The 72,089-nt window shown below is 32.9% G+C and overlaps 8 protein-coding genes across 11 annotated transcripts in view; 2 read left to right on the top strand and 6 right to left on the bottom strand.

Annotated features, from left to right (window-relative positions):
• Positions 1–1,192, top strand: part of LOC132938315 (pseudouridylate synthase 7 homolog) — a 5,013-nt gene extending 3,821 nt beyond the window's left edge. For both annotated transcript variants that reach the window (XM_061005087.1, XM_061005086.1), the window contains 4 exons: positions 1–157; positions 223–626; positions 686–837; positions 915–1,192. The exon at positions 1–157 is cut by the window's left edge and continues 47 nt beyond it. In XM_061005087.1, the coding sequence (XP_060861070.1) occupies positions 1–157; positions 223–626; positions 686–837; positions 915–1,129 (928 nt within the window). In that variant the 3' untranslated portion in view covers positions 1,130–1,192. The remainder of the gene's footprint in view (positions 158–222; positions 627–685; positions 838–914) is intronic.
• On the bottom strand, positions 1,130–5,532 carry LOC132938323 (zinc finger protein 239-like). Its single transcript, XM_061005095.1, has 4 exons — positions 5,416–5,532; positions 5,161–5,319; positions 2,882–3,051; positions 1,130–1,384 (listed from the first exon to the last, which is right to left on the bottom strand). The coding sequence occupies exons 1-4, from the start codon at positions 5,456–5,458 to the stop codon at positions 1,214–1,216; spliced, it is 543 nt and encodes a 180-aa protein (XP_060861078.1). The 5' UTR covers positions 5,459–5,532; the 3' UTR covers positions 1,130–1,213.
• A 1,388-nt stretch (positions 5,533–6,920) lies between these two features.
• On the bottom strand, positions 6,921–13,161 carry LOC132938316 (uncharacterized). Its single transcript, XM_061005088.1, has 3 exons — positions 12,979–13,161; positions 11,207–11,285; positions 6,921–8,449 (listed from the first exon to the last, which is right to left on the bottom strand). The coding sequence occupies exons 1-3, from the start codon at positions 13,000–13,002 to the stop codon at positions 7,116–7,118; spliced, it is 1,437 nt and encodes a 478-aa protein (XP_060861071.1). The 5' UTR covers positions 13,003–13,161; the 3' UTR covers positions 6,921–7,115.
• A 3,157-nt stretch (positions 13,162–16,318) lies between these two features.
• LOC132938321 (uncharacterized) lies at positions 16,319–21,409 on the bottom strand. Its single transcript, XM_061005092.1, has 7 exons — positions 21,067–21,409; positions 19,436–19,511; positions 19,252–19,333; positions 18,619–18,742; positions 17,807–17,887; positions 17,672–17,719; positions 16,319–17,203 (listed from the first exon to the last, which is right to left on the bottom strand). Exons 1-7 carry the CDS (start codon positions 21,124–21,126, stop codon positions 16,964–16,966), a joined length of 711 nt encoding a protein of 236 aa, XP_060861075.1. The 5' UTR covers positions 21,127–21,409; the 3' UTR covers positions 16,319–16,963.
• An 8,429-nt stretch (positions 21,410–29,838) lies between these two features.
• On the top strand, positions 29,839–40,829 carry LOC132938325 (peroxisomal targeting signal 2 receptor). The gene is made up of 7 exons (XM_061005098.1): positions 29,839–29,955; positions 38,863–39,163; positions 39,261–39,374; positions 39,470–39,578; positions 40,055–40,248; positions 40,379–40,464; positions 40,682–40,829. Exons 2-7 carry the CDS (start codon positions 38,876–38,878, stop codon positions 40,827–40,829), a joined length of 939 nt encoding a protein of 312 aa, XP_060861081.1. The 5' UTR covers positions 29,839–29,955; positions 38,863–38,875.
• LOC132938317 (arrestin homolog) lies at positions 31,938–34,972 on the bottom strand. The gene is made up of 7 exons (XM_061005089.1): positions 34,815–34,972; positions 34,627–34,748; positions 34,235–34,576; positions 33,993–34,181; positions 33,677–33,865; positions 33,446–33,614; positions 31,938–33,380 (listed from the first exon to the last, which is right to left on the bottom strand). Exons 1-7 carry the CDS (start codon positions 34,879–34,881, stop codon positions 33,220–33,222), a joined length of 1,239 nt encoding a protein of 412 aa, XP_060861072.1. The 5' UTR covers positions 34,882–34,972; the 3' UTR covers positions 31,938–33,219.
• On the bottom strand, positions 40,470–46,113 carry LOC132938319 (cuticle protein 19.8-like). The gene is made up of 5 exons (XM_061005090.1): positions 45,892–46,113; positions 45,108–45,578; positions 42,751–42,915; positions 41,691–41,828; positions 40,470–41,153 (listed from the first exon to the last, which is right to left on the bottom strand). Exons 1-5 carry the CDS (start codon positions 45,904–45,906, stop codon positions 40,941–40,943), a joined length of 1,002 nt encoding a protein of 333 aa, XP_060861073.1. The 5' UTR covers positions 45,907–46,113; the 3' UTR covers positions 40,470–40,940.
• Positions 46,114–48,478: 2,365 nt separating this feature from the next.
• LOC132938314 (PR domain zinc finger protein 1) lies at positions 48,479–71,628 on the bottom strand. Of its 3 annotated transcripts, none has more exons than XM_061005083.1 (11): positions 71,185–71,628; positions 54,920–54,981; positions 52,900–53,073; positions 52,701–52,817; positions 52,539–52,589; positions 52,301–52,426; positions 52,051–52,183; positions 51,172–51,619; positions 50,084–51,054; positions 49,736–49,964; positions 48,479–49,640 (listed from the first exon to the last, which is right to left on the bottom strand). In XM_061005083.1, the coding sequence occupies exons 2-11, from the start codon at positions 54,926–54,928 to the stop codon at positions 49,325–49,327; spliced, it is 2,574 nt and encodes an 857-aa protein (XP_060861066.1). In that variant the 5' UTR covers positions 54,929–54,981; positions 71,185–71,628; the 3' UTR covers positions 48,479–49,324. The 3 variants fall into 3 exon arrangements, with proteins under 3 accessions (XP_060861066.1, XP_060861067.1, XP_060861068.1); XM_061005084.1 differs by lacking the exon at positions 71,185–71,628 and adding an exon at positions 59,853–59,999; XM_061005085.1 differs by lacking the exon at positions 52,539–52,589 and having other exon boundaries at positions 71,185–71,627.
• Positions 71,629–72,089: the final 461 nt, after the last annotated feature.

Raw genomic sequence — 72,089 nt, 5'->3', positions numbered from 1 at the left:
GAATGACACTGATCGTGCCAGATCAGTATGGTGGAAAACTAGAGACCCAAAACTGGCTTTAAAACAACTGTCAAAAAAAAATTACACAGTTGAAGCAAAAATAATACGATCATTGGCTTTTAATGGTCCTAAGGCCTATGTTAACGCCTTTCAAATTGTAAGAAAATTAATAATTATTGTGTTTATCAATATTATCTAATTGAATTATTATAAATGCTGTAGATTCCAAGAAACTTGGTGTTATTGTATCTTCACTCTTATCAAAGTTTAATGTGGAACAAGATTGTGTCACAACGTATTCAAAAGTTTGGTTTGAAACCAATTGTGGGAGACTTGGTTTTCAAGGACAATGAATCAAAAGAAGTTCCTGTTGAAGTTATTGATGGGGAAGAAAACAAAGAAGATGAAGAAGAGGAAGAAGAAGAAGAAATTGATGTAAATAATGTAAAATTTCCAGAAGTTGAAACAATATCAGAAGAAAATTTATCCAAGTATACTATTTTTGATGTTGTATATCCATTGCCCGGTTGTGATGTTAGCTATCCAGATAATGAAATAGGAAAATGGTATATTGATCTTTTAGCAAAAGATGACCTAACTTCTGAAAAGCTTTCAAAGAAAAACAAGTAAGTTTTTTATTCTATATGATATAATTACTGTCTAATCATATTTTTTTATTTTGTAGACTGTTTTCACTAAAAGGCACTTATAGGTGTATTGTATCTAAAGCTGAAGATTTAGTCTGGGCTACCATTAATCATAACGACTTAAATGACGATTTGTTATTGTCTGATATTGAAGTATTAGAAAATAAACAACCATTCATTTCTGTATTAGGTGAGTGATAAAATTATATAAATTATTTAAATTGTATAATATGATTTTAATATTAAAAAAAATCTCTTTTACTATAGATGGTTCTTTCAAATCATTGTCGATTGAATTCTCGCTGCGCCCCTCCAATTATGCTACTATGGTTGTAAGACAAATAACTAAACAAGACACTTCGTCACACACACAAGCATCATTGTGCAAAATTTCAAATAACAATAAACGGGACACTCCATCTATAAAAGAAGAGGAAAACTCTAGTAAAAAAATAAAACTTGATGTACCAACAGAAGACTAAATTAAAACACAATATTTTTTTATATTTTCTATAATAATATAATAATGATATCTATATAGTTTATTATGGCTGTTATGTTTTGGTTTATCTGCGACATGTCTTGGCGTGCCTTTCCACGTTAATCTTTTTTCCAAAACCTCTGCCACATGTTTTGCAGTGGTATGTCCATTCGCCAGAGTGTGATGACATATGGGCGCGCAAGTTACCTGGTGTTGGGTAAGACTTGTCGCACGCATTACACTTGTGTGGTTTTACCTGAAACCATATTGTCCCATGGAATGTTATATTTTCAAGTTTGATTTATTATTATGTATTTGTGGATTTAATAACTGGTCAAAATATCTAAAAATAAATCCAACTAAAATAACAGAAGAACTTCATCTATAATATTGATTATATAAAGTAATCAACTATAATTCATAGGTAACTATTATAATTTAATATTAGAAATCTCATTGAAATAATATTTTAGCTTAAGCTGCCAAAATATATAACTACACACTGTTGAAATTGGTTAGCTCTAAGTTGAAGGGACCAGCAAAAAAAAAATGCATCTTATCCAAGCAAATAAAAAACAAAAGTTTAATTTAATTTAAAATTGAAATTTGTATTAAAACTAAATTTATTGCAGTACTTGAATAATTTAATTACAATATTTATTTTAATTTTTATTTTAAAATCATTATTTAAATAGGACATTTTAGGGACCGTGGGAAAAGTTTGAGGTATTGACAATTTTGAGTTAACCAAGTTTGCCTGTATAAGTATTGTTCGTATGCATAATAAATTTGCGTATTTGTGTGTCACATAAGACATAGTTAAACATGTCTTGTGTGACACATAAATTGACTATGCATACGGGCATATTATAACTAATAAGTACACAAACACAACACTAAACTAATGAACTGTGAAAGTTTTTTGATTAGTTCGTTCTTAGGTTGTTGTTATTGTTGCTAAAATCAATTTGTTGCCAACGCTGTTTTGGTGCTGTCGATAACGCATTAATGCATTGTATTTTATTTTTTCAGACCCGATGAGATAATAAATAATGTAGGTACCTATTCAAATGTTTAATACAAAGTATGTACAATGTATCTTTATTATGAAAAATGAAAAATAATATTTTATTTATATTCGTACCACTACCAGGATTTTAAATCCGAAACAATATTGTTACGGTGAGATGTTCTTGTTTTGTAACATGTAGGACGTAGGTACACCATATATGCCACTATGCCAGGTTAACATTTAGCCGACAAAACAGCAACATTATGTATTGACTTGTAAAATGGGAGACACAAATATATTGAAACATTTCCGCGACATAATTATCCTAACTGACGACACGATATTCGTGTTTCTGGAGATATTTTCGTCTCCGCTCAAAAGCAGTAGGGAGACAATATAGGGGGATTAGGGTCATAGGTTTTCTGTTTTGATCCTGTTTTATACAATATTTGTCTATTTAGGTGTAAGCGAGTGATGCTACATCCGACAAACTGTATTTTAAAATAATAAATATATATAGTTAATATTATTGTTTGGTAAAAATAGAAAGTTTATCGCCTTTGCGCTAAACTTGCAAATTGAGTTGGTCGCTATTTTATTTTTTCGGCTCGGTTAAACCCTAGGTATAGTATTGCAACAATAAACTGGTATAATACTAATCTTATACGCACGTTAGGTATCGTGGTTATTATTATACTTATTAGTTATTAATGTTCTAATAGTTTGACCCCATCCGTTTACTTTGGAATGTGTCATTCTGTGGTAGTACAGGTTCGAACTGGCCGTAAACGTTTTGCCGCAAATTGGACACGCGTGTGGCCGCTCGCCGCTATGTATGCGCTTGTGGGTGTTCAACGCGCTGGACGTGGAGAACGCTTTGTCGCACTGGGCGCAAGCGTGAGGACGTTCTCCTGTAAACAGCCACGTCATGGCAAAAATGTCATTTGGATTTATCGATTAATAATAATTAAGGCTGGTATAGTGGTGTGTAATTATTATATTGGTTTGGCTTATTTTCACGGTCTTCGATATTTGTTCCAAATTGCATTTCGCGGATGTCCAGAAATGTTTTCAAGTTTTCATTGTAAGTATACCGATAAACAAAATATTATATGTACGTTGCCATGTCGCGTGTACACGCTAGGTACACGATAATTCATTTGAATCACTATAATCTATACTAATATAGTAATATTATATAAAGCTGTAGAGTTTGTTTGTTTGTTTGTTTGAACGCGCTAATCTCCGGAACTACTGGTTCGAATTGAAAAATTATTTTTTGTTGGATAGTCCATTCATCGAGAAAGGCTATTGACTGTATAACATCACATTACGACAAATTAATAAAAGCCTGGGAAAGTGCTCAAACAAGGATTTTGAGATTTACGGTGGAAATGTTTGTTTATAAAAAATAGTCGCTATTGGTTATAGAAAAAATAGTTAATAGATAAAGTATTTATTTATTATTGGTTGCCATTGGTTAATCAGGCAGAGTAGGTATACAAGCATGCATCAAATCGAATTTACGCACATTGCCTACCAGGGTGGCTGATATGCACTTACTTTAGTGAGTTACATCAAAAAAGAGTTGATCAATCACAATTTTTTTAAGATTAGTTTTTTTTTACGGGCCACGAAGTGCGCAGGAGCAGCTATAGTAATTAATAATATTGTGATCTCGTGATAAAAGAATCAGCCACTCGTCAGAGGTGATCTTTAAGTGATCTTTATTTTAGAAATATAATATGAACAGTATTAGGTATCTAAGAAATAGGTATGGGTATTAAGTATATTAACTATTAAATATTAATATTGTATTTTTAAATATTCAATTAAACCGGTTATTAGTTTATTACCCTGTAGATAGCGTGAAAAATATGCCGATGTGATATAATCCGAAATTCGACAATTGTTTCTACCAAAGTTTTCAAAGTTCACAGAGAATTTTTTTTCAAGATATTAGATATAGGTTATATAGGTACACCCTAATTATAATTTTTAGAAAAAAAAAGTCCAAATAAAATTATCATCGTCCGTCAATATTTTGTTTTGTATAAGTAGATAGGTTGTAGCCCATTTGCGCCTCAAGATTTTTACGCACGTGATATTTAAAATAACGAAAAACAAAACAAATTTTTTTTATTGAAATGATTATATTAAATTCCATCATATATAGTAGTACTCATTGCTTATGTGCTGACTGCTGACGCGACTGATACAACTAATAAATGCATTTTTATTTCATTGGGGTTAAGGCTTAGGCAACTGAGGTCATTAGCCTGGGGTACTGTGGGGGAGGGTACTGTAGGTTTTTAACACGTGTGTGTAGGTATGTGTGGCAAATATTTGTCACTAAAAATCCCGGGTGTGTCATCCATCCGGGAGCTAGTCACACCGGCCAGTGCGTACACTCGTCTTTCGTAACTGAACGCACACACCGCGCTACGCCAAGCCAAAAATGTATTTTTATAATATAATACTATATAATCTTTATCGATTGGGATTTTAAAATTTCGATTATCACGGCCAACGAAAAAATAAATTATTATCTTTATCGATTTCGATATTGGTTTCGATCAGCACGAGAAATGATCAAATATTATTTTATATTTTATAGTTTTACAAATATATACTAAATAAATGGCAACGTTGCACGATTTTGTTCTGATTTGAATCGGGCGAAAATGGGCTACGATAAATGGGTTCGGGCGCAAATGGGTTTAACCGGATAGATAGGTCCCTAATAACCATAGATCTATACCTGTTAATAGGTCTATTGCCTATTCTAATAACCAATAAGTAGGTAAGTATATTTCAAGTTTCAACAGTTGTGTTTAGAAACGTGTCAAAAATGTCTCTATGGCTTGATATTTAATAATCTCCCGTAATGCCGTAAAATAGAAAATTAAAATTTAATGAGCTCTTACTTATTGTATATTACTTTGTAATGTATAAATCTAATAGTTCTTTTCTGTAAAAAAATATCATACGTATTATACTATAGTATTATATCGTCTCACCTGTGTGGGTTCTTACGTGCCTTTTTAAAAGCGACGGTCTGTCAAAACCCTTCGTGCAAACCTCGCAAAACAATTTGTACGGTTTTTTTGACTTGACTTGACATGACGTCAATGTACTCTTTACTGACAAATCCAATGGTTTTAAATCGGCGGAATCATCTTAAAAAAACTCGCACCAATGTAATTTAATTTTCACTTACGCGAGTAATTTAATAATATTATACAAAATACAATATTTTGTATTCATACACCTACCTATTAAACTTGGTCTACGATTACATTTTAAATTATCACACATTTTATTTTAATGTGTCGATATGATATCATGCGTATATCAAAGACTTCTGCCACCTTCTCGCGATTTACTTTCACAAAGTATACACACATACACACGACTACACGAGTCAATAAATCACTTAGATAGGTACCTATCGTAAATACCTCACACGCCAATGAAAAGCTCTCTATACAGGACGTATAATAACTTATAACAAATGGTTCTGGTCGGTGCTTAACTCTATTTTTTTTTCCAATTTCAATAAACTATAATAATATACTATGTTAAACAATGAAATAGGTATATCGTATATGGGTCGTTCACGAAATCTATTCTATATGGATAGGTACTTATCAAAAACGTTGACGCTATGCAATAACGAATACAAATATTCAATAGGTATAGGTAGGTACGTAATAATATTTCAAATTTATAAATTCAAATCTACTTACCTATTTTAAAGGCAATAAAAGAAAATAAAATATAAAATTATGAAGAAATTGCAAAACTCATATTAAACATTATTTTCTTTCACTTTTGGCAAACAGGTGGGAATTTCCTACTCGGTAATGTACCGGTTAAGTATTTTAATACTCCTTGTAAGAACAACAAAAAGTCTTTCGTTTCTTACACAAAACTATCTTTACCTATTTAGAAATAAGTTACCTATTTTGTTATTTGCAAATATCGGAGGGCAGGACTTCACATTGTAATTGTATGTTAATTTAATATTTAATCACAGCTCTGCAGGTCTGAAATGGTGAAATGGCCATGGCTATTTTGCCATTTCAAGTTTATCTACCCACTGTGCACTTGTTGACAGAAAATTAATCATCGTTACTTATGTTCTCAGACACGATGAACGATGATATATTTATTTAAGGGCTTCGGTACTGCCGTCAATTTTAGATGGAAAGACCTTAAGTTCCGACAAAATTAAAGTTAGTTTACGTTGTCCGATTTTGATTGTCTATAGATCGTACGGAACACTTTGTAAAAATGAAATCTTATATTATTGTGAAATGTAATTGAAAACTTGAAAATATGAGTTTTTTCAAATCATAATTAAAATTAAAATTAAAAACGGAAACTGTTAAGTACGAAATACAGAAAATTTTCTGCTGAATTCAAATATTTGTTGAGAACCAAAATCAGACAATGTTAACTAACTTTAATTTTGTTAAAACAATAATTAAATTGTCGTCAAATTTGTATAGTTAATGAATTTTATATTGTTATCGAATTATTGACATGTGCATGCGCGTACAAGAGTGATACCCGCTTTGAATTTCACTCACACTAATAATAATTTACAACTAACACATAGATCCTGGACTTAGATCTAAGACTAGAATGAAAATTGCCTAAATGTTGCCCATTAAATAATAGCCATAGCGAGGCCCCTTAAATAGGTACTTACATACACGCTTGTTCTGTTATTGTTATACTCGTTATACTTGAAGTATAATGTGTGAATCGCAAGTGGAAGTATTGTTTTTTATTATTTTAATGTGAAAATTGTTTACGTTTTCATTTTAAATAAGTTTAATACATAATAATTACACGGAACGCGTTGTATATAATATATGACATTATAATATTATATAATATAGGTAGGTAATCGTAACGATTGAGCGGGCGCGGCGGTGGTGGCCTATATTACACGGGTATTACTGTATTAGTAACCGTGTCTGACGCTCCATTTGAAATTTCCGTTTCTGTCTGTCTTGACGAAACTGTAAACGGGTTTCCGGTCACCGAAGCGATCGTCGTCACCACGGCGGTCGGCTGAGTCTGATCGCCCTTCTGCTGGCGGAGGTCCCGCGTCCCGAAGCTGCCGTTTGATCCTGAACGAACTGTGAACCACGTGATCAGCGACTGTGCCCTGCGATAGCGGTCCGTCAAACTGGCCCGTGAACGGCATCTGGAACGCGTCCATGTACTGGTGGTGATGGTGTGGGTTATGATGGTTATGGTGCGGTTGGTGCAAATGGTTGTTGTTGAACCGGAAGGCATTCGGTTCGGCAAACGAGAGTGGCGGCCTGACTGGCTGTTGTTGAGCGGTCTTCGGCGTGCCCCAGTACACATTTTTGTTGGACGACGACGGCCGTATGACGGCGTCCAGTGGCGTGAACTTGGTGTTGGTCGCAGTGGAGGCGTCAAAACCACCACCGCCGCCACTTCCTCCTCCACCGAAGAACAGAGATCCGCCACTGTTCGCAGGGTACTGTTTGTTGTTGCGCACCGAACTCGCTGTCTCTTGGCCAAAATCTTGCTGGAAGAATGTCTGACCACTGCCGCTGGACGGCTGTTCCGGGCCGCCTAAGAACGGGGGCGTGAGTATCTCGCTAGCATCAAATCCCAGTTCCCAGCGACCACCGTTTTGCTGCTGCTGCTGGTTGGCCGTGGGATCATTATTCACCTGCAGCAAAGGCGTGTATGGAGTGAACTGTTCCAGTGGTGGGTTGGCGAACGTCAGGCTGTGCACCTGGTTACTAGGTGAGGACGTCTGCACCGCGAGTGAACTGAGTGATGTCCCGTGTGGAGGTGGTGGTTGTGCCTGTGCCGAGGGAAAACCACCACCGCCACCGGCTCCTCCGCTGGGTGTGAACGGCGACGTGTGCACCGCCGCGGGCGCTGACTGCGCGGTCAACGGTACGAGCGGTGGTGGTGGCGGCGCCTGTACGTTTTGGACGTGTGACTCTGGCCGGTTCTGTGTCGTCGATTCGCCGGCCGGAAAGCTTTGCTGCAGGAACTGAAAGTCGGCGTTCGGCGGCGGCGTCAGATAATCGATAGGCGCCCGGTTGTCTGCCGTCAGGTCTACCGTGGACGCCAAGTCCGTCGGCTGTTGCAGCTGGCCACCCGCCGGCACAGATTGCAGTGGCGGCGGTGACACAGCGGCCGCCGTGAACATATTATTTTGCTGGTGATGGTGATGATCCTGCAGGCCTCCGATCCGGGCTACGGTGTGTGACTGCACCGGTACGTTTTGCCGGCGAGCTCTCAACAGACCTGTCAACGTATTTCAAGTGTAATATTAACGGCGTATAATATGTATATTATCTTATTTCTATTTATCACGAAAAAAATAAAGGCCTTGAGGACCGGAATTTCGTATATTTTGTGTTTCGTCTCTGTTGTCTTTCACACGTGCAACATAGTAAAAACACCCATTTTGCATCGTCCATCAGATCAATTTAGTGATTTAATGTATAAATATTATAATAACAGATTTGAATTCAACATGAATAGTGTACATCTGATGATCGATCTGATCCAACCCACTTGTTTGAATTCACTCCATAATTTCCAAAAATGTCATTTAAAAGTTCGACAATATTGTTAAAAATATAATTTATTAATTAAAAAATTAAATTGAAAAAAGTGGTCTGGTCGATATCACGCGCATGCCTCACTTTGTAGTTTGTATACAAATCTATTTTTATAATTTTAATCGTTTCACTACACCGGACGCGAAATTATAGTAGGTAGTTTTTACTATGTTGCACGTGTGAAAAAAGACAATCCAATATATTGGTACTCAATTTTCTAAAATAAAAATTAGTAGAAAGAGTGATTAAAAGAAGTACAATACCATGTTGGTGAGATCCGAGAGAGAACAATGATACAATTAAGGAGGAAAAATCTTTATAGTATAGCAGATTTTTCGTAAAGTCTACTTGTGATTGACTACATTTTGAACTTTTTTCTCCTAAAATTTTAATATCTACTTTTTAATATAACGTTTTTTATAGGGTCTAAGAGAATAAAATCGAAAATTTGAGGAAGTCGATCTCGACTCTTAAGTAGATTTGAAGAAAAGTTCAAATATGTTTTTAGAATTTGTGTTGTTTTACTAGACCAATTAGTACGTTAGAAATAGAACACATTCTAAAGTGCCATGTGGTACGTCGTGTGTGTTTAGATATGGGCAATGTCAGAAAAACATCTGCCTTTAAGCCTCTTAAGACTAGATGCCCAAATGCAGTAAACATATTATTGTGATATGATTGTGATAACTATTCTATGGGCTGATTATTCTATTATACGAATGAACTGCTTATGAACGCTTTCACTATAAAGTTTAAGCTCAACAGCTGCACATTTTAGTTTTTACCATTCTTATCTGAATACCTAAACAGTTCTTGAAGTCGCATATATAAAGTCTAAGTCAACAGATATTTTTAAATTAACAGTTCATGTGTTCGTAGTACAAAAAGCTTTCGACAGACAAACAACAATTTTTTAGTACAACAATTTCAACAATATGAAGACTGTGAAACCGGTAGAATTGACAAGTAGGTATGCACGAAGTCGACATCGATATCTATCAAGTTATATTAATAAATTGTACTCATAGAATTTTAATATTCTTCATTAAATTCAATTTTTATTTAATGTCAATTTATTTGTATACCTACTATTTAGTATTTTGGTCATCAATATGTCAACCAAAAACTGAATTTTTAACTTAATTTAGGTACCTACTTAGGTACTTACGTACACGGGAAGTTAAAATATATTATTTCAGGGATTTACTTTACAACGTAGGTCGTTACAACATTCGGGTCCTACCTATAGTGACCGCCAGTCGTATTACTCGAAATTGGGCGACCGCAACTTGGTAGTGTTATACCTACATATTTTTCGATTTTGACCGCAACTAGGAAATATCGCAATCTACGCTAGTATAATATATTTCGATCGGGTATTACTTATTATTACAATAGTTGCAGTCTAAAAATAATGCACCTATATACAACATATAGGTATACCGCCTATATATTATATACCATCGAGAAAACGATATTATCATAGGTTGCAATATACAAACCGACTTATATTTATATTGTCATATTATTACGTATATAATAGTGTATACAATAAATCGCAGAACGTGCGCTATATATCATAGTCGCAGCGATGGACCTAACATAATTCGCGAATTCGTGCCTGTACATACGTACATGACTTACATAGTTTATTATACATACGCTATTTTACGTTGCGAAAACAGCCACAACCGTTACATTAAATCCAGTCCTGCAGTATACGCAATAATAACCGGACATTTTATTATACAATACGATATTTTTTTGACTACCCCATAAACGCGAACCGTCAGATTTTATTGCTCGTCCGAACAGCTATATTATGCGCGGACGGTCATTGTATTCGACCGAGTTTTATAGCTTCTGGGGTTTTCTGGTTTGTGTAGGCACAGGTAAAATAACGTACGAGATTTTTTGAAATATTTTATTCATTGATTTAACCATTAACCATTGTATATATATATAATTTACATTGGTTAAAGTTAATCGGTGCAGTTAACACTTAAAATATAGGTTCGTTGTTTTTTTTTTATCAAACATTTAACATAATATTCATATCGTATGTGCAAATACTTTTCAACGATCAACATAATATTATATTAACGTCTGCATGTCATTAAATAAAAAAAAAAAAATCCGAAGTTTGTGTCATCGATAACACGTTAGTAGGTGTATAATTACGCATTTCGTAAAACTCCCATATTGATCTACTAATTACTATACATATACTATATTGCAATAAAATACAATTTAAATATACCCTGTAAGTTGCAGGCTGTAACTATATAATATGGATCATATTATTATTACCAGAAATATTGAATTATAAATTATAATAATATATTATGTAATTACCTATGACACACAGCGATAATGATTATGTACAATAAAAAAAATAATAATAATAAAAAATAATGTATAATGTGTTTAGTTATACCTGTCTTGAAATCGCGTTCGATGACGTATATCTTTTTGACTTCGAATAATACCGCGACGGATACGGTCGAGAGGAACACCTGTAAAAGTATACATGCGTTTGATTTTCATTAAACATGACATCTGAACAACGGCGGGTACCTTATGAGATCAACGCGACCAGCGTTATTGTTAATGTGTTTTTTTTTGTGATTTTTTGTGAATTATATTATTATATGTTTTCGTTTTGTTTTTGATTGCGCAACAGTATCCACATGCCCGAGCGGATCAAAAAGAAAATGAGGCCAAGAAAACATATAACATTATGTTACTTTTCTTTATTGTCCGTTGATTACCTAGTGCATTTTTCCCTACATGTCCCCGCCGTGTTCTTTTCAACTGGAAACCGTCACTAATATTGGGCCGATACGCGAGGGAAAGTGCCATCAATGTGACAAAATGACAAAAAAAAACACAACGGATTCATAATATATATAATATATATATATCATATCTGGCGTGAACAAATATACCTACAACATATTATATGTACCAGTTGTACCTACGTGTATCGTGTATGGAATGGAGTAGGACAATATTAGACGAGTTTGAAATCACCTCCGAATTCGTGAATATTACATATAACTCTTATTATAACTAGGTATTAGGTTTGAATTTTTATATGTAAATTGTAAACAACTGCAGAGTAAGATACAACCAACACGTGAAATTTAGTTGAATCTACACGATCTATCTAATAGTAGCGGATAAAATTAAAAATAATATAATAACTTTATAAAAAAAAAAAAATTCTATTAGTATAATAGAGATTGGCATTTAGAGAGTTTAATGACGCCAATAAATTCGTACACATTAATACCAAAGAACAATTTTTTTTTTTCATTCTCGTCTGAAACAATATTTTCACACTAGTATATTGCATTGATATTTAATTTTCAAATCATATTGATACTACTTTTTGACCATGTCATGTTGACAATTAACTAATATTTACGTTTAATTTTGATATCGGATGCAATAAATAGGTACTATATAGCTGTTCTCAAATCAAAATAAAATAATAGCTGCACTTTTTGTTATAATTTAATCAATTATATATATGTGTGTATTTTTTTTAACCTAAAATATGTTAAAATAACGCAGAATAATTGTTAAGACCATAATGGATTTTACCAAGTTTATTAAAATGGTAAGAATTGTACTTAATAGTTAATACCTATAGAACGTTAAAAATAGTATCCTATATTATGAGTACGTACATAAATTATTCAATTTTAAACCCAAATTCTCTTGAAATTAAATTTATTCGTGCTTTGTGAGTATTATTAACCCATAATCCTTAGTATAACTAGTATAAGGTCTATGTATTAACCACATAACGTGTATAAACTACATTATAAATATAATAAGTTAAATTTACTAAATTATTAGGTAAGTACTTATACTGTGTTTTATATAATAGAAATGCTGAACCCTAGAATTTTAAAGATTCAATTTAGTAAATCATCCCAGTTTGATATTATAGTTTATAGGAATTATAATACAAAAACAATGTATTATATTGTACTGATCATGTTTATTTTTACAGTATTAAAAAATGAAAGACATACACTTTTTTATATGGATATTAGAAATATATATATATATATATATACTAAAATACTATAAAATATTTACATGCCATACACAAACTACGTATACTGATAATATGGCCAATATTATTTTGTACGACTAATATTCATTTAATTTTGGAAAAAGAATAAATTTACTTACCAAACAATAATATAAAAACTGCATTATCGAAAGTGTTTAAAATTTAAAACTAAACACTGAGTTAAAATAATATAAAAATTGTTCAAACAGTATTACTATATTATTATTAAATAACGTAGGTGGTATAAATTAATTTTGTTGGAGTAGATCACTATTATTCAGTTGCTTCGACGTGTGTCTACAACGTACAGATTGACTTTTTACTATGGTTGACATTAGAACCGTCTAGGCTGGTTTCTCCTATTCCCCTCCACCTATTACGTTTCAAAAGAAATATATTTATTTGTTATTGTATTTTATCATGAAAGAAATGATATTATTTTACAATTATAATGTTCCCGCCTAACTACGCATAACTCTTACAAAACTACCAATTCAAATGTAAAATCGTATATTGTTAGCACAAAGACTCTGATCTACCTGTATAGGATTTATTTACTAACGATGATTGCGTGTGTGTTGTTAACTCAAAGTTAATCGATAAAGTTCATTTAATTTGATTTTAAGATAAATGATGTATTACATATAGATTAGTTTCAAATATATCATTACATCGTAGATGGTCGATAAATGATAACAATGACAATTCAATAGGTACTTTAATTATGAAGGTATACCTACACCTACATATACCTACACTTATAACGAAATAATTTCGATTAATATCTACACAATTGTTGAGCTGTGGGTGTGAAATGTATTACTTAAATTTTTTGTCTTTGGATCGAGCAAAATATCTAACGATTATTACGGGTTTTAAAATTAATTTATAAATTAGCTTTTAGATTTTATAATTTAAATCTAAACTCACATAATACCTATTATAACCATTATCAATAAGTTTAAAATGTTGAATAAATAATTATTTTTCTGTAATATGTAAAACAATAATTTTTTGTAGTCCTGTAAACAGCTAATTCTATAGAAACTAATTTCTACTAAAATTATTTGATTGTATGCGAATATTTATAATTGCATTAAAATATTTATAGGTAATGATATTACACCACTATCCCTATACAAGGGGAGAGCAAAGCATGATGACAATCCAATATCAAATATCTGCATGTATCATGTACAGATATTTTCTTAAAAACTCAGTTCAAATTCCTCTGGAAAACCCGCGCAATGTTTAGCACGTCATGCATAATAAACGTTGATCATATTTTGGTAATCTTAGCTTCGTCCGGAATCAAACATTTATAAATGTGGTAGGTATACAGTTTTTAGTATTTGTGAGTGTGTACCAATAGGTATCGGCCTATTGCTATTATGTATCAAGTATTAATTAATAATATTAAAATATTAGGTATTTTTCAGCGCAGATACGTCTTACATATTATAATAAAAATAATATTGTAATACTATCATTACCTACTCAATAATAATTTATGAACGTTTTAAATTTAATAGCTGTTAGTTTTAGTACCTACGTAAAACTTAGCTTATTAGTTATATTGATATTATGTACACGACTTTGAATGTTGTTATCATTTTATAGTCTGAGGCACATGGATCGACAAATGATAACAATTTACAAAAAAACGCGTAGTTACACAGCAATAACATAAAAGGTAGGTCCTAAACTCCTACTCTTAGTACTATAGTACAATACCTAGAAACACTAGAATCTACGTATAGGTACCGTTTTTAATTATTTTGATTACCTATGTGTCACGTTATAGTTTCTTTGGTTATACTACTGTCTACTCTCTACTACATATACACATAGATTAAAAACTAATGCTGACTAGTGTCAATTATTGATCATTGTTATCTTTCTGGTCTAATTATTAAAATGATGAATAGTGTAAAACAACAATATTGTTGTTGTGTACATAAATAAATTTTAGCCTTCGTTTCATACGAAATTATATTTTGTTACCCAGTTCGAATTATAATTTTATTATTCTATATAAGTATTAAAGTGGTATGTGTATTACTGTTCACGTCCAGAACGCAAATTAGATTTCGTCCGATTTTCTTTTTCAACTATTAAACCATTACCTATAACAATTGTTAATAATATTATAATCTCCCACTGAAGTCGTAGTACCTAGGTAATAAATAAATAAAAATCGTAACTATATTATTTCTTTACCTGCATATTATTTTCTAGTTTCATGTTAATTGATTCGAGTGTATATACGCCTATGCCTTTTACATTGTAACCATATACAATGTAATTTACATTGTATGTACCTATAGGTATCTATTTTATGACTTACAGAAATACAGAGTAATTGATTTTTGGACCATATGATATAGTAATACAATAATATATTTTATTATTCTTGCGGATGCGGATTATCGGATCCGAATTAATCACATTGGTACAAAATAAATTCAAATTTTTCAGTGAAAGTAACTTTTATTTTCATCGTGGGAAAAGAGAGTCAAAATAAACGGAGAGCATGGGCTGCCCGATACAACATTAATTAGGTGGCTATATTATTTTTAAGTGTCAACCATATCAAATAGGGTTCTACAAAATAAAACGACCAGGGCCCATCATTATCTGTATTGCTCTTATTATGTGCAACTAAATTATTATGAACGAATGAACAATGTCACTTATAACGTCATAACCGCATATAGACGGCCGATATAATAACAATATAATATTATAATAGTCGTTACAAAATACCAATCAATACCTTCTCTGCTTTTGACAGATGTTTATGTAATGGACCAGGTCTTCTGCAGGTTCTAAATATTATATTATATTTTTGATAATATAATATGTTGCACTGCACACTTTCATCATTGTTATCGTCATGATTTTCTTACCTATATAATGTATAAATATATATTCTTATAACTCAATAGGTTATTTTTCTACTAGCTGTCAATATTCTCGAACCACTGAATGCGTATAAGTTGACAAAAAAAGCAATTTTTCATTTATAGTTAATTATATATATATATGTGTATAAATGTATTTATATTATGAATTTATATATATTTAAAATTTATAAGTAACGTATATTTACCTACCTATTTTTTTTCTGGTGTACATTTTGACAACCACTGAATGCACTATAATGCATTATAAAAATATAAGTTGACAAAAAAAGCAGTTTTTCATTTATAATTAATTATATGTATACATTTATAAATAACGTATATTTAACTATTTTCTTTCAGATAAATTTTCACATTTTACATAATAGTCAATAATCGAACGTGGCTATTCATTCAATTTTCGTATTGATAAAATGTGAGAAACGATTATAGTATATATATAGTGGATAAACGATATATTATACAACAAATAATGTATTTTAATACAGTGATACTCTAAATTGTATTGAGAAATAATAATAATGCCTATAATATTATACGTTGATTTTTATTCAAACCTACCTAAGAAGCATCGTTCTTGCGGTTGTTTAAAAAACACATAATTTAACTCTAAGTTGTTTTAGTTTTCAACTTAGAAATCAATACCAATTATTTGATAATTAGGTTTTCTCATAATTAAAAAATACCTTTCACCATTTTGCGTTATGTAAAATAACTAATAATACAATGTTATTTGTTTATTTTGTTATTCAAAATTTGAGTGATTGTTAAAAAAGAGAAAACTTTTACAAATCGTTTTTAGTTTAACTGCATATGACTTACTGGCGGAAAATTATTCCTACTAACTTTACTTATCTAATATTTGTTTTTCTCAAACTTATCTACATTTTATCTGTTTAATGAGCTCTGAAGCATGAATCTTTAAAATAAATTGATTAAATTAATAGTAATTCAAAAGTTTAATCAAAAAAATCGATAATTGGTACATTAAAAAAAAAGGTCTTGTCAATTGTGTATAATTATAATATTTGAAGTATAACATAATTTTAATACAAAAAAAAATTACGTTTACTATAGTATTGTAATTTAATAACCCATCTAGATACTTCAGTACTTCAGGTTTTTATAATTGTAAATGTATACAATTAAACAATATTTAAGAATTAATTATTTCTTAATCTTATATCGGTTTCAAAATGAATTTATTCCCTGTGGCTTCGTCCATGACTACTCCAGTCTTCATGTCGAAAACTAAAACAGGAGCGTTTTTTTTAGTGGAGCTTCTTATTGTTGTCGGTGCTGCTGGTGGTTCTACTAATCGCTTTGGATAGTTCCGTACATCTTTAACGGGTTTCTTGGGTTTATTCTTAAGGAGTGTCATCATCATTGGCTTATAAATTACGGGTCTCTGACGGCTCTCCTAAATTTAATAGTTATGTTTTATTTTATTATAAACAGGGATTGCTAATTAATATTTTTAGAGAGCCCCCTTAAGGAATTCTAGAAGTTTTCTAGGCCCATAAAAATGTAATTCACATGTTTATCCAAAGAAAGTTAAAACAAAATCAAAATATAAAACGAAAATTACTGAAAACTTATTAATTAATTCGCCATTAAAAATAATTAATTAAAAAACACAAATTTTTTTGTTGACATGCGGGTCAGATAATGTCCGTCCACGGGCCGCCATTAATTGGTGACCTCTGAATTCTGATATAGGTTAAAATAATAATAATAATATAACGAATCCTTTAATTTGTGAACCGTGAAATTAAATAAATAAATAAAATATATCCAATACTACCTATGTTATTGCGTTACATTAAGATTTAAGATAAATGCATAAATTAAACTTATGTCTGTATTTATTTATTATTATGGATTTTACCTGTCCGTAATCTATCGGAGTAGGTTCTTCGTATGGTTCGTTTTTTTCCTAAACAAATAATACAACAAATAACATATCTGTTGCTATATTTTTAAGAATATTTGAAAAAAATAAGTAATTATTTCATGATCTCACGTTTTCGTTAGATCCACCGCCGCCGTGGTTTAAATCCCAATACTGTTCACCGTAACTGCCGTCTTTGTCACCCCATTTCACCTGTTAAATCACAACGCATATTGAACGTTTTACGAGCTATACGGGATGATAATTTTAACGTAAGACACTTACTAATTCAAAAAACACGTTTTTGAATATATTTAATTTACATAATTTTATGTCATTACAAAATAAGATTTTTTGAAAAATTAATTCTACTTTTCGTCGTTATATTTTTTTAAGTTTTTACTCTTTTAAATGACAACATAGAGAGTGAGCGTCATACAATCTTAATTTCGTTTTTCGAAGCAGAATATTATTCGGGGTATATGAATCAATTTTTGACATGTAGTTTATTAGCTATAAATTATAAGACTTTAGAGGTTTGATGAGCGGAGTAGTGGGCCAACATTTTGTAAGAGTACCCATGTCGGGCCATGTACCACTCCACTCCGCTCATATAAACTTTGTAAATAGGAACTTATAACTCATAACCTACTCTTCCAAAATTCGATTATTATGTATCGAAGTAGATATACTAACTATCGAAGTAGACACACCTAACCTGATGAATAAAAAATTCAATTTGTCATTATAAATGTAAAAATTGACAACATTTTAACGATAAAAAATAGTTAAAAATGTAGCTGTTTTAGGTAAATTTTATTTTTTAATAAATTAAAGTTACGTAAAAGAAATATTTTCAAAAAAGTTAATAGTTTTTGAGTATCTTACGTTACTATCATCCGGTTATCAGCACTTCTTCTATTATTTAATAATACTAAATTCACCTTTCCTTGGTACCGTTGGGCATCAAAATCCTTTTTCTCGTACCTCTGTTCCCAGACGTTTGGATCCTCGAACACGTGTCCAAATTCCAATTGTTTAGGTCCGCTTTGCAACGAATAAACGTCCCTAAAATGCAAGAGAAATTAAAGGAAATAATCGATTGAACAGCACTCTAAATATCAATATTTTATGTATTTTACTATGATTTTAAATTTTGTGTTATCTATTACACACACACAGTGATAGATTTTACACTAATTTTTTTGTAAAAATGTCGTTTACTTATTATAAATACTTCAAATTATATATTATATATGATATCTATCTTGCCAATAACACTAACAATTGACTGAAAAGATTAAAGTGAAGCCATACAAATGTACCCGAGATCCTAGCACGAAAATTAAGTATTATAACATTATTTTGGCGTTTGCGGATCGTTACGTAGGTATAATAGTCATCTTATGTAAGCTAAAAGGGGTTTGCATTTCATCAGCCGCTGTTTCACTTTTATTTTATAGCAATAACTGCACCAATACGCCATTTCGTATCGCGGGACTTCCGACATGTTAATTCGAAATAAATAAGGTATACCTATATTATATATGAAATTATGAACCAGAGCGGCTGCTTACATGAAATGCTTGTTTTCCGCGTCCTCGTCTTCCACTTTCTCTTGCAAGTGCGTGTCGTCAACGGTGTCCCTATCGCTGCCAACTGTTAACAATAATACATTTTGCCGTGTTATGCACAGTTATAATTCGATATTGATTTGTATGATATAATATTATTATTGTCATTGGTCGCTGCAGCGTTTACCTCCAGCTGCGTATCGATCCTTGGACACGTGATCGACCACTGTAATGGCCGTAGTGACACCATAATAATAGCACGTCTGCAAACGAAAAAAAAAACAATTTAAAACAATTTACTATAGATTCCTTACTATATAATGCACAATGTGATTATGGTATAATATTCAGAGTGATTCACCATGCATGCTCATCCCCATTTTTCATTTAATGACGAATTTATTCAAATTCTGATTTTTCGGAATTTTTAAATATAGGTACTAAATATTATACCTACTACTTAGTGATTAAATGTTCAGATGTTGGATTTTTTTTTGTACTACCTACTTGAAAAGTGTCTTGTGGTGATACAATTTTTTGATTTCAAATTAAAAGCCCCCTCTTTACTGTAAATTATTTAGAGGATAATTTTTTTGAAAATGTTGATGTAGGTAGGGCGGTAGGTATCTAGTTCAAAATTCGAAGAGTATGATTTATCAATATAATATGAAATACAATACATGTATATTAAAAATATAGGTATTTCACTTAATTCGGCAATCTTTTAGATGTCAAGGGCCAAAAAATCAATACAAATATATAACGAACCCTGCACATTTTAATATATTATCTACTTTATTTTATTTTAAACAAAAATGTATAATAATATCAAAATTAGTTTATTTAAGTTCATAACTGTTAGGTTTATTATTTTAACAAGGTATATATCCACAAACAAACAACTTTTAATCCGCATCCATACTATCTGTTTTTTTTTTTATTATTTATGCAGCTTTACAAGCAATATACAATCTGTATCATTAGACACAATAAGAATACAGGCTAAAAGTAACAAATATGTCAGGTAACATCATTTTGATGAGCCACCCATTGATGAAACTTCCTATAAACTATACTATTTTACTTTTTTACTGCATATATTATATTATCCCATACTATCTTAGTTTGTGATTTTATACCAAATTATAAATTTTACTCACCAGCCACATAAAATTACTATTACGAGGGCAATATACGACCGCGGGTTACCGACCCCTATTCTAAATGTAAGATGATATGCGGGTATTATACCGAATGGCCTCGCATGTATAGCTATACATTACAATGTTCAGTGATAGAAACAAAATATTAATTTTAATTATTTGTAATTTTAAATTTTAAATTTTCAGATAGTATTTAATATAGATATCAGGAGATTAACAAAAAATATTTTGAGAACCGATGACCATTTATCCACCTCATCCCGATTCTGGATACCTATACCATATTATGACCATATATTTATAATTATGATTTAATTTTTCTGAATTTAAGTTTCCAAAAATAGAAAGTGTCTTCAATGTGTGGCCTCCTTCCTTTCATTGAGTTTTCATGATTTTCCGTTTGAACAAGTACTATACAATAAATATCGACAAAACTACAAAATTCCATCTCCATAAGTATTAAGTAAGTACTAATATTGTATCTGATAGTGATAATATTATGTGGGCTGCAAGACATTTTTTTTTTTTGACTAAATGATAAGCGATTTTTAACATCATCACATACTCCGATCCCACTCAAAAATTCGAGTATACCCACGAATGTCTTACAGCAATACATCACAGATTTTACGATTGTTATTTTTAAAATACTCACCGATATCAAGAGCAGACAAAAATAGCGATGAGTGCAGATCGGCCAGGCCGGGAACGTCATGTTTTCGCGACGGTGTTATTCGCTATGTTATCCGTTTGTGCTCGGCGAGTCCGATATGGTTATTATTGCGTATATAATATGTATATGTATCGTACTCGTATTGGCATTCGCGTGCACTGCACTGGCGAGGTAGGTACGAGAAATCGCCGAAATCGATCGTAGCGAAATCCGTTCCGATTATCAGCGACGTGTCGGATTTCCGCGTGTCTCGCGGCCTGCACACGACTATTATATTGCTGTGATTGTTGCTATTATTATTATACTGTACAATACGTATATGATACTATATCGCCGCCGCCGTTCGTAAAACTGAAACGCATTGTTATTATATTTGTTACACGGTAGTGTTCCGATGGGGCCCGCGGAGTGTACAGGGCCCGCGCCTTTTTCCGCGTTTGCGGTTTTCAAAAACTGCAGTCGTTGTGGTCGTATACGGTCTGCAGCGCGTAAAACTGTAGCTGTGGTAGGTACCAATGACCAATGTATCTCATTGGTATCAAATGGCAAACATCAATATATTATGTATATTATTATATACAAAATATAATAAACTGCAGCTATAGTTATAGGTACCTATTGTGGTACTTATTACTCACAAATCATAACACATAATAATGCATTGTATGCAACAGTATAGTGAAACGTTGCAGCAGTAATGCAGTCCAAATTACTGACTATTTTGTCTAGTTTTATTTTGGATTATTATTTGGTAAACGTTGAGACTCCTCTCGATCTACAGCCGTCTTCTATTAAAAATAGTACGTAGAGGATAGCGACCATTTCAACTATTACATACGAAATCAAACACACAAAAATGTTCCAGATTTTCTTTGAGCCATCATGCCAATAATATAATTATTGACCGGTTCAATTAATGCAGATCAGGTCATTACGGTTGCCGATGGTTGCTGACCAGTGGTGTATTGGTACGGGTACGCGGGTATACGCCGTATACCCATCAGAAGATTTTCGATTTTCGGCGTATACCCAATGTAAAATCTTATTTTACGGGTATACGCTTCCAAAATAACCAGAAAACCAAATAAGATTTAAAATTTATTTAATAGTTCATATAGGAAAAAAACGTTATTCGTATTAATGAATCTATGTATTAATGAATTATTTATCAATTGAAGTAGGTATTGAATATAAGTTATATAACAATATGCATTGTGTTTAATGTATTTTAAGACTTTAAGTTCAATTTAGTAAACCCAATATTGAATTCAAAAAATCTTTGTGGAAAATTCTATAGATTGTACCTATAATAATAATGTTATTATTATTTTAATTTTTTTGACATTCGAGTTGATTTTGTTTTATTTTCTATTGTTACATTATACAAAAATTAATAAAATAATGTTAAAAACTATGTACTAATTGAACTGCAATAACGTTATATAATATATACGATGATATAATTTGATCGTGTAGGTTACATACATATTTTATTGGTGCGTATACCCATAAATATATTTACCAATACACCACTGTTGCTGACGAGTTGGTTTTGTGAAAATTATTACGAATCGTCGTCCGTCGAAGATTGTAGACGTTTCTTAGTTATTATTTATTAGTTATTAGTTATATTATACACTATTTACTATTATGTTATGACATTTTACGAACGTGATGGCAAATTATCGTTTGTCACATCTGCAAGAACGTAAATTTGACACGTCAAAAACTGTAGGTACAGTTACATTTTATCTGCGTATATATGTATATAATTATTATACAATGGAATAATAAACATGACGAAGGTATGTAATGTGTATTACATTCTAGATGTCTCTTAAAAAACGGTTTAAAACTTAATAACGGTTTAAAAAGTAAATAATGATAAATTTCGAATCAGTAAACATATGTTATTCTACACTGTAGAAATGTGACTAAATGAATGATTTGAGTGATAACTATTATATAATCTATTATAAGTAAATAGTATGCAGGACGCAGTATGTACAGGTATACATAATCTAATGGAAGTAAATCTCTAGTCAACGACGTCATTCTATAGTGACTCGTGACTCGTGAGGATATAATATAAGTACTGGCATTGGTAATTTAAACATCAATACAAAATAAGTTACATTTTGTTCAATCTTTACTTATATAGGTACCTATATTATGCTGGACTTACAAAATTAAACGATGTTGTGTAAACACTCAATACTTTGGAGTCCAAAAAGTTGTGTAAAATGAAAATGAAGTAAAAATATAAATAAGACACAAACAACAGATACTAAACATGATTTAAACAAAAATAATACGGTTTTTTCATTGACATAAACTATACATAATGTTTAATGTTTTTAAATTCTTCAGTTTAGTTTTTAAGACATTAATCACATCAATTCTACAGTGAAGGCATTTTGTTTTTCAAAACGTTGACTGCTCTGTTTTCTTGGCAACGATTGAACACTGAAATATTTTACAATTTATTCTAAGAAGAAGAAGAAGTGTTATTACATGAGTTATCTATACTTATGTTTTCTCTCTTCTTATTGAAAAAAAATATTTTTTATAGATATAATGAGATCAAGTTTCATACGCATAGTAAAGGCTATAAGCTAATTAACATAAACATAGTTGGGGACTTGGGGTTGTGATGGACGAATATCCATCCTTTATTCCCTTAGCCGCTAAACAAACATCGGTATATGCCTATAATGCACAGCGAACAAAAGACAATTAACCAGTTTAGCACTCTTAATTAAATACTCGACGAGGGAGAAGGATACCCAGTGTCCAGAACTGGTTTTGATGGGAACGAAGTAGGGTGCAGATATAATAATCCCCTTTATGTTGACCATTGGAGGTAACACGATCATTAATTAATGTTCCCGTCCTTAATTAGGCTATAAAATATCAACACTATACATTATTATACGCCAACTATTCTTGGACGAAAAGAAAAAAACATGTACGAATAACTTTCAAATAAAAAATTGGATTGATACAAATCGAATTAAATTTTTTTTCTTACACGTTTACACGGTACTTTATACTATAGACAATAACTGATACATTATTATTATTGTTGTTTTTTGTTTTCGTTCTTAGAATTATTTACGGTTTACATATGTTTTACTATAGTATCAAACTATCAACTATACCATAATTTATTATATTATATTCACTTGTTATTTGATCATCAAAATAAAATAATTTTTAATTCCTCGAAAATAATTAATAACTGAAATCAACTGATATACTTACTTACATTTTATATAGGTATATTATAAACAATATACTTATATATTTCATTTATAAAATATCAGTTTCACTTTGAGGAATTCTCCTCATTATAAAGAGCGATCTGTTTGGTTTTCGATAGTTAATAAGACAGTACTGATACGTCAAGAAATCGAGGATATTATGTTGCTATATAATAGTTACTTTCTCAATATTCTGAAAAAAAAGTTATTTTAGATAAAATAATATTTTTAGTTTTTCACGAATAATGACTTATGGTTAATGAGTTATAAATATTAAATAAACTAATTATTAAGTAAAACGGGTAATTAAATTAAGTATTTACTTGGTGGTTACAAATATGTTTTAAATTAAAACAGTATTATTAAAACTATAATATAATATCATGCATAGGTTTTATTTGAAAAAATATAAAATAATATATTATTTAATATTTATTATTGTCGTTGTTAAACTTTAAAATAGGTATTTTGGTTTGCATTAGGTTATTGTATGATTATTGCACAAAAATACTTAATAAAAGGTGGATAAGTGGATGTCGCTCTGCTGTACAGTAGGTTACAAGTGGGTCACTGTAATGGATGGTGTTAAATTTGAATTCAATGATATAATATCATTGTATAAGAAAAACGATTCTGAGCGAAAACGGTCAGTCAGCCTATGATTTTACCAAGTATATTTGATGATTGTGAATAAAGTAATTAATATATAACCTATTTACGTGGAGCCTTGTTTTAAATTTTCAATCCTTAGCCATAAAAGTTAAAAATTTATACTATTAATTAAATATATATATATTAAAATTAATTTATAAATTTTTAACTACAAAATAATTAATAAATTATAAATTTGATAAATGTTGTCAAAATTTGAACTTTAAATGCTTATAAAAAAAAATTGTGCCTATGTATTTTTAATATTTTTCAACTAATATTAGAACGATATATCAGGAGCATTATATTAAATTTTCACGCTTTTTTACCCAACAAATAAAAATTTATAGATATTTATAGAAAAAAAAACTAAAAAAATTGAAAACTGAAAATGCCCGTAAACAGCTCAAAAAGTGTCAAAATATTTTCAAAATTGTATGGTGTATAGGAAATGCTAATATAAACATTCAGTGAAATTTTCATGTATCTACAGTTATTCGTTTTTGAATTACAAGAAAATAAGGAAATCGGTACATGAGAAATCGAGTGAATATCTAATGTTGTAAAAATATGAATTTAAAACGCTCATAAAAATTTAATTTGACTTTCTTGTAGAAATTTTTTTTTTGATAAAGTTAGACAAACTTATGAGGAATCTTGTATTAGATTTTAAAATCTTAGATTTAAAAAGAAAATTTTTATGAATTTCTAACTCAAAATAATTTGCAAATTTTCGTGATTTTTCCGTATTTTTTCAAGATTTGAACTTTAAACGTGTATAAAAAAAAACTGTGACTAAGGATTTTTAATTTTTTTCATCTGCCTTTGAAACAATAACCTAGGAGCCTTCTATTAAATTTTCAAGCTTTTTTACCCAACAAATAAAATTTTATTGATATTTATAGAAAAAAAATTTAAAAAAACTGAAAACTGACAATGTCCGTAAACAGTTCAAAAAAAGTCAAATTATTTTCAAAATTGTATTGTGTATAGAAAATGCAAATATAAACAACCAGTGAAAATTTCATGCATCTACGGTCATTTGTTTTAGAGTTACACCAATAACCAAAATCGATTTTGTTAAAAATCGATTTTGCGTAAAAATTCCCGTTTTTCCTTAATTTTTCTTTTGTTTTTCACATCGCTTTTGAAAACTACTGGGAAATTAAAATTTTGACCTCCCCAATGCACCAACGATATTCACTTTCCCATCGAACAAGATACTGAAGTCGAAAATCGAAGCATTATTTCGACTACTTATCGTGTACACAGACACAAAAATAAAAAAATAAAAAAAAAAATAAAAAAAAAAATAAAAAAAAAATAAAAAAAAAACACACATCATTGTAAAATCAATACATTCATCGTTTCACTCAGAATCTAATATTATCTCCATTAAATATACCTATCTTATATTAGTTATATTGTTACAAGTTTCAACTATATATACATCATACATGTATTTTCATGTATAATATGACGTGGTGTGTTTATCACCATAATCAGTAATACATTAAATTTGTCTACTTTTGAACACTAATAGAGCTAAAATTAATTCTACCGTTTATAAAAAATAAAAAATAATATTATAAATATTGGTTATTACCTATTAGGTCTATTTTCATCAGTTAGATAGTACTGTATTTATGTATATTACATTTAAACATAAATTTAGTTTTAATCGAATTCGGTATTATACCATCGAATAAGGTTTTGATGTGCTTATATCGCAGATAATTGGAATAAGAATCCCCGGGTATATCACTCATGTTTGCGTTGCAGCACGTTGTACCAGCATGCAATGTATGCAATGGCATAGGTACATTTAAAATCAATAACACATCGGAGAAATTGTTTTCGCGTTGGTGGACCGGACGAAACGGATTCCGCGGCGACCATCGCCTCTCGACGTGACCTCCACCGCCACCGTTACCCGGTACCATTGTGATGCAAACACGTGTTGATTTTTCGAAGCATATATCCAGCGCGGCCGTAGAACATCACGTACCTATACGCTTCTTTTCGTCTCATTTTAATCCCTAAATAAAGTCCTTGATCCGGCCGGCCGCTATTTTTTTGAACGCGACTATTATTATCATTATTATTATTATTTCCGCCGCAGTGGCAGTAAGACCGTACGCGGGATAGACAGAGAATGCAACAGGAAAAGAGGAGGAAGAACAAAAAATCGTTTTGTAAATCCTTTCAATGTTTACGCTAGCTTAGGTAATTCCCTTGTAGATTACAATGCACTTACGGCCCTTGTTTTGCGCGACCGTTGGTCACACGCGAGTCCGCGAGAAGGGTATTGTTGCGTGCAAACACACACACACACACACACACACACACACACACACACACACACACACACACACACACACACATACACACGCGGTACTGGTTCAACGACAAAAAATATGGTGAGCAGCGTTTCCTTCCGCGGACGGCACCGGCCGACCGTCGCGGAAAACACCGGAAACCGGTTTCCGTGTATGCAGAGAAACGCGTGAAGCCTCAATGTTTACGGCCACTGTAATAAATCACCAAACAACGGCCCCGGCACCGGAACCGTAACACCATTATACTTGCGGCGGCTCCCCCTTTTGCGCTTTATTTCGACTTTGCATAATTAGAATAGAAAAGGGTTGGCGTGTGTGTGCGTGTGGGTTTGTGAGTGTGCGTGTGTGTGGGGTGTCCGATTCCGACTTGCAGGACGTGCGGTACCTAATCGAGTGTCATCAGACACTGCGCAGCACGACGACGACGATAGCGGCTATTGGACAATAATAATAATATAACAATATTGTATGTCCTGCACCGTCAACATATTATAATATCGTCGTAATTTTTTGTTATACCTCCGTCTTATTTCCTCTCCGTTGAAACCGCGAACACGCACAACTGCAGTGCCGTCGTATATGTTACAACTATTTTAAGATTGTGGTATAGGTTTTACAGTTTTAGTATTATAGTATAGATTCTACGATATGATACATTGATAAGACGTGTAAAGTGTAGATGTATAGTGTACCTATGTAATAGGTATGTGGAATCATCGGAAAATACTGTCATAAAATCACATTTAGTCGTCAAAAGCGAAGCAGGCGGATTAACGATATAGTCGGTGTTATTAAGAGAGCGGAAAACTGAAATTAAACGCCGCAATAAACGGCAACGTATAGTCGCATAGGCGGAGATTAATCGATTTTTTATTTTAATATAGGTAACATTTAAGCAGGGAAACAAGATTTCATAACCACATACCACCTTGACCTTATCAATATTTTTAAATACAGAAATTATATATTTAGTTCCCTTTATCAACCTATGTGAAATTAAAACAACAATAATTGCAATGCGCATACGCAAGTATTAAACATAATATAATAAATAACTGTTAAAAATTATCAAACATACAATTTCCAAAAAGAGAGAAAATATGTGTTGATTGTTTTGATTTAAATTGAATACACCTACCCTTAATAAAATAAAATATTTTTATTTTCAATGAGTTTTCCAAAACTCACAAGTTATAACTAAATTGTCTCAAAAAATAAACCAAAAAAAGAATCAAATTTTTAAATGATTTTCAAATAACAACAAATCTTTTTGTTATTAGGTACAACGCATGCTATAAAATAATAAATACAGTGTACTCTCGGTAACTCGAACCTTGATAACTCGAAATTCTCGACATCTCAAACAAATAAAATTCCCCTTCAAATAAACAATAACACATTAAGATTTTGATAGCTCGAAACTTTTAGTAAGTCAAATATTTGTTTTCTCCGTGAGCTTCGAGTTACTGAGAGTACACTGTAATTGTATTAATACAATTTTAGTTTTTTTTTATGGTATTAAGGGGGCTTGAGAATAATTTGAAGAGATAAACCCCCGTAGCCCGGGCAAAGATTGGGGAGAATTTTTGAATAATATACGCACTATCATACTTCATAATAAATTCTTGTATTTTATTTTTCCGTGAAATATTTTCCCCGATAATTACTTTCCTATCATTAAATCCTTACTGTAAAGCCTTATTCCTGTGATTGTAATTCCCGTATCTTATTTCCCTGATTTTTATAGTCCTCTTTATATAAGTTTTTTTTAATCATAGGTACCTAGCAAGTAAATTTATATACGATCACATCATTATTTGAGATTGTTATTATTATTAATATTAACCTCTTCAACTATAAAAAAAACTACATATTATAGATTATAATGGATTATAGCAGATCACCGCATGTCCCCTTATTACCCGGATATGTTGTAAATCATCGGGAAGTGATTTTATAACTAAAAAGTAAAAACCCTATGTTTTGCAGTATTTTTTTACTGAAGCAGTTTTGAAATAATAATAAATCTTTTAAAATTTATACTATCTGTACTATATTGAATATTCTATTTCTTGGAGATATTATTTTTAAATATGTAGGTATGCAAAGGCTATATATTTTATCTTCTATTAAGATTTATGATAAAAGTATTGTGAGTACCTTGGAGCCATTTGATCATTGAGTATTTATATAATTTAAAAGAAGTTGTTACCAAGTTGCATAATTCGCATGACTCAACATATTCTGTGAGAATTTTTTCTCAATAAAAATGATCATATCACACGGTGGTTACAAAAAACAGAGAGAGATAAAGATATGTCCGGCTGTATAAACATTAAATATCACCGACCGTTTTCTTGGGTGATTGATGGGTTTACGCAACAGTAAATCATAATTATAAAAATGCCCACAAGCATAAATTTAAAATTACGGGGTGCAGACATTGGGGGGATCTCAACCCTAACAGAAGAGCCGGCCGCCTTTGGTCATTGGGTCAACACAACTCAAACCCTTTTTAGGTGGGGATTTATTTTACAGTACTTTTGAGACCACACCTTTAAAGAAATCAACAGTTTTCAATAGCAGGCCTAGGAGCACACTCGGAGTACTCTTTTGAAGTAAGTAATTGTTATTGTATATTTTATTCTCAAAGAAATAATAATTTGAGCATTAAAGTGTTTTTAAAAAATGTTATAAGCAAAAATTTTAATTTCATTTATTTATTAAGCACATTATACAAAGTTTTAAATTCTGAGCGGAGCAATGAATGTATTGATTTTTAAAATGATGTGTTTTTTTGTTTTTTTTTTTTGTTTCTGTCATCACTGTTTGGGGCAGTAACACTGCTTCGATTTTCTTCAACAGTACCTATCTTGTTTTATAGGGAAGTGAATCTAGTCGGTGCTTCCGGAAGGTCAAAATTCTCAATATTTTTCAAAAGCGCAGGGAAAAACAAAACAAAAATTAAGGAAAAAACGGTAATTTTTACGCAAAATCGGTTTTCGACAAAATCGATTTTGGTTTTTGTTGTAACTCTAAAACAAATTACCGTGGATGTATGAAATTTTAACTGGTTGTTTATATGGTTGTACCATTTTTAATACGCACGATAAAATTTTTTAAAACAGTTTTATTTGTTTTGAACTATTTACAGACATTTTTAGTTTCAAATTTTTTTAGTTTTTATTTCTATGAATATCAATAAAATTTTATTTGTTGGGTAAAAAATCTTAAAAATGTAATACAAAGCTCCTAATATATTGTTATAATGATATTTAAAAAATATTAAAAATACATAGTCATAATTTTTTTTTATAAGCATTTAATGTTCAAAATTTTGACAAAATACCTAAAAGTCTAGAAAATGTGCAATTTATAAATTCATAAACATTTTTCTTTTTAAATCTAAGATTTGAAAATTTAATTAATAATTCCTCATAAGTTTGTTTACCTTTATGAAAACAAAAATGTCTACCTGAAAGACAAATTAAATTTTTTTGAACGTTTGAAGTTTTTTTCGATTTCTTAAGTAGCGATTTTATTCAAAACGAATAAATGTAGACACTTGAAATTTATATAATATGTTTATTTTATCAATTCTTATACTTGAAAATATTTTAAATGTATTTTTTACAGTTTTTAACGATATTATTTTTTAATTAAACTTAAATCAATTTAAATTTTTTGAATGACAATATATATTTCTAATTTCATACCTATTCTAAAACATAATATTTTTTGCAGTAATTCAATACATATAAAATATAAATACAAATTCAAACGAGTAGATAGTTGATTGTTTAAAATTTTTCAAACTTTAAATGAAGTACCTAGTAGACCAATAGTTGGAGTGGTAAATTTTTGCTATTCTACTTATTCATCTTACCTTAAATATTTAAAAGTATTTTGACAACAAATTATGTAAATAAATTATTTTCTAAAAAAGTAAACTTTTCGAAACACTTAAATGGATAATTTTGTAATTCGTATACTGAAGTAGGTATATAAAACTTATCACTTTATTGTGGTAGCTGTAAGTACAACTTTTTAGTTTAAACAACCACTTTAATTTCCACCAATAATTGGCCTTTAGGGCTTAGACAATATCCGAATGTCAAATATTTATCTTGGTAAATTGCAGGATATATAAAATTTACGTCTTATATTTGGGTGTTATAATTGTTTGTAAATGTTATAGGATTAATCAGTGTTTTTATTTTTATTGTATCATTTATTTTTAATATATAAAAATTTTTGGGTATACAATTTATTAATGACAATAAATAACCTACTTTTGACACTTAAATATATTTAAATTATTCAAATTTTATAAAGGACCTATGTGTAACCTAAACTTAACCTATAGGTTATTGAAATTCGTAATTATAGGAAATATCATATCATATTATATAATAGCATATATATTATTAATATGACGTATTTGTCATGGAAATACTTTTCATACAGAGTATAATTTATCATTGATTATAGATTTAAATAATATTTGAAACGACCAATGGGAGTATAAATTTAATATATAATATATATAGTATAAAGTTTATTAAGTAATAATAATAATAATAATAATAATATTACTATTTTTTTTTATTCGTGTAGCTATCCTTATTTCTTTTTAAATATTTAATTTACTATTTTTATCTGTAAGTTTATGAAATTAACTGTGGTGGTTTAATTTTTCTAAAATTAGTTTAATCTATTTTATATAATTATTAATTAGGCGCATAAATAATATAGAAAAGTTTATTTAGTTAATATATTTGAATAATTGTCTGAGATCTTACTTTATTATTCGAATAATGATAGCTGTTACTATAAAACATGATATTATACTAACGGTTTCTTCATTATTGCTATGATTTATATATATTATAATATATGATTAATGTTTTTTTGAGGAATTCCTGTATTTCTGTCTTCTGATGCTAATGGCTCTACCTAGATTATTATATACACTATACTTTTACGTTAATATTTTAATGGTTTTTGACATAATACATTTAATTTTTTATAACATTTTGCATAGGTAATTATATATTATATTAATATTGTGTTATACCTTTAAAATGTATGTAATGTATGTACATTATAAATATTAACATAAATTAAACACATACTACGGGATTTCATATAATACGTTCACTTTAAATAATATTAATAGTTACTAATACAGTAATACAAACTAATATATTCTGTTTTTAGGCAAATTATAAGTACGATTTTTTATTATATATAGAAGGGATATTTACTCTGGTTGTATTCTGTTACCCGTCGATAGCAGTTATTATATTACATTGTAAGTGTATAGGTTACATAAACATGTTTGACGAGTATTTATTTTTTTTCTAAATCGGAAGTAATATAGAGCATTCTATTCTGAATTAAAAACATCTATAATACCAAACTTACATGCATGCGATATTGAATCCCTCGTGTAGTCGTGTGGGTATCGGTCAAACAGGATATGTATGTGAATATTAGCTACGAAGGGTCAAAGGTGTGAAAAACGGAAATCGAACCAGTACTGAATATTCCGGTTCGGGATCGTCGGTAATGGTTATTGCCGATGACATATTCTCCCTAAAATCGTTTGACGTCATTGTTATGAGGGATATTCGGCTGGGAATTGAATCCAGTATTTCAGGTTATATTAGCACGCTATCGGAATGTAGTTTAAATATCGAGTACAATTATATAGAAGACGGCGATGAACTGATTTATTATAATCTTGCAATAATAATAGTAATAATTTTGAGTTTAAACATACCCCGGTTTTCCTACCAATGCGAGTTAAGCAAAGAACACATTAATTCAAAACAATTTTTAGATATTATACAATTTCCAATTTTCCAAATGGTTTTTATTTATTCGTCAGCCAACCTAAGTCTTGCAAAGTCTTCAAACACAATATTGTCCTCGTCGTCATCCCCAAAGCTTTTTTGGTACTTCATTCTGTCCGAGCTTTTGGTTTTCTTCAATACTCCTTTTTGTGGTTGCTTGGGCGGCGCAGTCCAGTCTTCGGATGCTGAAGTTGAAAATTTTGTTTATTTTAATAAATTCATATGAAACAAACTTATGACATTTTTTTACTTGGATTCGGGTGCATAAGTTTGAATGGTACGTCAGTCACGAGTTCACCACCCAGAGTACCACAGTTCAACTTTACTCTGACCGAATATGAAATGACGATACCAGTTTGGTCACTAGGACCTTTACCTCCCGATATCAGTGTAGACGATGCCAAATTTACGTCGTCGTCCTGTAGTGTATATTACATGCATTTAATTCAATGTACGTCAACATGGTGAACATTTTAGGTACCTTAAGATGTCCGTCTAATGCAATGCCTCTCCTGTCTTTATTGCTAGACGCCAGCGGGACTAGATAGAATTGTTTAGTAAACGCGGCTCCCGGTGTTATGGGACAACCTTCTCGGGTTTCCAAACTGGCGACAAATTTAGAAAACTGCGCGTTGACCATTGTAATTTCGGTGTGTTGAACAACATACACCTATAGGTACAATTATATAACAATAATATTTATTATTATTAGTTATTTATATTATTAAAATTAATTAATAATTATAGTTAAATTATTGATTAACTATTGTAACCGTTTTGAGATATACGCGTCATACCTTAATGTTTTTTACGGATTTTCTCGAGCTGTTACTTATGATTAGCGTGGCAATAACTTTTTCCCCGTGATAGTAAATTTCTCTGTCCAGTGTGACTTCCAAACTAATTTTTCCATGAGAAAACGTGAATCCTTTGCTAATTAGTGAACTTGGTAGTCTTTGACCTCTTGTTGATGGAGCGTATTGTAACTGAGTATTTACACATTTATATGTTAAATTGACTACTTTTGAAAAATACATACCTTTTTAATAGCTAGGACGACGGACGATCTTTGATTTCCTCTATCATCTTCTCTGTCCGACACATAAGTTCGGATACTGTATTCAACTCCAAGAGGTTTTCCACTATCGTCGTCACCCGGCTGCAGGGTCACCGAAGATGGAGAGTTTGGAGGGAAATTGAACACAAATGGAAATGCATTAGAGTTACCAAATTTTTTCACTAATTTTTTTTGAATAGGACTTAATTCTGTGACATCTTTTATTGGTGGGACGATTTGATTACACGCTAACACCATTTCTTTACTGAATTTCACACCCATTACCTCATCTTCATCTCGACCGTACCTATAAGTCGTGGAAACCTGAAAAAGCATTATTTAGATTACAACAACAATTGTGTAATAAGCCTTACCATTCCAAAAACTTTTCGTCCTTGTAAATAGTCATTTTCGACTACGACAACTCCGTCAATAGGATCTACACTGTCTAAGTGGTCAATGAAGTCTCGTTTACCGATGTATATAGTGACTTTTCCTAAAAATAACAATTAAGTATTCGAATAAAATATTCATTCATTACATTTTGTTAAAATTGAATTACCATTTGGCGTAGTTTTTTTAAAAACTTTTAGCGTCGCTATAAAATAAAGAAATAATAAAGGTATCATAATTTATGATGAACAAAATACAAAACACTTGAATCGAGGGTCTGGTTGAATGTGACCCGTCTAATGTCAGACTAAACAGTTGATCGATGTTACTCAAGCTCCCGCGTAGGGTTTCTTTTTTACAATTATATCGACATAAGATAATTGGATTAAATGAAGACCCGGAAGTTCTTTGATATTTTGTCACTGCAAAAAAATGTCTTCGTTAAAATTTCAAGCACGTAAAGTTTTTCTAAAAACCATCGATTTCTTATCCTATTCAAGAAGCCTTTTACAAACTACTTTACATAAAACTGTTGACCTGATTTATATAAATATTTTCATAATTTCTAAAATATTGGTGTATATTATAATTTATACCTCACATAGTTTTTTTTAAATTTCAGCATTTGATTTATTTTATTAAAACAAATCATTATTTTAAATACAAAATTATTAAAATATTTTTTTCAGAAACTTTGATACGTGTTTAAGAAAATATTTATGTAAAATACTGTAATAATTGATTTTATATTTATTTTAAATATTAATTCAGTTATAGTTAGTAATAACTAATAACTAATAACATATTCCAAACGAAAACATTTACTTAAAACTAAGTTTACGAAGCCATAGATTAGTTGTTATGAATTAATTAGGTAGGTATTTAACAAACTAAACTGAGGTCTAAGATAGTGAGCAAATTATGTTCAAACTGTATGTAAACAAAATCGAGTACCCAATAAAAAGTGTTACATCCCAAAAAGGTACAGCGTATGTCGTACAGAAGAAACTACATATTATTATTTCACTTAGCTCACTTCAGTACAAATTTTTTTTTGTATTTTAATTATTATACATATTTTGAATGCATATGATAATTATTTCATCATACAATTATTTATTAATGCGATTATGAACAGCACTCGATAGCTCGCCTGAAATTGACCTTATTTTTACTCCAAAAAAAAATACTAGTAAAAATATAAATTGTCCCTCTTAGAATATTTCTGAGCCCACCTTCAATTTAAAAAAGTGCATATGGAAGAATATATTGAAAAAATCATAACATGATACTCGATATTTTTCCTAAAAGGAAAATATATGAATCATTTATATTTATTTGTTAATAAGTAAACATGACAACAAAGTCGGTTGGAAAAAATCAGTTAGAAAAATAAAATAGCCCAAAAGCATGTGTTAAAAAAATGTCATAGTAAAACCATTGATGTTTCGATCCAAATATGATTTTTGTCTCAATTAAAACTATATGTAAATGTTTGATATACCTATAGGTACTATATAATTTTCTTTCAACCATGTTACGTATTGCGTGTTCAATGTTCGTGTGTAGTTAACTCGGTAACTATATATATCATAATCAATATCCATCATAATATTATCTACTTATTTACATTAATTCTAACGGGAAATCCTCATCAGATATTTAAAAGGGAATGGTGTCTACGTGTTGTGACCTTTTGCAAAAATAATTGCCTGGCGTGCCAAAGTAATAGGTACTAGTGTCGCCAATGCGTGGCTTCTCTCACAACACGAGTACATGACTTGCGATTATTTTTACGTTTATAATAAATTCGCTTGTAACTTTTGTGTATGAAATATAAATATATGAATTGTATATATATAGTATACATTTAAAAAAAAATTTGATTTCGTATAAAAGTTCTCATACAACTTTAGAATAAGATAAAAATATGATTAATCATTTAAAGTTATAATTAATTTATAATAACATAGTATTTTATGTATATGCTACGGTCAAAGTGTATAATCGGGCGTTGTAGTACAATGCCCGAACAATATATACAATGCACATTCAATGGACAATGTGGAAAATTGTATATTTAGTCGTGCATTTTTCAAAATTACAAAATTACCAAAATACAGTGGGCAATTATAATTAAAAAATAAAAATATATAAATATGGATGTTAATAAAAGTGAATGAAATTTTAATTAAACTATTTTTTTTTCTATCAATAAAAAGAGATAAAAAAAAACAGTTTTTGTTTATAGTTTATAATTATTTATTTATTATCAATTTTGTCTATTTACTTTTGCAACTTAAGTTATCATGGCATTTAGAAATACACAGTTTTTCGTTTTGTTCCTCAGTATTTATTTGATGAGTGGTCTTTATAGAATTTAGCGTGGTTTCTAAATCTTCATCAGATTTGAGTTTATTCAGTTCTTCCCACATACTACATAAGTTTTCAATAACTTTGTTAACAAATTCTCTACCGTTATCAATCTGTAAGATACATGAAGCTGAAAATGTAGTAAAAATATCAGGTAATGTATAGGCAACTTCTTCTGCACGTTTGTGTGTCGATGGTTCAAGTGAAGAATAAAGTAACGATAAAGAAAAATTATAGCTTATACAGACGCGGAATCGCGATAAACTCTTATTGCCCACAGACAATTAAGCACTGCAGTACACAATGCCCGGAAAAGTAACCAAATTAAAATTAGATTCAGCTTTGCCCAAATATGACGAGTATTGTGCACAATGCCCGGGAACTGTATTACAATGCCCGATTTGTACACGTTAATCGTAACATATTATATATTATTAAATTTCGTGTGTATGTGGGATTCAATTACCTATGTTGTAATTTTAAATAAATCCAGTCTTTAGAATGACTTCTTTTTTTTTAATTTCGAATATTAAATAATTTAAAACATTGCTCACTTCCCAAGTACCTATATATCAAAGTATTGAGTGTAATTTTTAATATAATTTGTATTAAAATGTATTATTGACAAATATTTCTTAACAACGTACTGCTCTGTTACTGAGGTGTGTTTATGGTAATTGGTAACCGACAATTATGAATAATGATATAGGTATCATATATTATGTAATAAAACATAACATATAATGACAAATTATGGGTAAACAATCACGACTATGCTATAATATAACTTTTATTGCATAACATTAATGTACGACGAAATAACATTAAATATATAGTATTTAAATTATTAATTAACCATGTAATCTACAATATATACGTATGTGTTCACAATTTCACATACAACTAAGTACCTACATAATATATATAGTATATTATTGGCAGGTTGAATGAACAATCACTAGACATTTAATGAATTAATAGTAAGTAAACATGATTTTGCGATCGATGATTGGTTCATTAAATTGTATTGATCCATTGAACCATTCAATTAATCAATTTTTCACGTAACCCGGTATAAGACTGCAAGAGTAAGACTAATATTATATAGACTATAGAAACTTAAGAGCTGCAGTGCCTATACTGATCATTTAATTTGACTTTTATCAAATTCTTGACTTCTATACACCCATTGACTTATATTTTATAAACACATATTACATTTTAAAATACTAAATAGTGTATACATAAATGAATATTTCAAAAATAAAGAGCCGGTTTAATATTATACGTATTATGATGTAATATTTTCAGATTAATTGTTATTTATTATCACAATTTTGTCAAATGTAATGGCGTTTAAGCCAGTTAGGTTTTTAGCCTACCAATATCTATTCTGTTCAATATGCTTTATAAATAACTGCGACTGTGCGATGACATAGGTAATTGTATTATATTATTGTTCTTATTGACTAATATGACTATTGAGTATTAATTTATATAATATACAATATATATTAATATTACAAACATTAGACAAATCTGTTAGAGCTGTTTTTGAGTATTACACACATCATATTCTTTTTGTCGTAATTAAGGGGTTAAGTATCGCATTTAATTATGTAGTCCTAATATTATTATTTCCAATTTCATTTAATTTAAAAGTATTTATTATAAAATTTAATTGAAACTCTACTGAATAGAGAATAGTATAATATAATTTATTATTTAGCAGCACCCGACTAAACAATGCAAATCGCGGATCTTTAATAATATGATTTGCAGATATTCTATATAGTATTTCATTTTAATCTATTGTTATTAAGAAAATATTATAATGATTTTAGATTCAAATTTCCAATGACCACTTTTAAAACTGAAAACCGTCACGGCTATTCGGTAAAATTTTCACCGAATCGATCAAACCTTTTAGCCATTGCCACGTCACAATATTATGGGTTTAAAGGTGGCGGGACGTTGTTTTTGGTAACGTATGACGAAGACAGATGTCTAATAACCAAAAAGTATGAAATGCATTGGGAAGACGGGCTGTTTGACGTGGTGTGGAGCAGATCTGTGTACAGTTTGTTGGTGACCGGCAGCGGAGACGGAACCGTGCAGATGTGGAATTATAAATATCCATCACAAGTAATAAATAATTTATAATTATATTATAAACGTAATGTAGAATCGACGATGGTATAATTTTAAGTATAACGCTAATATCGTATCGGTTGTCCGGCAGAAACCTGTAAGAACGTTTAACGAACACAAGAAAGAAGTGTGCAGCGTAGATTGGTGTCAAAACTCCGTAGACGATTTTTTGTTGTCTGCGTCGTGGGACTGTTCGGTAAAACTTGTACGTTAATAAAACAAAACATATACTATTATAATCGTTTCCGGTGCAACAACGGTGTTAGTGTTATAATAATAATAATAATATTTTTTTTCCAGTGGGATCCCAACAAGTATTGTTCGCTGACGACGTACAAGGGACACGACAGACTGGTTTACGAAGCAAAGTGGTCTCCATTCTTGTCTTCGTGTTTTGCGTCGGTTTCAGGTATACAGTACAAAATGATACGTTATTAAGGTGTGCAGCCTATGTGCATATATGAATATCGTTCATCTTATTGATTTATGATCGAGTGGCATAGTCAGGGAAAAGGGCGTTTTGGGTGATAAAACACCCCCATTTCCCATCTATCGTATTTATGCGAAAATATATTTGTTAAATAAATATTATGCTTCAGATTTCTACAAAGTATAATAATATGTTGAAATATTATGGGTGTTCTATTTCAAATTTGATATTATATATTAATACGAAGATATTATAAAGATCGATGGCTCTACAATAATATAGAGTGCGTATTAAGCCTTCTCATAAGCTAGTATACAAATAAAATAACCCCCTAAATAAAATCCTTTCTACGCGCCTGATCCATTTATCGGAATTATATTATGATATACCTACGATTTCGAAATCGGTTAATTGTTTACAATTTTGACTATATCATACATTATGTATACCTAAAGGCGATGGGATGTTGGACATCTGGGACTGTTCGTCACCGCTGCGGCCGAGCGTCAAAATAAATGCACACCAAGCAGAGATATTGAGCTGTTCGTGGAACCAGTTTTACCCGTTCGTACTGGCAACCGGCGGGGCCGAAGGGTTGATCAGAATATGGGACATACGGAAATTGTTGACGCCGATATTCCAGCTCGAGGTCGGTACCTATAATAGACATCCGATTTTTTTACGACGGGAAGCGTCGCGAATTCGTCACTATTATATAGAATAGATTTTTGAAAAAGTAATAGTTTTTATCATTTTTTCTTTGATTCATCTAATTGCAGGGTTGCCAGGATGCAGTGAAACGAGTCCAGTGTTCGCCTCACCATTGGTCCACGTTGGTTTCGGCGTCATATGATTGCACGACAAAGTATATATACACAAAAATTACATATTTTATTTTTTTTAAGACAAATACTAATAATAATATCGTAAATTTATGAAACAAAAATAAATGAAATTTTACTATAATATATGCTGCTACGTTACATGTTGCAACTTATAGTACAAATATTATTACAATAATACTAATATACTAATAATAATATGTCGTGCGTATAATATATCTCAATCATTATAATGTATAGGATATGGGATTACGGTGTGTCGTCAGAACCGCGGCAGAGCCATCAAAACCATTCCGACTACGTGTACGGTCTGGACATGAGTGCTGACCAGGACGGATTGATGGCCGACTGCGGTTGGGACGCCGAAGTGCGTGTGTTTCGGATCTGAGATGATGCAGCAGCAGCAGCAGCGACAGCGACGACGACGACGTCGCCGCCGCCGCCACCCGTCCACTGCGACATAACAATTGTTGTTGTTGTTGTTATGCATCATTTGTTATTACTGGTCGTACGCCTGGTAGATGATTGGCGGAGAGTTGGTCGGCGCCGAGGCGTAGCCCAATGCGCTGGCTTTGTGGCCGGCTGACTGGGGCCTGGGCGCGGCGAATCGGTGTAATGCTGGCGCCTGCTTGACCTGTTGCTGCGGTGCCGGACTGCGGTAGTAACCGGAAATCGGGTCGGCCGGTTGCGCCGCGGACTCGGGTTCGCTAGCCTGTGCGGGAAGCAAAGGAAAAATCGTCAATGTTTATATTATTATTCGTCTCACGCATCTGATAATCGTTAATTGTTGTTGTTGTTGTTGTTGTATATTATTGTTATTGTATCGTTCATGATATTATTATCATTATATTTTAAAAGTATATAGTTTTCATGGTATTTAAAAAAAAATGTTTCAATCGAAAATTGTTGTATGCAGTGGTGTATGTTTGATGACAGGGTGAATAATTGCACTTTGCAGGATTTTATAACCTTGTATTATTATTGTTTGTTTACAATTATATATTTATAAAACTGTGAAATTAGAGCATTGTTTGTAAAATAAAAAATAATATTATTATTTAAAAAATAAAAATTTTGAGAAGTTGATTCATTTCGGGTGTGAGGGTTGGTCTCCGTATAAAAAAAAGTTGTATTAAACAATTTTAATCACCCCCACCTACGAGTTATCAAGTCACGCCACTGAATAATTTGTACTAGTTACGAGTTATTTTTAATGTTTCCTATTCGTCGCTGTCCTTATATCACGCACCTGGACTGAGATGTATTGCGGCTGCTGAGGCTTCCTCTCCGGCAATCTGTATTGTGGTGCTGGTGACGTTTGTGGCGCAGGGGTGGGAATCTTAACTTGGATGTTAGTTGGCTCTCGGCTTACTTCGGCCTTGAATCCCTATATTATTTAATTAAATAAGACATTAATAATAATAATTAAAAATTAAAATAAATATAATATAACATAATATTAATATTATTATTTATACATTGATTACGTCTGATGTGATTGATATAGTGTACGTGTCGTATTGTGTCTGGTTTAAATATATTCGACAATTTAAAATGGCCATTGACCAATTACATCATTGTATAATACGTATACAATATGTATAGTAATTGTATCAATGTATTATATCAAATTAGTAACTGTGTATGAGATTTGTATAATAATCATATTGAGTTTAAGTGAGAAATTGTAATGACTTTGTAATAATAATAACAATTCATTGTAGTCATTAATACTGTACAATGTGAAAACTTAGAATAAGCTTAGTTACATATAAAGATGCGTTTACAGAGGCTACAGCTAAAGCTACTGAAACTCCCTAGTCTTTTAAACTCTCAAATTTAACCCTTAAAAATAATTGCTATTACATTATTTTTAATAATAAATTATAATCAAAATTTGTTGTATTTCGTAAATGATACATTCAACATTGTAACATATATTTTAGTAAGTACCCAATTAAATATTTGTAATGTTAAATAGAATCTGCTGAGTATACAAATACAAATAAGTTATAAACGAGAAAAGGATAAACCGATAAACGCTCTGCATTGACTGGAGATTTAACAACAGTATTAAATACAAGCTTATTCAAATCATTAATAAAACATGTACCTGAATAGACTCGTGTTATGCCAATGTGATTACGTAATAAAAAGATGACATTTTCAAAAAAACCAAACATTAATAAATTTCTCATCGATATTCATTATTTAAATCAATCCCATTTGAATGCAATATTATGTTGAATTTTTAATAAACCGAAAAACGTGAAGGTAGGTAATCATACGCGTTTGCTTATCAGACTTACCTCTTCAGGATCGGCAGTATATGTGACCGTACGGATAAATCCATCTGAATCTACGACGCTGTAACTTCCAGAAATCTTTTCACCGTCTCTCTGCTCTTTGCGGTTGTGGTAATTGGTTGACTCGTCGTCACTGATGTCGAACGAGAACTGGTATTGAGCGTTAGGCTATAATAAAATTAATATAAAATTTAAAAATGCCTAATCATTCGGTATTATTTTCAAAAGTGAGATTAATTATTGATATGTACCTTCATAATACGATAAATAAATAAACATAATATTATGATTAAATGATAGTTCAACCTATGTTGATAGATACATATACATATACATAGATGAATTTCAAACTTGGTCTATAATGTCCTCAAAATAAAACTAAAAATAATTTATATGTACATGCTGAAGTCTAATAAGTGATTGGTAATCATTGCATTGTATATAATCTAATTTTCTTTTGCTTAAATATATTCTACTAGTCCATCGTGTAAAGTAAAAATCCTATTATCTAAAAGCCCATAATCTTTAGAACATGTTTTTAAATTTCATTTAAAAATTAAAAGTATAAGTTGTAATATTTCAAAAATGGTTTACGATCAATATTAATACTCATGATTCGTATGTAATGAGTATCGACTAATCCTTATTAATTATCTAATGACAATATTTATAATAAACTAATATTTTTATTTTTTTAACTAAATATGTTATATCTAATATATGAATGCAGCAGTAATACCTAATTACTAACTATTATATTTTAAAGTCTTTGAATTAACGGACTAAGAAAAATTTTGAAATTACGATCAGCTGCTCATGCCGATAATAGTAGTAACATTATCTGTTGGGTCACATTTATTATATTATACACGTAAGCGTTTCTAAAGTTTCTTCATTGCCTATACACATAGGTTGTTACAATTTGTCTGTTGTGAAACAAAAGTGAACGTCTTCTCATTTGCTGCACGCACAGTACGGATTTAATGATCGTCTAGATCCAGAGCTACTGCTTACTGCTTAGCTTTGATGTTGCGCAACCGATACGGTCGGGTTAAGTCGTGACAACTGCACTCCTGTGCACATGTCCGGTAATAATTTAAATTTTATTATTTCAATATTTCTTTATAACATATTATTTCATATGCGCCTATAGGTATATAATATCGTCAATAATACACACATCGGTGTTAAAATAAACTCTATGAAATATTTCGTAACACTCTTATAGTAATCTATAATAACATAATAAGTCAGCAACATTATGATCTCCCCTATGTATATATATATATATACAACTACTTTCTAAAACGATACGTTATTTATTTGTTTTTTAATTTTCGTTGCATCGTAACTGGATCAAGTTTTTTCGACCCAATCGCCCCCGCGAGTTACACCACTTTCGAAAAACGCGTTACAAACTGCGTATTTTGCTTTCCTGTGCGATATAATATATTATTATTATTATTATTATTATTATGTTACCTATATATTGTATCCTGCATAATAACGAAAGAAAGTTATATAAGTGAACATAGTAGGTACAGCCGATTGAATAACCGTCTATATTATCAATATGATTATGGAGATTCGATTTTAAAATAACATCGACATAACTTTCTTAGAATTATATCACTAGCAAAAAAGTTTAAATTATTCATCTAAAATAATTATGTATATATTACTACGTGTTAGTGTATAATATCATGTAATATTAGATCATAGTGTATATTTATCTACGTAATAATTTACACTTAATATTATATTTATTTTATAAAATAAGAATTTTATGATTCAGTAAAATCAATAATCGTTATTTTAATACCCTTATTAGAAGCACCAACAATATAGGAATGTAAAATATTAGGTATAAAAGATACCCGTTACAATGTTAAGATAAGGACATAAAAATGTATTTACTCTATATGAATTTTAATTTGGGTTTTTAAATATATTTTATACAATTGAATAAATAACATAAGCTTAAAAAAGTATTAACATTTATGTTATTACTTTTAAATAAATTTAGAATAGCTGTTCTAACTGTAACAACGAATTAAGTTTATCGAAAAAAAACTTGTTGTAATATACTTGTTTTGTGAGATCATTATATTTAAAATTTAAAATTCATTTATCCTAATTGTATAATCGCAGTTTAAAATTACAGTGAAGATATTTTATATATTATTATTATATAGGAACTTGCAACATATATGATGTTTTATAAATAATTTTATATTCCTATGTTCAAATTTGTTAGGTTACTACCTATATCTAAAGTTAATGAGCTGTCTCTATCAAATATTATAATATATTATTATCATATTATTAAGCTATATAACATGGAAAGTAAAATCACTTACGTTGTTGTCGTTCTCCTCGTCTTCTGGTTTTTCGGGCCTGTTTTGAGATTTTGGCTTGGACGGAGCCTTTGGGCGCGGTGCTTGTTGTGGTCGGGGAGATGGTTGGTACTGTTGTTCTGGTTGTTGGTATTCTTCCTGTTGCTGGTAGGTCTGAGGTGCCTGGTAAGATGATGGCTGGTACGCAGCCGGCTGTGGCTGGTACGCGGCCGGTTGGGGTTGGTATGCAGCGGGCTGCGGCTGGTACGCCGCGGGTTGTGGCTGGTAAGCGGCCGGCTGTTGGTAAGCTGGCCGAGGTGACGCCGCTGCTGGTTGTTGGTAAGCTGAACCGCCGGCAGGGACCACTTGCAGAAGCACGGGTCTGCGGATTGGTTGGCCCTTTTCAGTCTGTTGTTGGGATATATACCTGGCGTACTCCTCCTGGGTGACTGGCATAGATACCACCACTGCCGCGATTCCGGCCACCAGAAGGCACTGTAAAGTGAATAATACGATTAATTAAAATATGCATTATACGCGCGATGTTCGGTTGGAGTTGGAGGTTCGAGGACAAGTCCGAGAAAGATGGAAGTGGCAAAGTCCGAGAAAGATGGAAGAGGAAAAGTAGAAACTGCAGCGAAAGAGACGAGCATGGAGGATTGCACTGCAGACAATATGCAGTTGTTGTGTGCATCAGATTGACGTTAGGGTATTGGACCCGCACAAAGGCAGAATATGCCTAACTCAGTCATAGACACGCAAATACCCAATATAAAACGGTAAAACAAAAATATATTATATGACTTGCCTGAGTGATCATCATTTTGAACGGACGCGGTCGGTTGTGCAGAGACGGGGTGGACGCGAAACGGAATTTGCGAACAAAAACTTGAAGAAAACTTATCGAACAGCTCTATTGCCGAACGATCTCGCGCATAATATAATAACAATAATATTATATCGTCGCACCGTGTGGTGGCAATGAGTGAATGGTCCACCGACGAGGGGACCTGCGATTTATATAGGTACGCGATCGCGACTCGCGGCGGTCTGCGCGGCCCGTCGATCGCGCGTTCACGACTTTGTATTCCCACTTTCCACCGTCTGCAGTCGGCCGTCCCCGCGAAGTTGAACCGAACACGGATTAGAAAGTGGTCCACCGCCTTAACAATGGTGTTCGGGTGGACCTGAAATGAGAAGGAAAAAAAACGCCCCGGAGGATAGGTCCGCTACACATAATTTTCACAATTATTACGTTACAAAATAATCGTCCATTATTGTGTCAAGATTCCGCATCCACCCTCAAATAAACGAATACAAAAACCTCGTGTCTCGAAAAGAATGAAATGGATTATGTTATGTGTCGATGTTTATAAATTAAAACTTTGTTACATTTTTTTTTTTTTGGTGATCAGATTTTATATTTATATTTTATTTTGAATACTGTAATATATATTACAACTAATAAGTAGTAGGCACTTATACTACCTATCGTTACAACCAGACATTTTAAATTGCCTAAAATATTAATTTAAATTCCTTATAAGATTGTAAGCCTTGTATGATGTAATTGTGTACCTGTAATAAATGCGACTATGTTACTTGTTAAATATTTTATTCGTATGAACTTGAAAGTTTTTATTTTTAATATATTGTCATATTAATCTGAATTCTACTTGTAGTAGCTAGGAATAAGTATGAACATTTATAATATAAATATGAAAATTAGTTTCAAAACATAAAGACAGTGGGTGATAGATAACTTTTAAAACCAATAACTTACATGGCAAATAGAATAAGTATAAGTTCACATTTTATACAATACAATACAATACGATCGCTATACATATTATATTAGACCTATATAATTACAATATTATAATCTATCGGCTATATACTAAAATATTTAATTATTGGATGTTAAACTTTAAAGTTTTCATTTTCATTAGCTTGCAGTAATTTTGTATTTCGACCATTGGTAATAGTTATACAAAATATTGTGGTTTATTATAACTGAATATTAAATATTACATGATCAATATATAATATTAAAAATAATTAAACTATATAGTATTATACAAGTGAAATAATGAACATTTAAAGTTTAATTTTAACTCGATCTACAATATTATTAACTGTTGAAACTTGAAATGAAAGTATTATTGTTTATCGTTATAATACGTTATATAATGTCTACCTAGTACTGTATGTCAGTATATATATATATATATATATAAGAATTGCAAATTAAAATTATTATGTTCATATTATATTTATTGGTAGCTACATTTTAAATTTCTACATTCATAACAGTCAAATATCTCATTATTATTTTTTAATGAAACATTTTAGAGTTTTAATAAGTAATTTATTTTAGTTTATTATTATTCCATAAAGGAAAAATAATAATAATAATAATAATAATAATAATAATAATAATAATAATAAATTAGTATAGTTAGTTTTTGATTTGTAATATTTTACAACTCAAGCGCATGTTTAATATTACATGGTTTTATTATCTACCCACTACATAAACTTTTTTAAATCAAGTAAAACATTTTTTAATTGATGGTATTCTACAGTATAGGTGCTAGGTATAATTGTATAAACAATTTCTGAGAATATAGCCGTAAACATAAAATATATTTACCACACCATCGAGTTAATGATACATTGAGCTCCGCTTAATGTGATCACTGGTTTATAGAATCAAGTTGATTTATATATTATATTTATATGTATTCAATCAACCGCTTATTGGAATCTAAAATGAAAATCCCAAACCAAATATTATATTGAAAAAAAGATGCTTTTTGGAATCAACTGGTTAATAGAATCAAAATGGCCTGAACCAATGTGTTCACATTAAGCGGTACTCACTGTATTAATTGTCTATGTACCTACCATGGTAGCATTCGTTTCATCTATAGACTACAAGTACAATTAATGTTACTAAACATTTTTTTAGTCAATAATTGCTTAAAATTAAAATACTATTTATAGATTCTAAGTGGTTAGTTGGGGTTATAAATTGTTTACAATACCTATTTTGTTTGTACCAAAATACTTATTCTTTAAAAACTGTAAATTAAATATGGATAGGTAGGTACTAGGTATACAAAGTTATTTTAAATGGTATTTTTTCAACATTTTCTAAATTTTTCGAAAAAAAAATTTAATTAAAATAAAAAAAGAATGCAATGGCAGGTATCTGTTTGTGTATTTTTAATAAAATCTTGACAACTCTTGGCAAAACTATCTCTTCTTCAAATCCTTTTTCGTGCAATTATTTATTATTGCTTTTGAATGTAATATGGACAACACAACTCCTGTTTGGAGATATCAGTGTTTGAGGAATTTCTATTAAGCAAGAAATAATAATCAAAACAAAATAAAATAAAACACATTAAGTATTTTATTCAACATAATAATTTATATTATATTATATTGTATTTATAATAGTAAAAGGTAAAATAACAGTTCACATAATAATATTACAAAATTACGATTTTATAATGTAGGCATAATGATAATATTATTTTTAACTGTGATTTATTTTTTTTTTTTGCTTAACTAAAACGAAAAAAACATATCCTTGAAAAACTAGTGCCCTCACTATCAAATCACAAAGAAAAATATTATAACCAAAATATTCCTTCCCAATATTCAATACAATCGTTATCTACAAAACATAACTGAGATCAACAAAACATCATTCATACCATACAATAATATAGCTAAATAGTATTAATTTAATTAATTATTATATAATATTATATAATATATGTATATATGTATTTATATTTTTACATTTTACAGTCTACATAAATAGAAAAACTCGAAACAAAATTAGGAACATTTTAATAATATCTGTTTTAGAAGTACAAAACTAAACATCTATACAAAATTAACAATCAGTACATTTCGCTAAGTCTATAAATCGACCGCTAAAATAAAAAAAAATTCAAATGCAGTTTTGTTTTTCTGCTCTAAGAAAAGAATTCCTCTTTTATTTTGACAAAATTTTATATTAATAAATATTTGGCTTCTTTGAGCTTATCGATTTTCGTCAGAAAATAAATTACGTCTTTAATAATTAGCCTTTTAAGTTTGTGGGAGGGGGAGGGGCCACTAATGGTGATGGTGGTCAAATACACTAGCTTGTTATACGGCCATTGCAATTATATGTTACACAGTTAATATCCGTAGACTTAGAATGCAATAATTGTGTCTCATATTTATGTGCACTCGATAAAGTGCCTCTGTTCGATAACCGATGGTCGTTGAACCTCTTCCGGTTGGACGGGTGTCATTGTCGGTTGATGATGATGTGGTCGCAAATGAGCGTACATGTCGTCGTCGTCATCGTGTTTGTCACCAACGTGCGGTCCACCGTATATGTTTTGATTTGTGTCGTCGGTATGTTCCATCATACCGTTCGAGTAATTGTTTTGATGATACGCCTGGTAATCGGGACTGGAAATCTGCTGTTCGGTCGCGTCGTCCTTGCCGCCCGTGTATGGTGGCCTACAGGAAGTGGTCTTCCAGTGGGTCCTAAAGTCGGAATAAAAACAAAATGCACCGTTAGTAACTATTTCCGCGTTAAAACACCGTCCCAGAAATAATTGGCATTAGAAATGAGTACTGACCTCAATCCGCTGGCGCTAATGTACGATTTTTGGCAACAGTGACAGGTGAACGGTCGTTCGTTGGTATGGATGCGCTTGTGCAATTTTAAATGCACTAGTTGAGTGAACGTCGACGAACATATCTCGCAAACGAACGGTTTGTCACCGGTATGTAGCCTCGAGTGAGTTTTAAGGTTAGAAGTGGAGCTAAACCGTTTCTGACACACATCGCATTCGTGCGGACGTTCTCCTGTAAAATCCAACAGACAATACAATTAGCTATCGTTCTTATATTATTATTATTATTATTGTCATATAATTGTATGCAATTTGCATTATATACACATAAAACGTGGTAAATTCGCTTACCGGTATGTACGTAGTTGTGTTTTTGCAAGTGGGCCAACTGCGTGAAACTCTTCCCGCACGTCTTGCATTTGAACGGCCTCTCGCCAGAGTGCGTTCTCAGATGCACTTTCAAGTTTGACAGTTGACCGAACGTCTTGCGGCACACGTTGCACTCGTAGTGCATTTTTCCATTTTTCTTGCTGATCGGATAGGGCAGGGACCTGTACCCGCGCGAGTTGCTGGTGCTGCCGGGACTTCCACACGGCGACACGTCGTCCGGTGACATGGAGCCCGCCGGCGGACTGGCGCTGGATTCCACCGGATGGTTACCGGGGTAGTGGCACTGGTAGCCACCATTCTGCGGTGGGAATAAATGCGTCTGGTGGTGGTGGTACGGCATGTATTGCATCTGTTGACCGGCGGGTGCCGGATAGACGAGTATTCCCGGCGGTGGTGGGCTCCGGTGCATTTGGTGCAAGGGTGACAGTACCTTGGTAGACGAATCTGGACTGACGGACGCGTTGACGTAACCGCGTTGTAAGTACGTTGGGTCGGTTACCGGCACTTGCGGAGGGGGTGTCATCGACGGGGCGATCGGCGCAGGCGCCGCAGCTGGCAGGCCCGAATCTTTGTTTTGCAGCAAAAGGTTCTCCAACAGAGACTTCTGGTCCCTGGGATACTGATAGATGACCGACGGCGGGGGCGGCACAATGGGTGCATCGAGCTTGAGTTTTTTCGGCAGCGATTCAACAATGTCACTGCTGCACGGCGCACTGGATGACGACGGTTCCGCGTATCGTTTGGGTGACTGGGAACGGATGACGATCACTGGCTCGGCAGCCACGACCGGTGGTGGCGTTTGCTCTTTCGGTGGTTGGTCCGATTCCTTTCTGTACTGGGATGCTTTGCGTAATTTAATTTTCACCTTGAGAAACTCGTTAGTCTCCACTTCAACTGCTTCCTCGTCGGGTTTTGGCAATTTCGATTTTTTACTAAACAAACAAGTCATGTTTTTTTTTAGTTAAATAATACATATTATATCTATATGTAACTACATAAGCTGTACTCTTGTGATGCAAATCAGATTCAAATTATTTGAAATATCTTACCTGTAGTCCAAAATGCAGTTGGAACTATCGTCAGAATCAGATAGATGTTCGGGTGGTGTGGGTGCATCGTCATGGTAAGTGTGGCTGTGATATCCTTCATCAGACCGTACTGAATGAGATTGAGCGTACCCTTGAGCTTTTCCTTCGTCATCTACAGGTCTTAGTCGTAATCCATCTAACCGCAAAACGTCAGCATTTCCATTGTCTATGTACTCTTTGACCGGACTCATCACTACACGGCGCATTGACGTAGCATTGTTAGTCATTGCTTTATCAAACTCGTTACGTATATCATCATCCTGCCAGTGTACTCGATTTCCGGTTTTGAGTGTGACATCACCACTATCTACTGGAAGTGGTGGAGGTGATGAAGGAGTCGACGATGATGATACTGTATCTGCACCGTCGGCTAGCATGGGTAGTGTAGGAGATGTAGACGTTTGTATTTCTGTAAAATAAAGTTAAAAATTAAAATTAACTTTGTACCTAAATTAAAATTGAAAAAACAATGTGTAAAAACCCGTTTTTTAAATTAATTTATTGTTGTACAGTTTTACATTTTTAATTAAATAATGAAATTTTAAACATTGTTAATTAATGGTCTGAACGTTTTGATAGGTACTTAATAAAATAAAAAATATTTTTTAACTAATTCTACTTTAATGATTTTAATAAAAAAATTTTATATTTTAAACTACGTAAAGTTCGTAAGTGTTTTTTTGGTTATTACTTATTATCTTGTATACCATTAGTACTACAATATATTATTATTTTAATAACACGGCGTATTAGATAGGCAATAAGTATACACTTGTGTATATAACATTATAAAAAGTATCTAATGTTCATTATACATTTTTTCATTTTTGTTTCACTTACTTCCTTGCATTCGTTGTATCATCTGTTCAACGCTGGATGGGTAGTTTAGCCTTTCAGCAAATTCACGGCAATACCAAACAAGAAGTTCTTCATTTGGAAAAATTGGTCGAATTGTGTAAAAAAATATATCAGTCTATAAAAATAAAACATTAAATAAACAAATGTCATTTTTTACTTTTACGATCATATTATAAAATATGTATAATATATATCCATCGTGAATTTTTTTAAATTTCTAATTTGTACTTACTCCGCATTGACAAGCGATAAGATTCTGCGATTGTGGTGAATATGGGGCACTCACGTACCGCATCCAATTGGATTTCGTTTCATCGTAAGTGTTTATGTAATAGAACGGTTTGTTCTCTTTATAAATCTGCAACGGTACATGATATTAAGTAAACGAAATAACGGAAGAAAATAATTGAAAAATTAGCTATTGATAGTTTAGAAGAAAAGTATTATCTAAGTAGCCAAAGCAAATTTACCTGTTGGCGCATTTTCCGCCAGAAATTATCTTGGCCTAGCATGAGCTGGACCTAATAAAAAAGTACGGACAGAGTTGTAGATAAGAAAGCATCATTAAACCCGATAGTTAGTTAGTTTAGAAGCATTATGAAAGAGCTGTATTGATTTTTAACAAAACTTACCCTCCAGAAGTATTTCCGTTTTCCGTTTGGCGCGTGCTCTTTAACGCACACTTCACCCACTAATGGACCGAACCTGGTGCCTAATGGAATGTATATGGCACTTTTTACGCCAGTGATCTACATCAATAAGCAAAAAATCGGTTAGTAAATAATGCCTACCTACCTAAATTCTTAAATTTTATATTATATAAATGCATACTTTTTTTCCAATTTTTTTCAATTTGAGATTTCTGGGTAATGAACTCTCTGCTCGATTTGGGTTATTCGGATCTGCTGGTTGGTCCAATACAATGTAATCGACAAATTTGTCAAATTCTTCTTCTTTGATTGAGTTAAAATCAAAAGGCAAATCGGATTCCATCGGAGGCGTTTCCTGAACGGGCAAAAATATCATGGTTTAAAATTAACACATTCACAAACAGAATCAAATGTTGATGATTGTTCAGGGTCATGTTGGTCTATTGATTTCACCTTCCGAGGTGGATATATTTTTAGCTGGATGTGCGCATTTCGTTCGTATCGCATGGCCAAAAAGATAACTACCGTGGTTTAACGCACACGTCGCGATGCTCATCGAGGTCAGGCGCTGTGCATTTAGGGCTGAGTATGAGTGGTATCTTAGGGTAGGGGCAAGGAGGAGAAAGAATATGGGTCACTAGTGCCAACTGAGAGCCCTACAAACTGCACTATCGATCGTACCGATGCATTCATATATAATGTATATAATATACTCTCAGTGCCAGTATTTCACTATGACGCGTTAGCCAAAATAAAGATGCAGTTCATGTAGTAGTCAGTAAAAATATATTTTGTTTATCATAGAAAAGTAGAAAACCATTTATACTCTCATTTGCTTATTAAAAATGTAATTTTAGACAAAGAAAATTAAATGAAAAAATTCCTACACAACTTTGAACAGTTCTGTATTTATACACCCAAATAAAATTAAATATAGCTTACAAGTGGCGACCTTAAGATTTGTATTATTAGAACAACTGGAAGGCCAATAATATGAATAACTTGACACAAGAAAATAGCAATAATGAAACCGAATCATTTGGTGTTTGCCAAATACCAATGTATGGTCACGGGGATACAATAATACACCCATCGTAGCCTTAAATGATTTTATACGCTCGTCAGTATAATTGAAAATTGCATAATGATTTAACATTGTCGTACAAACATAATTATACAATATGAGTACGAAAAAAAACCGTGTTTCTCAATACCATATTATTTTAAAATTGTATTATTAAATGCATATTTTTAGATCAATAAAAATGTGTTAAAATTAAATTGAAAGTAAAAAATGAAACCAATTTATTTCATCCTCAAAGTCTCAACGAGCTTATAGGGTTAATTATATCATCGTTATTCTCAAACAAATTACTGGAGATAAAAAAAATGTCTAAAACATTTTAGTAAAAGGTTGTTGAACTTTTGTCCCGGAGCAGTATCCGATTACGGCCGCTGTCTAGTGTAAATCCGTCCCGACAAAATGGCGGACCGGAAAGTTCGATAACGCAGTTCTAGACGGCTGCGAAAGCAATCGATTGGCGATGGCTTCACAGTAAAGGAGGGGTAGCAAACCAAAGAAAATACCGTGCCAATGTAGATGTAGACAAATATAAAAAATTAACGACTCGAGAAAACTGAATAACCAAATAATTGTCGGAGGTTCGTGGTGACCGCCAACAGACCAGACATAATCGATATCACTAGACCGGAAAATATATATGGTGCAATGTCTGGAGAATGGTAGACTGAACAAAAAATGTTCGTCTGGCGTTTGAACTGTGTTTAAACTTTTAACAAATAGTATAAACTATACATACAAAATTGAAATTGTATGAGTAATTTGAGAATGTAATTTAAGTAAATAGAATTATCCAAGTGCAATATATATGAATACAATGACTATTTGTTATGCTAAATTGGTATAAAACCAAAATATGAACGCAATTCTAGAGATGTTTTTTTATTTTTTCTTATACATTCCACAAATATCAAAAACAATACTAAAAAAAAATCTTAAAATAGGTTAGGTTTTTATTTAACGTCTTAATTATAAAATACTGATATTATATTACACATTAATTGGTGACACGCACGTCTATATGCTCAAAAATATTGAATGTGTTAAAATAAATTGCGCAATTAATAAATTGTAGGTATTTGTACAATATTATTGTACTATTAAAAGGAATTCAATTTACCTGTCTCATTGTGATATTTGATGATTTACTAGTCCTCCATAAATCCTCTGCAATTGTATAACCTGTTAACAGAAAATTGTTATAATTAAAATTTACAATATACAGAATTTTGTTTGCTGTTCAAATGAAATAGCGATTAAATTCGTTTAATATATGGGTATTTGTATAACACATGTCTGGGCTTATTTTAGACGACCGGCGACTGAAGTTCACTTTGTCCCCTTTCCCCATTCAAATTATTTATACACGCACATGAAATTCCAAAAATCTTTGCGCATACTGAAGCAGTTCTCGCGATCGTTCAAATCAAACATCGACACTTGGTAATGCATAAATAATACCTAAGTAAATGTAGGTACGCGTTTGTGTGCCACCTGATTAAATGCAAATATAGTTCGATACCGATCACATAATATTATATACCTACACAGTTATAGATAGCAATAATTAAAAAACAAATTATATGAAACTTCATAATTCTGTATTATATACGTACATGCTTGTATATATATTATTATATAGTGTCGACTAAAAAATAACCAAAATTATATTGTTATCAGTTCGATTAGACAGTATATAAAACCACCAGCCGATGAATTGAACATTTTGTGAGGTAGGTATAACATATAATATATTACAATATTATATTAATTAATCAATGAGTAACACTGATAAGATCGATAATCATATGTTTATTTACCACTTGTTATTATAAGACAGATGTTTTAATGTACTCTAAAAATCATTTAAATTTTTTCGATGGCATATCCTCGCCCAAACGACAATTAAATAGTAGAGTATATTATTCCGTGGACCGCGTCGGAAATTTATTAAAATTTATAGTTAATGTAGTCTTGTAATAATATATTAATGCGTTGTTCTTGAATATACTAAGTATTGCACAAATTTTGTAATAAAGAAAAATAGTTATCGGTACAGGTAAGTACCTACATAGGTACCGACAAAAATTAAAACAACAAATTGTCATATTTTAAATTGAATTATACAATTAAAATGTTATTTGTTTTATTTTTGTTAATGTAAATAAAAGTAATAATAATAATAAAAAAAAATTTTTCTTTAAATTTAATTTTTTTATGAAAAGACACGTTAAATGTTACGATACTTATTATTTGTCATATTTAAGAAGAATTAGATATTAATGGCACAATATAATTAGCTAACTACCTGTGTAAAAATGTCAAATTTCAATAGTATTCTGCTAGAATTAAATGTAGTAAGCACAAAAACCTTTGTTGTATTTTTATTTCATAGCAATTATTTAACGAAATAAACATTAATTTCTCTAATTACGTAAATTATTGTCAATGCTTATGCATTGTGAACATCTTTTTATAAAACGCATTGGAAAAATGATTATTAAGAAATATTAATTAGATAACTATAATATACATAAGAATGTACAATTACCAATTTTATCATAACTGTTTTTTCATTGATTTATGTATAATTCTACAATGTATAATAATTTTGAAATACATTTAATGAACTAAATAAAATACAATATTTTTTTTCGCTTTGGGGACATTGTGTTATACGTATACCTAAACTTTACAGACATTTATTAGTTACATATACTTTTGTCTAATTATTCTTAAAATAAAGTCACAAGAGTTTTGGTTCGATAAAAAAAAATAACTCAAATGATATTACGTTGTTTTTTTTCGAATGAACACGAACTATATATAGTCACTCTACATTTATCCATTTAAATACAATGGCTTTGTCTTAGAATTGTTGTCATAGAAACGTAAAATCTTTTTCGTATGACTCTTTATAAATGGCTCACATCTATTTTGATTTGACAAAAAATGTATCATTAAAATCTAACAATATGGCAATAACCTTATGTAACTGTACCTATAGTAAAAAAAAACAATTACTATGATTTATGACTTACCTCGCAATCAAATTACACAGCTATTATTTTGCGTAATTGTATTTCATTATTTTACATATTAATATAAGTACCTATATTATTTAATTTGCATTAAAACTTTTAAGTATTTTACTGCAGTTCTAATAATATAGAAAATTTAACCCTACGAATCAAAACCGAATATTTATTATTCGTTTATCAAATCAAAATCAAGCCAATAATAAAATTAATGTGCATTCAAAACGTTCGTTTGTTCGTATATAAGTAATTACTGTTATTTCTGTCAAATACCATAGAACCAATATAGTTAATATTTAATTGCATCATAATAATTTGTTTCGGCCGTATTACGCGTATATATATGTGTATAAATTATAATTATGTTTATCAAATGCACCTAACTGATAAAAAGTGCATTGTGCATTTTGGTCAAGGACGTATTGGCGATTATCGAACAAATGCATACATGCCTCTTCTATATAATACATCACTCCATTCCGTGCATCGCGTCAGTAAATATATCATATAACATTATAGATATAAAGTAATCTAGTTTTATTGGTTCTTTCAGTTTTCAATAACTCAATTTTATTGTTGTTGTCGTGCGTATTCACGAATAATATACGAAAGATTTGCACAACCATAATAGTTAAATGCCCTTCATCCTGTTATCAGAGTCAAGGTCGTAAAAAGAATTTTAAAAAAAATATTTAAAAAATACACTTGTTAAATCTCGGCCTTATCGGGTATAATATTACGTTCATGCATACAATTGGAGACTTGGCCATTGCGGAATACTATGGCAATAAATGTTAGTTTCAACATATTATATTGATCAGTAAATTATTTTCAGATCTAGTTTCGGTGGAGGATTGAATGCATGATTTAGATTTAATAATATATGGCGGCTTATGTATTGTATGAAAAGATAGATATAGGTATAGTTTAGGCGATGCGTACCTACCTACTTTATATTTTTTACACTGCAGCAGGTTTCGGGAATACTACCAGGTCACCGTGTATAAACAAATAAGCGCTCTTTGTGTTTCAACCCCCCTTCCCCCTCAAATACTTATACCAAATTGCACAGATATTGCTGAACCAAAAAAAAATTGTAATTTTGTATTGAAACAGCTGCTCTGGTGTATCCTAGTATATGCACAAGAATATATATATATGTATAACATGTACTGACATCTGACACTTGAACGTACACAAAAACAAAAACTAATGATGTGTACTTATCGACAATTAATTTTATTCGAAAAATTACGAATAGTTTTTATAATGATAATGTCGGAGAAAATAATGAAGTAAATACGAGTTCAGTTTTGTAAGTGTTCATAAAACTTCGGTTGAAGCTTGAAATTTATAACATTTTTGTTATATGCGATTATAAAAAAAGAGCGACAAAGGGTGCAAAAAAAATGATATATATAGAATCCGGATTTGGAACCTCATATAATATAATATGTTGTACAACATCCGATAAAAGAGTGATCGAAATGAAATGCATTTTATTTTTATCAAAATTGCTAACCTACGGATATATTAATGCTGGAGTAAATAAATTCAACAAGTGTTTTAAAAAATACACCAGAACGTTTCTATATACTATAAGCAACGCATTTTTAGAAGTTTATGTTATATAAACAAAATATGATTATATACTTTCTGTAAAATTAGATTATCTTTAGAAATTCTAATGTTTTTTTTATACGATAACTTAAGACACTGTGATTATTTTGATTTATGAATGACATTATTTGTATTTATACAACAAGGTTTTTTTAAATAGTTAACCTATAATCTTTAGCACTGATTAACACTGTAAAATAAAATAAAACTGTGTTATGATAACTTATAAAAAGTGAGCATAAATAGTCTCGTGATTCATTTGTTTATATCTGCAACGGAGTACATAATACGTTTCTTTTCAACACTCAAAAAGTCAAAATCTTGTATAATAATACAAACATTTAGCGTATCTTAATAAATAAAATATAATAGTGTATTCTATTATAGGTACCTTCATTTCCTATACATATTATTCATATCTAACCTACATATTTTTGATCATGCGGTACCCATATAATAACATGACGTGTTCTTGATCGAATAACTTTTTTGATTTAGTACCGAAATTCAAATATCAATACAGAGTATAATTATTTTTGTTATTATTATTATTATATTAGTCACACTGATAAGTACCTATTAAAACACTTTATATTAATCCATATTTAATAATATTGATTTTTGATCAATAAAACAAACAATAATTACATTTCTTTCAGTGATAATCGTTTGGCAGTGCACAGTCTTACCACGCTCTTACTCAATTTGAATTATGAAATTTTACTATCTACGATCAACCGGAAAAAAAACTTTCGAGAACGTGTTTCGTGATAAATACACAAAAAGGCCTCGCGGGGCATACACAATTACTAGATTATTGATGTTCACGGCCGCAGCCTTGGGACTCGCGTTTTGCCCGTTGCACATGCACTTTACTGCAATGAAAATGTGATCTCCGTGTGTGTCCCAACGTCATATTAATAATAATTATGACATATTATCGTCATGTAAACGTGTGAATTGTAAAATGTAAATGACAAGGAAATAATTCGTGAGAATGCGCTTTACCTAATGATATACGTATACCGATAGCCAAGAAACTAAAATATTCTACACTCTAATAACTGTATTATGCGAAAATAAAACGTGCGGCTCGTGATTTCGTTGCAATGATCTGTTCGTCCTACACCAGCTTACACGATAGGAATTAATGTCGTAATACTATAATTACTCTAATTTAATCATTAGTCCTTTGAAACATCCGAGAAATGTTTTAATATCAGTTTTTAGGTACAAATAAGTTATTTATATTATATTGACATGTGTGGGAGTCATCGTATCACGCATAATACGTAAAAAGGTTAAGTAAAAAAAAAAATGTAAAAACTGTTAAAACATTTAAACGTGTACCTACTGTACCTACCTATAGTAATAGTATGCGTTAAACATGCTTACCCAGACGGCCGGCGGGCCCGGACTGTTTCTGCAGTTGAAATCGAAATCGAAAAGTGTGGAGCTTGATAAACAAAAAGTATGTTCTAAGCAATCAGGCGTTGTACTGACCTAAGGCAACACAACGGTCTGTGTGCACCGAATTCTGGCTTGCACGACGAGGATGCGCTCTGCTCCCCCACTGCCGCACCACCCTACCCGCTGTACTCGGCTATTATCCCGTCGCTGACGACGCCGACGTCTGGTCCCTGGCGCGCGCGCGCTTTGCTCGTTCACCCGCTGCGTACACCCGCTACACGTCCCCTCTTCTCCGCGCGCGCGCGCCGAACGTAACGCGCGGACGGGTGTCGAGTGCATTTCCGCATGCGCCTTGGTGCATCAGGACGACGACGCAAGCGCGCGCCGTCGCGGAGTAGCAGCACTATGGCGGTGGTGGCGGTGGCGGCGTCGTCGGCGTCGGTGGCGTCGGCGGTAGCGGCGGCGGTAGCGGCGGCGGTAGCGGCGGCGGGACACACTCTCGCTTTTTCACCCAGCGCACATTATAATATATACACCGACAGCGGCGACACACACACACACGCTCACGTACACATACAAACGCATGAAAACTCGGTCAACGGTCGACGGAAATTTGGCGTTCTACTTGCATTATGCAAGAGCAATGTGTGTATACGACGCGTTTTCCAATAGTAGTTCCGAAAATCATGCTTCGAGTCGTACACCTAATATAACCTGTGGCCCATAATTTATAAGACAGCGTCAATCGGAATTCACAATTATTATAAATGTGCGTTTGTGCTTTTAAAAAATGTCGACCAACCGTGATGTGCGCGCGCGCGCATTTCATACGTTTTTGTAAAACAAAGACTGCAATGATTATATAGGCTGCAGACTGCAGTATACCAAGGTATATATCATTGGAATATATGTACACGGTTTCGAAACGCATTACAACGTTGCGATTCTATTTAGGTTGTCTAACGTTGCGGATAAAAACGTAGTAATGCAATGTGCATGGATGACGTGCGCGTCCGTCAGCGGTATAATATACTGCAGAAGTATAAAAATAAATCAATACGTTCCTCCGCGGTACATAATATTGTATATTACATATTGTAAATTTTAATCATCACAAATATAATTTGAATAAAATTCAACTCGACGTATCCAAGGTGGCTGTCGGCAACAGTGGTACACATCTATTAAAGTCGAGTTAATGGTTTTGTTTTTTTTTCGTTGTAATAAATGCAATCGAGTGCAATACGCGCGTAAGCGATACGCGTATATATGTGCATAATAATAATAACATATGCACTTGGAGTGGGAGTACTTTATAATATTATGAACACAACGAAAAACCGTGTAATCACAATGTGCGTGGGTTTTCAATAGTGTCGCGCGGTGTATGCGATGTATCTGAATGTGCATCAAGGTCATCACGTAATGCGCTTGTTGACGACGCGCGCGCACATAGCATACGAAAACTAGGTCAATCGCTATCGCCGCGTGTAAATATAACGCGAAATTAATAATAAACGAATAAACGTTTCCGTCGATTCTCAATACGTATGCACTGCAGGCTGCAGCTGCATCGGTGGCGGGCGCCGCCGTACAGCACGGGTGTTGCGGACCGCTGCAACAAAGCTCGAAGCGTAAGTAAACCCACCGAGGGGGTGGGTCGGAGTGGGTTGGAGTGGTCGTGGGTGGGTGGGTGGTTGACGGCCTCGCGAAGAAGGGGTGTGAAATGGTACGACGGCCGACGCGATTGCGGGGAAATTTCGAGGAAAACAACAACAATAACAAACGTATGGAAAATAATACGCTTGTATATAACGGGAGAAAAACGGAAATCGACCAGGAAAGCGTAACGGGAGCGACGGCGGCAGTGTAGTGCTAGTGCATATAGTGGGAATACCCTCCCGGCCCGGAATATAGCGGACAAAAGTTCATGAGGTCACCGAGATGGCGGCGGCGGCGAACGACAGCGCGTAATATTGAGGACGTTCGGTCAGTGGGCGTGTCCTGGTGGAGACCGCGGTATACGCGAATGAAAATCGGAAGTATATAATATACTATATATATATATAATGTGCACGGCAGTGGCGACGCAGCAGAACTGCTGCAGAAGCGGCGGCGACATCGGGCCAGCAGGAGCAGGAGCAGCAGCAGCAGCAGCAGCAATGGCAACACACTCCTTCCCCGACCGCGAAAGAGTCGGTCAGACGGCCGCAGGGGTTTCGCCGCCGCCGCCTCCTTTCTCTTCAGAATATTCGCGTTATACATCGCTCCCGCTCGTTTTGACGTAACGGAGCGTTATTATTATTATTATTATTATACATCGCGCGTCTGTCTAGAAGACATATACGAGTATACAACTATATAACACTACACTTGTACTGCACTTTGGTTTATGCGCCGGCGTCGCCGCAACGTTTCATACTTCCTTCCGCCCCCGCCACCGTCGATGCGGCGAGTTTGAAGGGTTTGTTATGGTTTCCACGCCGTATATTTTTATTTTTCTGTTCCCCTTTCTCGCATAATCATTAGCAGCTTTATATAGCTGAAAAGCTGTGGGCGCAGTATTATTATATTATTATAGTTTTCGGCCGCCCAGACGGAAAACGATTTTCGCGACGCAAAAACACATGAAAAAACCCGACAGCCGCCGCCGCCGCCGCCGTCGGCTCGCCCCGGGTCAATGACCAACTTGCACACACACACGCGTGCGCGCGCGGCGTTCGTTCTCTCACTCGCCGTTAACGGTAACCTAACCTCAATTTTGACGCACTTTATTTTTCGTTTCTTTTGTTGATTCTCTTCCATAATTTATTTATCGGCTCATTGACCTTAGCACAAGAGTTCGCACATCATCATCATAATAATAATAATACAATATATTATATACCACCTATACACGGATAATTATAATTTACATACGCACAAGCGCCGCATCGTGTGTCACCCGTTGAAATTAACGCAATTGCTTCATATTATTATTATTATTATTATTATTATATGCTGGCTGTCGCACCGACTCGACGCTGGATCGTGGGGGGGGGGGGGGAGGCGAAGGTGGCGATAGATGGACATAGACCGAACACGTAATTATTATATAGTCGTAAAACAATATATCATCAGAGAAATGTACGACAGTTACAATATTATAATATATACAAGTGTAATTTTTTGTTTTGTTTAATTTTTTGTCGTCCACACTTTTTAACATGCTATGGGACTGCGGTGCAACACACGGACTATATGTATAGATATTTCATTACACTTTTATATCGTACTGATTGTAGGCGGAACACTATCCGTTTTTAAACGAGCACTGATTATGAAAAATAAAATAAATTAAGTGTATAATAATAAAATTAAGATAAGAACTAAAATATCGTGACCACCCGTAATTGTATAATTTGCAGTTATTTTTATGTATTATATTTTTTAAACGAAATTTCAAGGCTCAAGCACTTCTGATTTCTGAACGCTTTCAATTGAACCAAAACTGAATAATAATAATGTTTTTGAGAATTTCATTACAGAAACATAAAATTAGTACATTTTATCTTATACCTACTATATATTATACAAAGTATGCATACTAGATAAGTTGGTTTTTTCGAATTGATCACGATATTTGAATTCTAGCTATAATGCTATATATAATGTAAAACGTTTATCAACAAAATATAATATACATCTATTATACAATCATATATTCCTCATCATTTAATATTCGTTAATTTTCACCAAATAGATTATCTGTTTTTGCGCTTAGTGCAAAAAAAGGCACCTATGTAAAAAAAAAAACCGTAATTATAAAATAATTAAAATATGTTCTCCAACAATGTTCTTTTTTGACATCGCGCCTTCTTGTGCACCAAATTACAGATATATATATATGTATGCATCGACTGATAATACGTTATAATCAAACTGAGAAAATTGCAGTTATCTAACACGGCATCGGTTAATTTATAATAATAATATACTCTACGTGCACTATACCTATAACGTCTGTGCACAGTGACATTTGCAATTCAAGGATTGCTGCCTGCAGCAGTAAAGAGTAAATATATATATATGTATGGGTACATCCGCCGCCGACCGATTTGTAGTTTCGAATTAAAAAAAATAAAACAAATATCTACGCCAAGCGTATATAGTATACCTATATATATATATCGCCTAACGATGCCTGCGCGTTAATTAATTCGAGTGGGCACTATAATGATTGCAAAAAAAAACTTAGGTGGAAAAAAAAAATTGTGTGAGTAAATTTCTTATGTCGTTCTGCAGCACTCCCCGCCATGCGTAGTCGTCGTCGTAGTTCTTCCCTTCCCGACCCGTACGACTTTTACGGGCAACACTGCACCAGAACCACGGCGGTGACCGGTCGTTGAACTCTCGTGCGCGGCAGCCGTACATAACAATGTATATTATTATATATAATATATATATATATATAATAGATACCTATATAAACGACCATTATTATATACATATATGCGAGTATATGATATAGCCATATGAGGTGCAGTGACCGCGGCAACGGCGGATGATGAGTTTTCCGAAATTGCAATAAATGCGCGGCGGCCGCCGTCGGTATTCCGTGCGTACTCGCAGAGTGGAAAAACTGTTGTGCCCGCCCGACGCGTACGATCGTGTGTCGGAGAAGGGGGGGGGGGAATAATATTTGTAAAATTGCCAAAAAAAAAAAAATTGAGGCGAGACGCGCGCGTACATCGAACGAAAGAAAATGCGATGCGCTCGCGCGCGCGACGGGAATTCGACGCCTGGACTAATGACCTCCTTGTAAGTGGAACAAACCGGACGCGACAGCGCAGACACTCTTCTTTTCGACGAACCGAAGCTTTGAGTGCACAATTTTTTTCCCTTCCCTGCAAACCCCGCAGCCTATACACCGCTACTGCAGCAGTACAACTATACGATATATTAATATACAATAATATAGACACGACGACAAATTTTCTATTACCACAGTCGACATACCGTCACACACATGTATAATATAATATACCCATACGAGTATATATAATGTATGAAAATACAAAAGTATAAAACCATGCTGCATGTGTGTGCGGGTATGTACTTACCTCCCGGGACGTTATATATTATATGACCATTATTGACGGCGTCTTTTTGTGTTTCGGACACCCCAACGCAACGATATAATACTGACCATAAAATCACGACAGTATAATAATAATAATAATAATATGTAACACGCGCGCACGCGATGACCTCGACAAAATGTCACAGATACGCGTTATTATATAGGAACCAGCTATATTATATACCCGATAATAATGGTAATAAATGTTTGTTGACCTTCAATACCGTTAAAACCACCCTAGCCGTGATCTTCTCTCGGAAACGGTACTTCCAAGGACAAGGATATCGTTTATCCGAAGGCCAGTGGGTTACGCCACGGGGTGCGGGCCGGCTCACAAAAATGGAAAGACGACGACGGTGCGTGTCGAACGGAGACCATAATCGTCATCGGTATAAATATATATTGGAAAAAATTAATTTTTTTTTCGTGTACGCGCAGCAATACTAATTATAGACGAGGAGGAAAAGGAGGAGGAGGAGGAGGAGGAAGAAGAAACGCATTTTATTATAATTTATAATGTATGGAAGGTCACGTTTGTTGTTGATATTCGATTCCCACAATAAAAATTATAATAAAATAACGCAACGAACAATCATGTGACAAGATATTATGATATGCAATATTGGCACATTATATACATATCTTTATATATTAATGCATATATTGTGCGTGTACTTCACAGTTTTTTTTTTTACGATATGTGAAAAAAAATCATATGCTTGACCTTGTAGCTAAAACCGGTGTGTTATCTAATCGTAACGAAATACCTATGAATTCATAAAAATTTGTTTACACTTCCTCCAATGCGGCTGTTATCTATATCCACGCATAAATTTATCGCCGTGGGCATAATAATATAATAATATATAATGTCACGTATATCTATCGTAACGATATTCCATAATAATATTACATGCGTCGATCAGAGGGAAAAAATTGTTAATTTTTCTCTGCAGTACAAACGGCGATATCAACCTACGCATAATTGCATGTAGTAGTTATTCTTGTGACTACGCAATCCGGCGACTTCGGTGCTCATAAAATATCATAATAAAAGATAATATTACGGTGCGATGTCGTGTTAAAAATGAAAACCGAAAACGACTACCTGCTAGAACAACAACAACAACAACAACAATAATAATAATAATGTTCCGACGCGACGAGGGTGCAGTGGTGTAATAGAAAGTTACGTATAATATAATATAGTATATAGTGCGGTCGAATCATTTTTGTTCTTTTCGGACCGACACACAGTACTGTAGGTCCGTATTGCGTAATTCCAAATAATTTAGTCGGCTTTCCGTTAGATCGTCGAACAAAGACACGGTCGCACAAAGATATACAGTCACACAAAGGGTATATTATATGGACCGATTATTCCCGAGAATCGAGAAATGTCGAAGAAATAACACACTCGCATTGCTCAGACGCGGCAGTGAACCGTTCATCGGCACCGGGAAAAAGCATTTATGTTCATATTATATTATGCTCCTTACTTACAACAGATCACGTTGGAATTTGCCGCTGGACACGCCAGAGATTCGCAACTAAATATATTATTTGTCCGGGGCTTAGTGCGGCGACAATGATTTATTTTTAATTTAATTGTGTCACTGCAGCAAAAGTGCAAATCGACGACGACGACATCACTATATAATATTATTGATGAAAAGATATAATATTATAATATAATCGAGGTAAGCCACATAAATCCACAAATGACCGTGGCGTCGATGCAAAAATAATCGTTGTCGGCGATGCACAGCAGTTGCTGAAAATCGTGACCCGTGAACCCGCCGCCGACGATCGCCGAGGATACGCCAAAATACAAATATGGTATTCAAAATTTAAAAAAAATGTTAAATGTTCGTTGCCCCCTAGGCCCCGAACGATTAATAATATGTAGACAAGCGCGCGTGTTCGTGATATGGTTACGTGCAAATCTTGAATCGGCTGATGGAAGGAGGTGGAGCGGACAGGATGAAACCGAAAAAAAAGAACCATCGAAAATCGCAAAAAACCGCACGTCCTCCAGAGGTCATTGACCGGCAGCGACGGCGGCGGCGGAGAACGTTTTATGGTGTGCGTTCGTCGCGGTTATATAGCTGATTATTGTAACGAAAACCCGAGAAGCCGCGCGCTCGTCCATCACCGCGACGAGTCATTCGATTTCGGACGTTCATCCACGAGGATTTCGGCCTCGAAATATGGTTTGGGGGTGCGGGTGAGGGGGGCGTTCCATTATACTATATAGCCGCGATGATGATTTATCTCGCGATCTCACCCGTTGGGTGCGCAGCAAGCAGGGTACCGTGGCGGTCGCGGTCCGAGGGGCGGTGTCCGTGTGGAGGTGGAGGGGGGCAAGGGGCGGCTCGGGCATTCGCTTATAATAATAGCGTTCGCCATTCCGGGAACGCGTCGAGCAAATTATAATAATATATTTTATATCATATTATGTTTTTATATTGTGCGCGTTCTTCCTCACAGCAACCTTGTCCGCGCCCAAACCGCAGATAATCGCACACACGCGCGTATAATTTATATATTATTTACATATTCGTACACACACGCGGGCGCGCGTGCATAATAGAGCGACGCAAGAGTCATCGACGGCCTCCGCGCCGCCGCGAACAGGCCAATGAACTTGGCGCACATTCAGCCAGCCGGCGGACGACGGCGACGACGACGACGTCATCTCGTCACTCGCAAACATCGGGTATACGGCCGCGACACTATATACGCGGCGCGCAGCATCAAACGCGTGTCCAATCTTTTTTCGTTCTCCTCTCATTTTCAGCATTCCGCGCGGGCCCGCGATCAACGACCCCGCCGAATCCTCGCGATTTCAAACACGCCCAATACGCACACGCGGCGACGTTTCCTACGCCACCGCCGCCGACGTGTAAATAACATCATATTGTATATATACACGCATATATATATAAACGCTTTACGTTTACACGTTCCCGAGTGCAACGCACCCGCGACGGAGGCGTTTAACTCGTGGAAATATATAATAATACGCGCGCCTATAACAACAATATACGAACCGCCAAACGAACTCGGCGCACCTAAATATTATACAATTTTTACGGCCGGTGCTTATCGTTGTCGTCGTCGTTTAGATTCATTTTTTCGTCTATAACGTAATATAATATGACATATTATGTACATCCAATCCAATACGATATTATTAAGACGCTTATGTCGCTTTGTCGTTATTCTACATCGTTTAAAAATGAAAATCGGAAAAACTGCATGCTAGATTTCCTGCATGTTATTTCGTAACTTATAATACGACGTAGCTACGTATAATAATATTAATATTATTATTAACATTAAAATTGGCGAGGTACACATTAATTGAGTGCGCCCAAGCATCGGTCGAGGAAAAAACTACCCAGAGATATAAATATTGTAAAAAATATAATATGAAGTAAAATATTAATCGTTTATCCCGCAAATTCATTGCGCAGCGGCATTTCAGAAATCTCGTTTCAGTTTGCTGTGGCATCGCAATTCGTCGTAGTTAATATTTGAATATATTATACCATTAATATCATAATAATAATATTATTGTCATCGATTATATTATACTTTATTATTGTCTATATTGGCATCGACTCGACGTTTTGTTATCCTTCTTCCCATTAGCGCGCTCGAGATCGCCAGGAATTTCAATAAAACCTAGTGACATGGCAGTCGTTCAAAAGACGTAATATAATATGATTATTATATTTAATTGCACATTACATACGCAATACGTAAAGAATCGATGTACTTGTTGTTATCATTCGATGACCGAAGAGTTTGTCAAAACGCCCAAAACCTTCAAACGGTTTTAAATAATATAATATGTTTAAGGCGTTCGTTTGAACGACAGCATCATATTATACATTCGACGGTGCGCGTACGGTGTTGGATTAGGCGTATTATAATAATAATATATATTATTTTATAATACGCCTGCTGTATATGGTTGGATGACGCGCGCGCGGGCCATCAACAACGCGTTCCGTCTTGAGGCAACGCGCACGTCCGCCGAGTCGACGATGTAAACAAACTCGCGAGGACCAGATGAGATATATACATACATACATAATAATATATTATATTACAATATGATATTATTATTATTATTATCATCATCATCATATACGTGGGACGACGATAATAATATACAAAACGGACGAGGTCACGACGGCAGCCGCCGCCGCCGCAACACGATATATTGTCACGCCGCCGGCACACGCACGTCGCACCTATATCTGTGTTTGTGCGTTTGTGTGTTGGTGGTGTCGGTGTGTTTTGATGGTGTCAACGACAGTGGTGGTGTAAACACAATGCTTGAACTGGGAAAAAATTAAAAGGAGGATGCGAAAGTATAAAAAAAAATTGCGTACCGAATCGTTTAAATATGTCTTATTGACAATAGGATACAATTATAGAAGGGATGAATATATTTTTTAATAGAATAGGGACCCCGTTCTACAGTGTTCTCCTTCAATTCGAACACTTTATTTACAGTAAATTTATCTGATATCGGACGGACTCGAAAACGGCTCTGCAAAAGGATAAAAACACATTTTCAGTAGCGGGATGTCCATGTTCAGCGTCTTTGTCTTGAACTGCAGTACGAGGGCGCCTTACGAATTCGTGACGTGAGAGGCGCCTTGACGGGTTGAGACGCGAAACGAACGCGATATAATATACCACGGTATAATAATATTAGCGTCCTAGTCGAGCGCGCAGCCGGCGATTTATTATTTTTCTTTACATTTTTTTGTCCATGCCTCCGGCCTCCGTCCTCCGTATTCGCACGTACGCGCGTATTATACGCGATTTTTTTTCACGGGCGAAAGGCCACGGTTACATCGGGCGGGGAAGGCGGCGCGGTGGCGGTCTGGTTGTGCGTCGCACCGAGTTCACCGACCTGCCGAGCGACCGAACGCGCGCGGCCGATGCTATGAGCGGAGGGGCGGGCGCGCGCACGGCCCGGCAAGGTCGATTCGCGAGCTGCCCGGAGGGGTAGCGGTCCCCCCCCCGCCCGTCCGCCAATACCCATCCACCCCGAGGACAATGCACCGGTCAATGGCTTTCGTGGGCAAGCTCTATTATCACGCGCACGGCTCTTGGATTTATACGGCTAAAATCACGGGTGCGTATAAATATAACGAAGGTATACATGTAATATGATGATAGTATAATAATATGATATAATGTAATGAATGGAATATACCGGTACGAGACCTGTTGATCGGCTGCCATTTGCGGCCGGGTTGTATATCATTTTTTGCGACCTAACTTTTGATGATTACGCGCTCGCATAATATAGACATACGAGAGGTTGCGCAGATGAGGTGACGACGATCGCAAACACTGACCGCCCATACAATAATATACGCGTATTATAATATCGTGTTATAACAAGTGGATAATAATATTACCCAGCTGAAGGTATACCCAGCTGAAGTGAATACTGGTTTTCGGACATCGCGAATATTACGTGGTGGCGGTTGTCCTCCATTCCCCACCAGCCCTTATATGTTATACTTTGCGGCGCAATATAAGTACAACTATAGAATATGCTACACGACCATCATCGGCTTGTGAATCCTTTCGAGGCTAATATATTACGTTAATACTATAATTAATGTTTCCCTCAAATATTTAATTCCCACGTTGGAGACCCTGCATTAGGATATAGTAAAATCATTTTAATGTGTTTTTCAAACGATCGGTTCTTCTTAGAAACAAAATACCTATAAGGCTATAACTATGTATTATTCGTACGCTAATTTGAAATTAGAAAATAATATTTTTATAAAACTTTGTCCCAAACAGTTAAACGTAAATCATAATTATTAACAATAATAATTACTGCAGTTATATATAGATATAGATGCTATACTTTTGTACTTCGTTCACATATTATATGCCAATTAGAGATACCTATTAGACATTAGTCATATTTTTTAAGATGTCCGTTAGTCATTTACTAATTAAATTGCCATTGAATGAAAAAGTATAGTTTGGAAAGATTATATAATGTATATTTAATATGTTATCTACGCACTACTGTAATAAGATTACACGCATGTATTATAATATATGTGAAATGTTTATAGATAATTGTTAAACTGTATGATTGAATGAATGAATATTATATGAAAATAAAAAATTTTTACTCACTGAAAATGTTGGTTGTTTTGATTATTATATCCTATATATGCGATGTTGTACGTCGATTACAGAATCATCTCGAAGTATCCAACGAGATAAATCGCACAACCGAAGAGTTCACAGTTTAATAAAATTAAAAAATGTTTGTAGGTACACTATAAAATATTATTTATACATATAATGTGTATGTATTATATAAATAAATACAATTTAAAAAATGTAAAAAATACGATTAACAAAATAATAAAAAAAATTATAATAGTATATATTATATATTATGACAATATCTAATATAAGTATATTATATTATACAGTAAATTTGCAAATTATATATTATATTATATTATATTATATTATTACAGTCGTAATAGCGATGTGATAGATGCGGAGCGAAAAACGTAACCGATCGGCGACAAGACTCGCACGGTCACCTGTCTGCGCTGACACTGCGGATCAAAGCACTTCCTTAAACTTAACCTTCAAAACGGACCGACCTCTGGTGGAAGAAACGGTATCTCCTTCCAACCGAATACGACCGGTTCTCGCGGGCGCACACACACGGCGTCGCGGCACACGAACGGTCGATGAACTCAGAAAGTAAACGCCACAGGTAGTCGGTGCCGCCGCGGTTTGCGGTGGTGGGGTTATATTATATTGTATGTATACACTGTAACGTGTATAATATGCACGTGTGTGCGTATTTGTCTGTGTGTGTGCGCTTGTAATTTTGCGTATTTGTGTGCATTTGTGTGTGTGTGTGTTTCCATCCAGCCTTCCTCTTTCGATGTTCTTTGTTTTTTCGTCATTCTCATATTATATTGTATTATTATACACACAGATTGTGTATATATTTTTTTTCGACGTACTTAACGGTACTGCACCGGTTCCTGGTACTCAGTGCACGCGCATCACTG

This window comes from Metopolophium dirhodum, chromosome 2 (assembly GCF_019925205.1).
Source record: "Metopolophium dirhodum isolate CAU chromosome 2, ASM1992520v1, whole genome shotgun sequence".
NCBI lineage: Eukaryota > Metazoa > Arthropoda > Insecta > Hemiptera > Aphididae > Metopolophium > Metopolophium dirhodum.
This window is presented reverse-complemented; position numbering and strand designations above follow the sequence as displayed.

Bases quoted from the DNA above. Each gene is read 5' to 3' on its own strand.
- LOC132938323 (XM_061005095.1), bottom strand. From the start codon at position 5,458: ATGTGTGATAATTTAAAATGTAATCGTAGACCAAGTTTAATAG. The intron at 5,320-5,415 runs GTAGGTGTATGA...AGTTTTTTTAAG, and splicing joins TCGTAGACCAAGTTTAATAG to ATGATTCCGCCGATTTAAAA. The intron at 1,385-2,881 runs GTAAACGGATGG...ATATGGTTTCAG, and splicing joins ACAGAATGACACATTCCAAA to GTAAAACCACACAAGTGTAA.
- LOC132938316 (XM_061005088.1), bottom strand. From the start codon at position 13,002: ATGCAGTTTTTATATTATTGTTTG. The intron at 11,286-12,978 runs GTAAGTAAATTT...ATACTTTTACAG, and splicing joins AGTTTTTATATTATTGTTTG to GTGTTCCTCTCGACCGTATC. The intron at 8,450-11,206 runs GTATAACTAAAC...ATACGTTGACAG, and splicing joins CGAACGCGATTTCAAGACAG to GTCTGTTGAGAGCTCGCCGG.
- LOC132938321 (XM_061005092.1), bottom strand. From the start codon at position 21,126: ATGACGTTCCCGGCCTGGCCGATCTGCACTCATCGCTATTTTTGTCTG. The intron at 19,512-21,066 runs GTGAGTATTTTA...TTTCGTTTGCAG, and splicing joins TTTGTCTGCTCTTGATATCG to ACGTGCTATTATTATGGTGT. The intron at 19,334-19,435 runs GTAAACGCTGCA...TATTGTTAACAG, and splicing joins GGATCGATACGCAGCTGGAG to TTGGCAGCGATAGGGACACC.
- LOC132938317 (XM_061005089.1), bottom strand. From the start codon at position 34,881: ATGATACCTTTATTATTTCTTTATTTTATAGCGACGCTAAAAGTTTTT. The intron at 34,749-34,814 runs GTAATTCAATTT...TGTTATTTTTAG, and splicing joins TAAAAAAACTACGCCAAATG to GAAAAGTCACTATATACATC. The intron at 33,615-33,676 runs GTACCTAAAATG...TATACACTACAG, and splicing joins CATTAGACGGACATCTTAAG to GACGACGACGTAAATTTGGC.
- LOC132938325 (XM_061005098.1), top strand. From the start codon at position 38,876: ATGACCACTTTTAAAACTGAAAACCGTCACGGCTATTCGGTAAAATTT. The intron at 39,375-39,469 runs GTACGTTAATAA...TTTTTTTTCCAG, and splicing joins GGGACTGTTCGGTAAAACTT to TGGGATCCCAACAAGTATTG. The intron at 39,579-40,054 runs GTATACAGTACA...GTATACCTAAAG, and splicing joins GTGTTTTGCGTCGGTTTCAG to GCGATGGGATGTTGGACATC.
- LOC132938319 (XM_061005090.1), bottom strand. The intron at 42,916-45,107 runs GTAAGTGATTTT...ATTTTATTATAG, and splicing joins ACGAGGAGAACGACAACAAC to CCTAACGCTCAATACCAGTT. The intron at 41,154-41,690 runs GTGCGTGATATA...CTTCCCGCACAG, and splicing joins CGCAATACATCTCAGTCCAG to GCTAGCGAACCCGAGTCCGC.
- LOC132938314 (XM_061005083.1), bottom strand. The intron at 52,590-52,700 runs GTAAGTTTTGTT...CTTTTTTATTAG, and splicing joins AACGGAAATACTTCTGGAGG to GTCCAGCTCATGCTAGGCCA. The intron at 49,641-49,735 runs GTCAGTACTCAT...TTCCGACTTTAG, and splicing joins ATTAGCGCCAGCGGATTGAG to GACCCACTGGAAGACCACTT.